This window comes from Rana temporaria, chromosome 1 (assembly GCF_905171775.1).
Source record: "Rana temporaria chromosome 1, aRanTem1.1, whole genome shotgun sequence".
NCBI lineage: Eukaryota > Metazoa > Chordata > Amphibia > Anura > Ranidae > Rana > Rana temporaria.
The window spans coordinates 272,695,436-272,756,383 of record NC_053489.1 but is presented as its reverse complement, the minus strand read 5'-3'; the positions used below and the strand labels follow the sequence as shown (position 1 = coordinate 272,756,383).

The following is a 60,948-nucleotide window of genomic DNA, read 5'->3' as shown; positions in this document are numbered from 1 at the left end:
GCATCTACCCCTGAAGAGCTAGCCAAGCCTCATGAACGCATCAGTTATACACTTGATGCTTGTGTGTTATAATATGGACAGTTACTCGCAATATCATTTTACCCATTTTCTGTATTAATTGGCTCATGTTCATGACATTAATGCATGTACTGCTTTTGCTTTTTATTTGAATTAAATATATACTGTAATTAGTTATTTTATTGGCTCTACAGTGCTCACCTCACTCAAAATCCCAATCTAAGAGGGTCTGCCTTTTTGTCAAGCCCCCATCCATTAACATATTCACATTAAAGTGGACACTAGATATCTTACAATCAACTCATGACCACACACTTACAATTTCCCCCACAACAACCATACCATGAATTGTTACTGCTATTGGAAACAGAACAGTTCTTTTGAAAATTAAAGTATGAGAATTCAGTAAAGACCATTTATCAACCCCTGGCAACCTTAAAAAACACTTATGCAAGTAACATTCCCAAAGGTTTGTGGGACACCCCCCTTTAAAACCTTAAGGGGAGATAGATTGAGAAAATGTATAAATGATAAAAAAATATATATATATACACACACACACACACACACAGCGTGTTTCATTTGAAACATAAGTTGGATCCTCACAGCTAGATGGTGGTAATGTTTAAGAGGCATAGTTAGATTGATGCAAGTGCTCCAACTTGGTTTTTTTGAACGTTTGAGCACTCAAGATTATACTAAAATCAATTTAATTACCCAAGATCTAAAGCACTGACTAATGTGATATCTTCATACTGGACAGAATGCAAAAGACAACAGCTAGGTTTAAATTTCAATTTTGTTTAGTCAGATAAAACAAATGTTTCACTGCTCACTTGGCTACATCTAAAGGAATAAAAAAAATCCTTTAAACTTTTAATTATATTGATAAAAACTGAGAGCACAGCTGGTCAAATCTCAATACACTAACACAAGTGACCAATATCAGTTACAACATACCAATGTAAAAGTGATAAAAACAGCAATGTGTACAGTCGGCACATTGTTACAGTGAACACAAAATCCCCAATTGCAACAGACATTTCAGGAGGGGGAAACTCACAAAACAAGATTCTAAAAAAGGGGGAGTTGTTGGAAGAAATGTACAAAAAAAAAAATTAGTTGCTTTTTAAAAAAAAAAAAAAAAATCAATAGGTATCCCATCAATCAAGATCTGCACAGGACAGCTTAAGCTGAGCTTCATTCTCCATGTAATAACTAAACTTGGAACATAACAAAAAAATATATAATTATCTTTAACATAAAGCAGTTATATTCATTCAGCTCTACTAATTCTGTACAATTCTCTTGGAGTTGGGGTATTCTCCGCAGATTGTGGATTCTTAGCGATTCAGGTTAATTTTAACAAATGCATCCAGAGATCCAGATCTTGGTTTGTAATCCATAAGCAACGAAAAGAGGAGGAAAGCATCCATGTTTTTCATTGTAGCTGCTCTAAACAAAATATTTTGGAATCCACTTAAGCCTGAAAAAGAAATTCATATTTTGTTCTGGATATACATAAAAAACAAAAGCACATGGCTAAGCCCAATCAGGAAACAAACAGGAATACCAAGTTGTGGAAGGTAACCAAAATGCAGTCAACGCCGGGAGAACAAGAACCAAGAAAAACACTTTAAAATATAATCTTGTTAAAGTGGTTGTAAACCCATACAGACCACTTTAACCTACAGGTAAGTCTACCTTAAGGCTTACCAGTAGGGCCCAAGAAATATCTCCTTAACCTACATGGTTAATAAGATTTTTCAAAAAAGGGGCACTGATGTCTACAGCGTGCTGTTAGTGAAGGCGATCGTGCCTTCACTAGCGGCTCCTGCGCGTCATCACTGCTCCGGACAGTCACAGCGCTACCCGAAACTCTCCGCGAGAGATGAAGGACCACTACGATCTCAGGTAAGCAATTCATAATGAGCTAGTATGCTCTGCATACTAAGCTCATTATGACTAGCTGGTTTTTTTTCTTTTTTTATGAGTCTTTACTTCCTCTTTAAAACTGTTACTTTAGTGACCCTAGCATATACAGTTACTGCCTAAAATTAGGTTGTGCACTACCAAAGACTACGCTGTTAACTGCAACATTGCTATATATTTTTGGAAGGAAATTGCCTTGTATATGTAGGCAATCTAGCCATTCTCTCTGGCAGGACAGGCAATCTAAACTCAGAAGAAAGGTAACCAGGCAGTGATGAAGTTAAGCACATGATGCACTTGATAAACCTCACATGAAAGGCCATTTCGTTTTTCAAATCTAAATGGGGGTTGGGGAATCAAACATTAAGGTCTCACAATACAGCCATGTGTTTTAGTGCCAAATTAAAGGATGCTCTATGTATAATTGTGTAGTTGCGGAATAAACCTTGCATCACTCTAGACTGAGAATAAGCAATTATATCCAAATATATGGGGGGGGGGGTCTGGGTTTTAAAAATGTATATTAAAAATTGAATCTAAAATCCCATCTAGATTTGAAAATTATAGTCCAGAAACACAAATAACCTCTTATTAAAACAGTTTTATTGTGAGAATAGAAATTACTGGAAAACAACCAAACTCAAGTGCAAAGAGCTAAATTTCAACACTGCTCTCTGATCACTTCCTCTTCTGAAGCAATGTCTGTGCTAGAGCCATATATTAACCCTGTAAAAGAAAGAAAACATGTTCAGCTCTGAAGAATCTATAGCTAATGCTGCAGGAAACAAGGCGGTTTATTAACTAGTGAAGCTAGTCACAAGTCTACAAATTCTTATCTATAGAATGTGAAGGCAAGTAGGAAAAAAACAAACAAACCCACAATTCACTAAATTTATTTTAAAATAATAAAAAAAAAATTACAAAAACGTGTTTCTCCACCAACACCGGTGTGGGATACTGATAACTGGCAGGTCTTAATATATACAGATTAGGTAAATCATCCATTAGTTAAAAACACCATTAGATCATCAAAATGGCTTAAAGAAGCCTCACTTATACTGAATTGTTCCAGCTACAAATATATAAATAAAAAAAACCACACATCGTTTGTTCTAGGCCATAACATATCAAACACCAGTCTGGTCTATGCCCATTGGATTACACCTATGAAGCAGAGGAATGTTGGCTTGTTTTAAAAAAAAATATATTTTTTTTTAAATCAGAAGCGCAGATAAAGAAAAAAGATGCAGGATTCCTTCATTCTTCACTAGTCTTAGAAAAACTTGCCAGAATACTGCTTCACACTATAAAAAAAGAGAATCTTACATTAGAACCCTTGAGCATGTGCCTCTCAAATGTTTAGAAGTCAAAACCCATAAGAATAATCTTCAGAATACTGCTTCACACTATAAAAAAAAAAAAAGAAAACTTTGCATTAGAACATGTAAATGCATTTTCTTACACAGCTTAGGAGAAGAAAAAAAAAAGGAGAAAAAGAAGATGCAGTTGAGTATTATGAGTTAGTAACATTTCCAAAAAAACAAAAAAAAGGATTAAAAAATACACACCCCCAAACATGCTATAGCATACAAAGCAGAAAAACAAGTGGTTAGTAAATAGGAGAAAGCTGTGAAACGCTGCATCATGACATCAAATCAAAACCCATTGTAACATGTCCTGTAGAGGCATGGTCTGTGCCATATGGCAGACCGTGATTTGTTGTCATTGCCGTTATCTAAAAACAACAAAATCACTAGTCTTCCACACAGAACTAAACCAACTTCCACTGATTTCTTCTAGATTTAAAATTATTCTACAGGCACATTCATAAAATCTTGATTTAACAAATCGTTTGCAGTCGTTTCACGACAGAAAAGTAGAGCTGTTAATTTTGTGGAGCAAAATTAGTTTGACAGTATTAAAAAAAATTAGTATATACACACCAGAGAAGGAAAAAAGTTAAGGCAGTAAAAAGACTACAATGGAAAAAATGTAACAAGGTTTAGTAAACAAAACCGTGCAAACCCCAACATGCCAGTACTTGCCTGTTCTGAAGCAAGTATTGTGCATTCTGTATCTGGTCTTGGGTGCCAATGATGGTAATTATACGATCATCTGATCCTTCCAATGGTTCATCAATTTTGATTGATGCACCGGATTCATGACGAATCTGTTTAATCCTTTGCCCTCCTTTTCCAATAATTGACCCTGCCAACTAATGCACAGGAAGAGTAAAAATCAGTGTGAACCACGAGTTATCCAAACACTTACTAAAACACACCAAAAAAAAAAAAAAAAATCTTACATCTTTTGGAATTGTGACTTGTGTTGTTATGACGGGTCCACCTATATCACCATATGATCCACGGCCTGCATGTGAAAAATAAATATATTATATGCAAAGTTTGCACATGCTTTGTACAATAATAAAAGTACTTCTGAAAAAATAAAAAATGTGATCTATATTAGAAAAAGACTACTCACCATATCCTGAGCCACCCTGCAGTTTGAGATAAATTGGAGGAAAAAAATAAATAAATAAATAAGTTTTTCTCCAGAAGAGACTGTCAAAATGCATTTGCACCAAACAAAAATGTAAAAACGTTTTAGAAGAAAGCTTTATCGTATAAGCATTTTTAAAGTTCCAAATGTATTTGTTAAATTAGTCTTAAAACAAAGTGGGTTTGAAAGCCAGGTACATGTGAACATTTGTCCTATATTAAACAATTGGTCACATGACTACTTTGATAAATCTACTTCACTAGTACAATTTTGCTATGCTACAAAAATAAAAGCCAAATTACAGGTTTAAATGGAGTAGTTGCCTTGCACTCCAAAATGTATGTATACGCGTGGATAGAATTGTATAAATCTCTCTCGCCATCTCTGATAAATACAAAACATAATCTTCTAAAACAAATAAAAAAAATTCTTACCATTCCATCATAATCAGGTCTCCCTCTACGGTCCCTAGAAAAAGGGAAATCATAAGACGATTGCCAAAATAACACAACTTCATTTTATGAGCATCTGTATACTTAATTTGTAGCGCTTTACAAAATTCATACATTGAAAAGCAAAAAAATGTACTTACCCTCCTCTTGGTGGTGGGGGTGGAGGAAGAGGAAGATTACGTGCTCTACTACCACCTCTACCACCACGACCTGGAGGTGGTGGGAGTGGTCCTCGTCTAGGGCTCATATCATCATAGTCTCTTCTTGACTGAGGCATGGGGCGGCCACCAGGTCCAGGAGGCATTCGATCAAAGCCACCTCCTCTTGCATGCATAGGAAAACCCATGGGTCGGCCTCGTCTGTCATCAAACATCATAGTAAAACCACCATAATCGTAAGTCTCATCATAGAAGTTAGGATCATATGGCTGAGCACGGCCTTTAATTGGTGACTGCAGATGAAATAATAAATTATGAGTACATATAGAATAAAATGAAAAATTATACAAAAACGACTTTACTACGTTTAAACTTGCCTCAGATATAAGATCAAGGATGACTTTGATGCATTCAACCACTCTATCGGGTTTTCCTCCAATAAGCACAACTCGATCTGTAGAATGAGGGCAACACTCCTGGAAAAGCTTAATTGTAGTCTGTGTATTCTGTAAAATATAAGCAATGGTTTAAAAACTACACCAACTAAAATTAACTGTGCCTGCATTCAGACATTTTATATGTGGAGATTTCATAAACCACAACAAGTAGTTACATTTTAGACACACACGACACCTACCTCTCTAAGTTCCTTGATCTTTGCACCTTTAACACCAATAATGCCTCCTGCCAAAGACTGATGGATCAAGAGCCTCAACTCACAATCAAAATCGTTTCCCTTGTAATGCTGGTACTGAAAAAGGATACATTACTTTTTATATATAAAACATATATGGTACAGGGGTTTAAAAAACAAGATTGGGTTAAAAATACCTCTTCTAACGTAGGAATGATTTTCTTCAATATTTCCCCAATCGTTTCAATGTCTGCACTTATACTCAGTATACTACGCAACATGACAGAAATGGGACAAGAAAAAAAAAAGTTAACACAAGAAAATGGGAATAGCATCACAATCAAATAAATTTTCTTTAAAGAATGTACACATGCATGTGTTTTTTTTTTACCATTATATTTTTCTTCTAATTTCAATGCAACTGGGTAGTAAAATATTTAGATACTGGTAAGGCAAGGGGATTCTGGAAGGACTTAGATTAAGCGGGCAAAAAGGAGGCACAGAACTGGAAACAAGTGAATGATCATATTCCCCGTCACCACTATTTTTAGGAAACCCTTACTAGTTAAATGAAAATTGCGGATTTCAGGGAAAGTTGGAAAATGCAATCGGTGGACATTATATGGATGAAAATCACTTAAAACTTGAAATACTAATGGGCTTTGAAGAGAATAAAAACACAAAAAGCAACACAAAAAGTGAAGTGAGGAGTGATTAAGAGTTAGCACTTCATTAGAAAAGAAAAATGAAACAGGCAATGCTGAAGGAGTCAGGTTGGCCACGAAGACAGAAACCAGCTACATGTATAATTAAGAGAGGAGAAAAAAATAAATAAATAAAAAAAAAAAAAACAATTTTGAAGCTAAGCTTGTTCCCATTTTTCTATCGAAATTAGTGGATCCATAGACCATAACTTACGTAGAAGATCAGTGAGGGAAGAAGAGAGGGGGAAAAAATAAAAAATTCAATGGGGAAATAGAAGACAGAAAATAAAACACTATGTAGGGGAAAACTAATCATATTAAAAAAAGGCAGGTTATAACACATTTCTCTTTCTAATCAGGCAGTGAGGCATAAACTGTTGGGACATACCGCTCGGGGCCACTGCTGTCTGGGACTGAAACACTGGCATTGTACTGCATTGGTCATTGGCGATCGTGGATGTTGGCATTGGGCATGGGCATTCAATCGGAAGATGTCAGGAAAAGTGCCCGTTGGGCAACGAGCACATTTTGGGCATAGCCAACCAGGGTTTTCACATGGGCGTTCAGGGGTAGATGGGCCATCATGATGGGCAACGCAGGGGCAAGACGATCCAGTACATGGGCAACGGAGATATGTGGCCAAAAAAAACAAGGAGAGGGAAAAGGGGGGAAAAGCAATACATTTTAATTTGATACAAACTAGAGTCAGTTCTCAATTAAACTTTAAAGGTACTAAAGCATACTGAAATACAATAAATGTAGAACTTCTTTAAAAAGGCATTTAAATATTCTACAGTAGGTGTATTATAAGTCTAGTCTAACTGTAGCGGGCTGGCTCGTGAGTGTAGACACATTCCCTCAATCTTCACACGAGGGGTTCTGAACTCTCCAAAAAGGAGACTTGTAGTAAAAATTCCAAGCACATTTGATGTTAATAAAATTACATAAAATGTGACAAACATTACACTTAAAAGCATGCAAGCTGAAAACAGCAAATAAGAAGACAGCTCAGTCCAAGGCTTACTTGAAGTTTTGCAGCTGCTTTAACAATATAGAAAGATTGGCCACGTGTCTAATCACACGAGTCAACCTACTGAAAAACATTAAACTTAAGCTAAAAACGTAAGCCAAGTATAAAAATTACGTTCTTGCATTGCAAATATATAAATCATTCAAAACCTATACAAGTACTAAAACAAAAGCTTCCTAAATTTTCTAAGTCTATAGTGCTAAAAGCTAGTACATTCTAAAGGAGAATCAAAGTGTTCCTATGATGAACCTGGTCTGCAAATTGTGAAAACTATAAAAACATTCAACAAATCAAGGTATGTTTGTTAACACTCACGTCTGTCCGAAGTGCTTTAATGTTTTTTCCTCCTTTACCAATTACTGCCCCTGCATTCTGAAAAAAAAAAAAAAAGTTCAGTAAAATACAAAGTCCATGAAAACAAATGACATCAAATAAACTACCACCTATATCAACAGACATGTCACTGCAAAATGTGTGCGTTTACTAATTGCAAACATACTTTGCTTTGCAGCAGTATACGTAGTTCCACCATCATATCAGTGTTTCTAGATCTCTTGAAAGCCTGCTCCTCTTCCATGTCTTCAGCTGGACGTTTACCTGAAGAAAAAAAAATATTTTTTAACACTACACATTAAAGAACAAATGTTACAAAATCAGGGTTTTTTGTGAATTAAAATACGAACTAAAGCAAAAATATTGTCAAATTATGCAATACAAAGCATGTAAAATACATTTTTAAGCAAAAATAAATCTTACCGTTTGTCTCTGTGTTTGTGAATTCAACCTCTTCCTGCTCTGTCTCCATTTTCCTTCAATAAACTTTTATAGTGGTGGCAGCAATCTGTAAGGTGCAATTCATAAGAGATCATGGTTGGCATCTCCTTTCTGACAGACATGCTGTACAGTATAGTTCAAACCCACACTACAAGCAAGCAACTCCCTCAACAAGGTTATAATGCAAGAATATGGTGGGTGGGACTTCTAGATGACGCTACAAGGGCTTGGTATCCTATCAGAATCAATCTGCAAGAATATGGTGGGTGGGACTTCTAGATGACACTACAAGGGCTTGGTATCCTATGAGAAGCAATCTGCATAAAACCCCCTAATCTGCAAGTCTGATTAAGGGTTCAGGATCCAATCACAAAAACATGTACAGAACTCAAAAAGGAAATACCCCAAATGTGATATAGTAAGAATAGTTGCTTTACACCATCTGGCTACTAAAAAGAAAATTTAAATATTGGATAATCAACAGCCACCTTGACAAATTCAATAGCAACTGCCATGCAATAACTGCTGCAGTATGTTCCAGGCAATTTAAAGAAGCTACTTGGAAGGATGGAGAAAAAAATCTTTTAACATTGTGGATCATATCCAGTTGAACATAATCAACTGCTAGCAATATACCACTGAAAATAATTCTCCCTTATGAACAAACCGTTGCTTTCTACACTCTGAAGCTGGGGAAACATTCTATTTCGAATAACAATTTCCGTTTATTTTTAACCAAAAACATACAATATGAGGTCAAACCTAAACACTTTCACAGGCCCTTGTACTACATAGTTTATCGTTGAGGGTAAATCTAAGGTTGACCAAACACTAAACTATGTAGTACAAGTGCCTGCCCTATTGCTTACAAATTGAATGCTTTTGGGGTTTGACCTCACATTGTAAAAAAAAAATTTAGATTTACCAAAACCATCCAAGAAAATGGTCTTAGATTTATCTTCAATTTTCCTTTAAAATTTACCAAAACCATAAAATGAGGTCAAACCCAAAAGCATTAAACGTGGAAGCAATCAGGGAGGCCATTGTACTACACAGTTGAAAGCAAATCTAAGACTCCATTATATTTTCTGCAGATTTACCAAAACCATATAATATGAAGTCAAACCTCAAGTTTCAATTTGTATGCAATCAGACAGGCCACTTGCACTACATGGTTTTGGTAAATCTGAAGACAAAGATATACAGAAAATCGAATAGTGTGTATGGGGTCCAAGGCTGGCCACACAAAAACCTACTAAAACCATTTAATAGGAGGTCAAGCCCAAAGGTGTTCAATTTGTAAGCAAATCCGGCAGGCCCTTGCACTACATAGTCGAAAGACAAAGTGAGCCCTGGCTCACACTTACAATTTCATTCCCACATGTCGGTCCCAACTTTGGGGGCAATTTCAGACAACCCACACAGATGTCGATGGAAATCTCGCACCAAAAGTAATACAGAAACTTTGGGGAATCAGTGCGGCATTGCACCGATTCAGACGCTGCCATTTCTGTCAAATTGCATCAATGTGAACCAGGCCTAAAGAAAACTGAAGAATAATTGTATAATGTATGGCCAGCTTTAGGCTAGCCAAACATTATTAAATTGTATTCTCCATCGTATAAGGTCTAAATTAAACCTTTTCGATTCATATGCAGTCAGGCCCTTACACTACATAGGTGAATGTAAATCCAAAGCTGGCCATATATTTATACAATTTTCTTTAGATTTACCAAAGTCATAAAATGAGGTCAAATGCAGGTCCTTGTACAATTTTCCCTTGTATTTACCTTAAACTATGTAGTACAAGAGCTTGCCAGATTGCTTACAATTTGAATGCATTTGAGTTTGACCTCATTATGAAATTTCAGAAAATATAAAGGAAAATTGTACAAGAAAATGGTCTTAAACTATGTAATATGAGGCCAAATGCATTCAAATTGTAAGCAATCTGACAGGCCCTTGCACTACATTGTTGAAAGTAAATGTAAGGGAAAAATGTACAAGGGCCTGCATTTTAACCCCATATTATAAAGAAAATTATATAGAAAATTGTATAATGTATGGCCAGCCTGGTTTTTCCCTTCACCAATGTAGTGCAAGGGGCTTCTGCATATGAATCGATGGGGCTTAGTTTAGACCTCTTATATTTTATGCTACATCTAAAGGAAAATTGTATAATGTACACCAGGGGTCCTCAAACTACGGCCCTCCAGATGTTCAGGAACTACAATTCCCATCATGGCTAGTCATGTCTGTGAATGTCAAAGTCTCACAATGTCTCATGGGAGGTGTAGTTCTGCAACAGCTGGAGGGCCGTAGTTTGAAGATCCCTGATGTACACTATACAATATTCAATTTCCTTCAGATTTACCTTTAAATATGTAGTACAAGGTCCTGCCCGATTGCATACACATAGAAAGTGTTTAGGTTTGACCCCATATTATATGGTTTTGGCAAATCTAAACTTCAATCTTCCTTTTATATTTAGCAAACCCATATGAGGTCAAACCTAGACACTTTCTATGCTTATGCACTCAGGCAGGACCTTGTACTACATAGTTGATGGCAAAACTAAAGGAAATTGAATAGTGTATGGCCAGCCTTCGCTTTACCTCCAAGTATATGGGATTTATATAGCACCAATACATTTATAATACAATAAAAGACAGGAGGCTTAAGAAGGCCCTGCTCAGAAGAGCTTACAGTCCAATAGCTATGTAGGGCATGCCTGATTGATTACAATTTGAATGCATTTGGGTTCCATTCCATATAGTTGCGGTAAATCTAAAGGAAAATTGTACAAGTAAATTGTCTTAATGCATGGCCAACCTTAGATTTATCTTTAACTATATAGTGCTAGGGCCTGCCTGATCGCATACACATAGAAAGGGTTTAGGTTTGACCTCATTAGATGCTTTGGTAAATCAAAAGAAGGTTGAATAAAATGGTATGGCCAGCCTAAAGCTGGTCAATACATTATACAATTTTCCTTTGGAATTACCAAAACCATCAAATATGAGGTCAAACCTAAACGCCTTCTATGTGTATGCAATCAAGCAGGCCCTTGTACTACATAGTTGAAGTTGCATAGAAGGCCAACCATACATTATTCAATTTATCTTCCTTTAGAGATTTACCAAAACCATCTAATGAGGTCAAACCTAAACCCTTTCTATGTGTAAGCAATCGGGCAGGCCCTTGTACTACATAGTTAAAGGTAAATCCAAGGCTGACCATACATGTTTTTTTTTTAGGATTGGCTTCATATTAGATGGTTTTGGTCATTCTTAAAAGAAGGTTATATAATGCATGGCCAGCCTTAAATTTACCTTTAACGACATTGTACAAAGGCCTGCCTGATTGCTTACACATAGAAAGGGTTTAGGTTTGACCTCATTAGATTGCTTGGTAATTTTAAGCACTTTCTATAGGACATACAATTTACAGTTTCCTTTAGAAGTACCAAAACCATCTATTATGAGGTCAAACCTAAATAATTCTATGTGTATGCTGGACCTTGCTCTACATAGTTATTTAAGACTGGCCATGCATTAAAAACTTTTTTTTCTTTAGAGCCCATTTACACTTGCTTCAGCCTCAGACAGGCTTTGTTAACGCTCTCTGAACGCTAGTCAAAGCCCCTGTCACTAAAATGGCTAGCGTAAAGTCCTGTTTACATCTGAAGCAGTGCTTCAAATCCTCGTTAAAGCCTCCATATAAGTCTATGGTAAAGCTCGCTTGACGTCCCATTGTAGCACAAAGCAAGGTGTAAACTGGATTAACGCTAACCATTTCAGTGACCGGGGCTTTGACTGGCATTGAAAGCTTTAACAAAGCATCTCCAAAGCCATGTTTTGAAGCATACACGATTTATATAGCACCAGTTTACAATGCAGAGGGTGGACAACACAATTACAGGAGGGCCCTGCTCGAGCCCCTAGATTTACCAAAACTATATAATACCGAGGTCAAACCCAAACGCTTTTAATTTGTATGCAATCAGGCAAGCCCTTTAACCATATAGCTTAAGGTAAACCTAAGGCTAGATATAAAGTCTTGTACACAATTCCTTTAGATTTACCAAAACCATATAATATGGAGGTGGCAAAACCTAAACACTTGCAATCTGTATGCAATCGGGCCCTTACACTACATAGTTATAGGTAAATCTAAAGGAAATCGAATCAGGGGAAAAAATGTATAATGTATGGCTATGTAATCTATTAAATCCAAGTAGAGACCGTTTATACGGTGCCCATACCCCGAGTAATGATACACACCGAACGTGCAGCACAATAGGCGCTTGCGATGGGGAGATGACCGTCGTGCGTACAGAGGAGCTGGGCGCTGTGTGTCGATGGGATGGGGGAGGATGTGTCCGCACACAATAGAGGAAACAGGCTGCGCAGGTTTCTAGTCACGATTCCCCGATCCTCCTTTGTCTGGGCTCTACAAGCTCCAGGACATCGGCCACACAGGCCCCGCCCCTCTGCCGCAAGCTTCCGCCACCAGCCATTTTGTGACTGTGAGAGAAGACGGATAGACAGCATGGCGGCAAGGCGCACACCAAGCCCGCCAAACATCCGGCTTGGCTAAAATAAGCTCACACCCTCTTACACAGCACACGCCAACCCAATGTATGATAATAAAACAAATTAAGGCCCGTCCCCTGACTAATACGTGTCCCTCTGTCATATTAGCCGAGTCACGGTGCTAGAATATCACTCATTTCGATGTAGTGATGGAAACGAGGCCTCGATAAGCCGAGTGTTACCTCACCGCGAGTCGCCTCAGAATAGGACGTCGCCTCACCGTTAGCCGCCTTAGAATAGGCCGTCGCCTCACCGCCTTAGAATAGGCCGCCGTCGCACAGCTCTCCTCAGACAGAAGGCCGCCAGTCACGGGGAAAAGCGAACCCGTGACGCACGCCGAAATAATAAAAAAAAAAAAAAAAAGCAAACCTCACCCAGCGTCTCGATACTAAAATAAAGGCCCTCTAATAGCTCCCCCACATACCGGGCACAGAGGGCCACCACTACCTCTTCGCTTTACTCACCTCGCTACTCGGCCGCTTCTCAGACTCACTCCACCAACGCGGTCAAAGAACAAGATGAAACCACACAAGGGCGCAACCTACGGAGTTAATAAGCGTTCGCTTCCCCTCACCAGCCCTGATTGGATAGGAGGTAAAAGGCGGGGGCCAATTGGCCGAGCGGAAAGCCAATCAACGATAACCACGCCCACACAGTCGAAAGGGAGCCGTGTGAATCAAGCTTGGTTGAATGGAAACGCCTGGCGAGGTGGAGGAAATGAAAAGATTTTACGTAACAACGCTTCCCAGATGCGTGATAAAAAGAACATGGAGGGGGAGGGGGTCTTTTCTATGGGCGTTGGAAATATGCGTGAGGGAAACTTAAATACGAATTATGTGTATAGAGTGAGCGAGTTATAGATTTTATTCGGTTATGTCGCACACCACGCGCCTACTATTTAGTCCATAAGGGAAAACGAGCCCGTTGCTAGGACAATAGAACGGCTCGTAGTGGGGCGGGGGAGGGTCGAAATCTCGCGATGAACGTGGCTTGGCCTCGCGCTCCAGGCGCTTGTGCACCAATCAGTGTGTGCTGACTGGCTGTTGGCGCCTCGTGTGAGCCAGCGGGTGAGTGTAGCGCGGGAGCCGGGTGGCGGGGAGGTCCCTTATACCGAATCACCTACAACCCCCCTTTTCTCTCGTTAAAATAAACGGAAATTTCCTTGTCTTTTAATGCCAACCGGCAACTATACCCGGCTGTGTACACAGTCAAGTGTGTATACAGGCTCTACTAGATATCACGTGTGTTTAATATTCCCAATAGATACATGTACACCGCAAACACGGAGGCTGGCTCTGAGGTAAATCCCAGTTCTCTGTCTCAAGGCGGAATTGGATCAGTTTATCAGTATATGTGAAGCAGTGGTGGGCATAGTCACTAAAGGTCCCCTGTACAACACCATCTTTTGTCCCTGTGTGCCACAAATGCCAATGGGAAGCACTACACGTAACCTATGCATAGAGTTGCCACCTCATCCCTTTAGTGTGGTTGTAAACCCTTTACAACTACTTTATGCTACAGGTAACCCTATAATAAGGCTTACCTATAGCTTATAGCTACCCCGAATATCTCCTAAACCTGCACGTTTTAAGAGATATCCCCTGTCCCAATGTCATCGGCGCACTAGAGCAAACTGAAGCAATGGGACATAGGTGCCGTTGCTTCAGCCCATGTGCCGTTACCGGCAGATCCTGCACTCATGTTCAGTAGTGATGTCATTGCGGCTTCGGGCCAATCAAAGAGCCGGAGCCGCGATACTTGGAACTAACCCCCGGGAGAGATGTCACTGGCCGGCGGGGGTACGAGGACCGATGCAGGGGCTTCGATGTAAGGCAAGTAATTCATAATGAGCTAGTATGCTATGCATATTGGCTTATTACGCCTTTGACTTGCAGGGTGTTTTTTTTATTTTTTATAGGGTTTACAACCACTTTAAAACTGAACATGTATGAATTACACAGGTTCTGTGGCTGATTTACGGTGGTAATTAAACTCTAAGGCCCCGTACACACGACCAAACATGTCTGCTGAAACTGGTCCGCGGGCCAGTTTCAGCAGACATGTTCGGTCGTGTGTAGGCCCGAGCGTGCAGGATTCCAGCAGACATTTGCCAGCCGGGCCTTTTCCCAGCGGACAAATATTCCTGGACTTGTTTTAAAACAGTCCGCTGGAATCCTGCCCGCTCGGACATGTACGGTCGTCTGTACAGACCTACCATACATGTCCGAGCGCCCGCCATCCCTCGCATGCGCCGAATGACTTTGACGCATGCGTGGAAGCATTTAACTGGCAGGCCCGCCCACGCCGCCGCGGCGACACCGTGGACACGCCCCGCGGTATTGTTTACGCGCGGATTTCTGTACGATGGTTAGTACAGCTATCGTACAGAAATCCCCGGGCAGACATGTACGGTGAAAACGGTCCGGCGTATTGTGCAGTAACGACCCTACAGTCCAGGTAACCTGGTTTCCTATCAGTTACGTTCACACCTATGCGTTTTTAAACGGTGCGTTTCTTGGAAAGGTTCAGGGACTTCGCCCACAGCAGGTTGCATTTGTGGTTCTATAGACTTCAATGGCAACTCGTCAAAAATGCAGTGCTTTTGCTCGGTTTTCCTGCAAGACAACACCTTCCGAAAACACATTTAAACCCCTTTCACACTGAGGCAGTTTTCAGGCATTTAAGCGCTAAAAATAGCGCCTGAAAACTGCCTCTCCAGTGTGAAAGCCAGAGGGCCTTCACATGGGCTGGGAAAAAAAGTCCTGCAAGCCCTTACACCGCCCCTGCCCATTGGAATGAATGGGCAGCGCTTCTGAAGCGACTGTAAAGCGCTTCGGAAGAGCTGCAGCACAGGCAGTTTTAACCCTTTCTTTCGGCCGCTAGCAGGGGTTAAAAGCACCCCGCTAGTGGCGGGTAAAATGCAGCTAAAACTAGCAGCGCTTTACCGCTAACGGATCCTCCATCCCAGTTTGAAAGCAGCCTTCGACCCCATACACACTATTCGATTTTCTGCAGATTTTTGTCTTCAGATTTACCAAAACCATGTAGTGCAAGGGCCTGCCTGATTGCATACAAATTGAAGCTCTTAAAGTGGTTGTAAAGGCATCTATATAAAATTATGCCATCCCCCTCTATTAGAGGCTGGCATAGCACACTGTGTCACTAGTTTAAAAAAAGGAGCGGTGTAAATGCCTAATTTGAGCTGTCTTCAGGCCAGTCACATCACTCACTGCGGCTTTACAGCGCTGATCTATTGCTTCTGTGGGAGGGGTCACGATCTCTCTCTGACGTCAGACGGGGGGAGATCATGTGACCGCTTTTCTCCTCTGCAGAAGCCATGTATCGTAGCTGTAAAGCGGCTGCGAATCATGTGACCGGCCTGAAGACGGCTCAAATTGGGTATTTGCACTGCTCGTTTTTTAAAACTAGTGACAGTGTGCTATGGCAGCCTCTAATAGAGGGGCTGGCAGTGAAAATGTTTTAATTTGACTTTACAGGAACAGCGGCTGGGCGGCTGGAGACACAGAGGGGGACCACAGCCAGGAAGGAGGGGGAGAGAAAGGATAGCAGGCAGCCTATCACAGAGGGAGGCACTTTGACCACAGTGATCAGGGCGGATCAGCCCTGGTTATCGTGGTCTATTTAGAGAGGCCATACAGGAAGTGCCAGGTTCAGTTTTTTTTTTTTTTTTAACAGTTTAGAGGGGGCAGATTACATAGCACAAGCGTTGTGCTGTGTAATATGCTTTAAATCCAAAAACAAAAATCTGTAGAACATCTAATAGTGTGTATGGGGTCTAAAGAAATCTGTTCTAAAAAAAAAAAAAAAAACACTCACCCGTAATATGCATCAACCGCAAACCCTCATAGGTATGAACCTAGCCTTTAGACCCTTTTCACACTGAGCAAGCACACCACCCCAGTGTGAAAAAACACACTGAAATGAATGGGAGGTGGTTTTTAGGTGATATTTCTAGCGCTGAAAACCGCCTCAGTGTGAAACGGGTCTAAGCCCTGTACACAGGATCAGAAAATCAATCGTCAAATACCGCTTCCGAAGTGATGGTACCATAATCTGTTCGTATGCAGCTTTCGAGAGCCGATTACGATAGCCCATCATCTGATATTATCCGAAGGGACAAATACATTTTCCTGTGTTTAATCAGTACAGTTGTGGTTTGAAAATACATTACATTCTAATTTTTATTTTGTTGTATGAGAATCTTAGTAACCTCTTCTTCGATATACTAGCATGCAAAAAAACAAAACATGATCATTCAGCCGATAATCTCATTCTGTGTACCAGGCATTAAAAAAACGTGTCAAATGCAAAACCCACCCGGAATACATATCAACCGCAACCCTCATAGGTGTGAACGGCCAGAAAATTGTATGACAAATACCGCTTCCAAAGCGATCGCACGATAATCTGATCATTGGTACAGAGCTTCCGAGAGCCGGTAACTACAGTTTATCCATTGTTATCTGAAAGGACAAACGCACAAATGTTTCTCGTATGATACCGGATCATATGATTTATGTTTTATTCAGTACAGTTGTCCGAAAATAAAATACTTTACATCGCTTTCGAATTTTTATTCCGTCATTGGAAAATTTCCATAACTTTAGTAACCTATTTATTTTTGATATGAGATTAGCATGCAAAAAAAAAAAAACGACAATCATTTGTCTGATAATCTCATTGCGTGTGCCGCATTAGACCTGGTTCACGTCTATGAAGGTTTGAAGCCCACTTTTGCACAGGCACTGCAGCCTATTGATTTGAATGGGCCTGTGTTTTCTGTACCATTCTAAAAACAAAGCAGTTAGGAAGTCGCATGGTGCTTTTGCACCCTATGATTTCCCTGTGGTTCCTTCCTGCAAATGTGCTGTGTTTTTAGATGTGTGAGAGTGCTATTCAGAATAAATGGCAGCCCCACGCAGTTTTAAACAGCTTGTTTTGAATGCAGGAATTGCTGCGATTTCCACACCTGCAACCACCCGCATAGATGTGAACCGGGGGTCAGGCTGGGCTCACGCGTGCGCGGTATTTTTTGTGCTTTTTATGCATGTTTTTAGGCACACTCCCATCGACCTCTATTAGAACATGTGTTTTTATGAAAGTGCATCAAAGTGGCAGCATGCAAGACTTTGACGCCCTTTCATGAGAACTCACAGTTCTATAGGAGCGTGTGCAATGAAAGGTTTATGGGAAGCAGTCACGTAGTCTTTGCAGAATCCAAAACGTATTCATAGATGGAATTTACTTTGATCTTTGAGTTTTAACTTTTTTTTTTTTTTATGTGTTTTGAACTTTTTTATTTATTTGATTGATATGTGAGTTGAACAAAGCGATCAATTGGTCATAAGTTCCCTTCTGATCAATTTAGACTCAATTTTGATCATCCCGATTCAATCAAACTGAGTCGATTGCTCATGGTGAAATATTTTCAATTGTTTTGCATCAATCAGTACCCCCAAGATACTTTGATCAAAATACAGAAGTATTAATGAACAATGAGATTGCTTGGCAGAAACATAGATGCAATCAATTAAAGTACAACTAAAGGCAAAACTTTTTTTTCTTGTAAACCGTGCAGAGGGATTAGAATGCTTCTCATTTTTTTATTGCTGCCTGTGTCCATGTTGAGTCACTCGCTCTATTTGTCCTGTTTTACTATTATTTAAAATTAAATCCCAAATTTAAGTAAAAGAAATGGAGGGAAATATTCCAACAAGTTCTGGTGACTTGGGCGTCCACAAGGTATTCCCTTATTTTACAGGTATATTTTCTCTCTTCCTGTTTTTTGCTTTGAGACAGGAAGTTAGGGAAAATCTCTGCAATGGGGGAAACACATTTGACAGGGGTTATAACCTTCATCACTATTCAAAATGAAAAGAAAATGTTTTGGCTATAGTTCTACTTTAACTTGCAATTGACTCTTAACCACTTGACCTCCGTAAGGTTTTACCCCCTTCATAACCAGGTAATTTTTTTGTTATTCTGCATTGCGCTACTTTGATTGGCAATTGCGCAGTCATGCAACACTGTATGCAAATAAATTTATATCCTTTTTTTTTTTCTCCACTCAAACAGAGCTTTCTTTTGGTGTTATTTGATCACCACTGGGTTTTTTATTTATTATATTAAAAAAGACAACTTTTAGATTTTTTTTTTCTACTTTCTGTTATAAAACATATCCAATAAAAAAATGGAATATCTTTATAAATTTAGGCCAAAATGTATTCTGTTACATGTCTTTAAAAAAAATCCAAATAAGTGTATATTTGTGTGAAAGTTATAGGGTATGACCACTTATCTCATGAACTGCTGTATATCGGTTTATATTTTTAAAGTTATTCTCATTAAACTTATGTAACCACTTGCCGCCCGCCAATGACATATTGACGTCGGCAAAGTGGTTGTAGAATCCTGACTGGACGTCATATGGCGTCCTAAGGATTCTGAGCCGCTGCGTACCCCCGGGGGCGCGCATCGCAGCGATCGTTGTTGCAGGGTGTCAGTCTGAGGCCTCGTACACACGACCGAACATGTCCCCTGAAACTGGTCCGTCGGACCAGTTTCAGCAGACATGTTCGGTCGTGTGTAGGGCCGACCGGACAATTTTCCGGCCGACCGGACAGGTTTCCAGCGGACAACTGTTTCTTAGCATGCTGAGTGAGTGAGTGAGTGAGTGACTTATATAGCGCAGCAAATGCGAACTTAATCGCCTCAAGGCGCTTGACATCCAGAGTCGTACCGGTCCTTCAGAAGAGGTGGGTCTTTAGTTTTTTCCTAAAGGCCCGATGGTTTTCCTCCAGGCGGATGGTAGTGGGTAGAGCATTCCAGAGCCGAGGTCCTTGGACCGAAAATCTGCGTTCTCCCTTCGATTTGTAGATGCTAAGAAACATGTCCGCTGGAAACCTGTCCGCCGGTCAGTACGACTCATCGCACATGTCCGCCGGCCCGAGAACCCGCGCATCGCGTTGCAGTGATTCGACGCATGCGTGGAAGCATTGAACTTCCGGGTTTGCGCACGTCGTCACTGCGTATTCTGTCCGCACGGAATTTGGTCTGATGGTGTGTACAGCCATCAGACCAAATGATCCCAGCGGACATGTCCGATGAAAACGGTCCGCGGACCGTTTTCATCGGACATGTTGGGTCGTCTGTACGAGGCCTGATACCCCGCAACACCGATCAAGGTAAAGAGTCTCTCACGGAGACTCTTTACCACGTGATCAGCCGTGTCCAATCACGGCTGACCACGATGTAAATAGGAAAAGCCGGTAATCGGCTTTTCCTCACTCGCGTCTGTTAGACGCGAGTAGAGGAGAGCCGATCGGCTGCTCCTGTGACGGGGGGATTTGTGCTGATCGATTATCAGCACAGCCCCCCCCCCCCCGAGGATGCCCACTGGACCACCAGGGATGGCCATATAGACCACCAGGGATAAAAAAAAAAAGCATGCCACCCTAGACCACCAGGGATGAGGAGGACACACAAAATGGATGCCAATCAGTGCCGCAATGGATGCCAATCAGTGCCCACAATGGGCATCACTGATTGGCAGGCATTGTTTGGCACTGATTGGCATCCATTAGTACAACACATACAATAGTGCCCATCCATGCCGCCTATCCGTGCCCGTCCGTGCCGCCTATCCAAGCCGCCTATCAGTGCCCATCCGTGCCGCCCATCAGTGCCGCATATTAGTGCCCATCAATGCCACCACATCAGTGCCACCTCATCGGTGCCCATCAGTGAAGGAGAAAACATACTTATTTACAATGTTTTATAACAGAAACAACAAAAAAAAGGTTTTTTTTCGAAATTTTCGGTCATTTTTTATTTTTTTTTGCAGAAAATAAATATCCCAGAGGTGATCAAATACCGCCAAAAGAAAGCTCTATTTGTGGGTACAAAATGATAAAAATTTTGTTTGGTTACAGTGTTGCACGACTGCGCTATTGTCTTTCAAAGTGCTAAAAAGCTAAAAATTGGTCTGGGCGGGAAGGTGTATAAGTGCCCTGTATGGAAGTGGTTAAACATACGATTCTCATTATCATTTGTAAGCACCGTTAAAATCATCTTATCCCTTCCCATTTCATCCATTTAACTATTTGGGATGAGGTGCCAATCTTTCTGGGTGTTCCACTAATCTTACATAACCATTATGAAGTTACTATCTGGCTATTTTTTCTCCCTGCAACAGGCAGATCGCTGTTCACAGTACACAGTTATGTGTGTTTGTAAGCAGCAAACTCTGTGCGTGATTGGACACAGCTGATTTAAACCAAAATCAATAGCTGAAATTATCTGCCAAACGTGCTGTGTCCAATCACAGCACAGGTCAGAAGGGCATGTGCACCTGGACGTAAGACGGTGATGTATAGGTACATTGTCTGGCCTGCCTGTGCCGCTTGCCCAAAGTAAAACTACTGTGGGCAGGTGGCAAGTAGTTTAAGCCGAGCTAAACATACCCTTTCTTCAACGGTCCCTGTGCCTTGCCAGCACCTTCTGTGTGCCAGTCTTCAGCTATCTTCATTGGCCAGCACAGGATGACATCACGCATATGCAGGAGACATACATCCTAGAATACCAGCAATGTTAGACAACTTTCACACGAAGGTGTTTTACAGGTGTGTTTGCACTAAAAATAGTGCCTGAAAAGCACCTGTAAACTGCCTCTTCTGCAACCCCAGTGTGAAAGCCTGAGTGCTTTCACACTGGGGCGGTGCACTTGAAGGACAGGGAAAAAAAAGTCCCGCAGGCGGCACCTTTTTGGGGCGCTGTGGGAGTGGTGAATACACTGTTTCCAAAATGCCCCTGCTGTTGAAATCAATAGGCAGCTCTGCCGAAGCGCCTGCAAAGTGCCCCCCTCGCGGACGAAAAGTGCCGCTCAAACTAGAGGTGCTTTACCGCTAAAGTGTGAAAGTGGCCTATGCTGAGCATGTCTACTGCAAAAAGCCTACTGGGGTCATGATTTCTGACAGAGACGTTGGTTCCTGCTCTATCAAACTCCGTTTCCCTATGTGTGGCATATTGGTTAGATCTTTTTTTTTTTTTCTCGAAAGCGTGTAAGGCTGGCCATACACTATACAATTTTTTTGTTAAAATTTCCCTTAGGTTTACCAAAACCATATAATATAAGGTCAAACCTAAACCCTTTTAATTTGTATGCAGTCAGGCAGGCCCTTGTACTACATAGTTGAAGGTAAGTCAAAGAAAATTGAATAAGATAAATGTATATGGCCAGCCTTCGACTGGAGCAGACTGAATGTGGAGCAGCTGTTCATGGCAACCGATCAGTTTCTAACTTTCTTATTTAGGGCTTGTTAACGCTGTGCAGTGACCTGCATTGCATAAATACAGTTCACTTCTAGGTGTCACAATTGTTTTATATGCGCCCAGTCCACATCATGACGCTGGTGTAATGTACAGTTTGGGAAAATGCAACTGTCTGTATTTTTCATAGCACAGCGAATGTGGGTGTTACTGAAACTCCCCGCCCTACTGTGCAGAGATGTAAATGTCTCTATATGACGCTACAAATAAAGTAAAAAAAAATGTGTATTGCACCACGCCCTACCGGTGCTGATACTGACACTAGCCTGCAGGCTACCATGAACCTACCACCAATGCTTGATTGAACAAGCTGACAATAGAAGTTGAATGGTTGACATGCACAGCTGCTCCAGTTTTACCAAATTCACCCCTGTGGTTCATATTGTATAACTAGGAACAGACATCGAATGACACATTTTTCATGCAAAATAGTGTCAAAGAGGAAATGGGTTAATACAATCAATTCTGCTCTTAAGTGTCAGGCAGAGAGTAAACCCCCCATTCATACCTGATTGTTTTGTTGCATGACTCTCAAAGGGCAGCGTTAAGATATAGTATCCCTTTAGGCTCAATGGGCCAATTCACACCTGAGAATCGTGTGGTGTGAGAATCGAAAAAGTATGTGCGCTTCTTTCGGGCAGAATTGCTTTGGCCCCATAGGCAGTGGCGTCACTTGGGTTGGTGTTACCCCCAACCCCCCCCCCCCACCTACCAACTATAGTTGCCCCTCAATATGGGCCCCCCTCCATCAGTACATCCCCCTCCATCAGTGCAGACCCCCTAAGATAAACCAACCCCGCAATAAGTGCAGACCCCCTGGATAAACCACCCCCAATAAGTGCAGACAGCCCCTCAGGATAAACCACCCCTTCCAGGATAAACCCCCTCCATCAATGCAGACACCTCCAGACAAACCACCCCCTAATAAGTGCAGACCCCCATCAGGATAAACCCCCTCAGAATAAACCACCCCTTCATCAGTGTAGTCCCCCAATAAGTGCAGACAGTCCCTCAGGATAAACCACCATTGCAGACCCCCCAGGATAGACCAAGCCCCCATGACAGACCACTCCTCCAATAAGTGCAGCCCCCCTCCAGGATAACCCCCCTCTATCAGTGCAGACTCCCCCTGTATAAACCACCCCCAATAAGTGTGGACAGCCCCTCAGGATAGATCACCCCCCCCCATAAGTGCAGACCCCCTTGAGGATAAATCCCCCCTCCATCAGTGCAGACCCCCCAGGATTTAACCACCCCCAAAAAAGTGCAGACCACCTTCGTGATAAACCTCCCAGGATAAACCACCCCTCCATCAGTGCAGACCCCCCAGGATAAACCATCCCCCAAAAAGTGCAGACCACCTTCAGGATAAACCACCTCCCCAATAAGTGCAGCCCCCCTTCAGGATAACGCCCTCTCATCAGTGCAGACCCCCCCCTGGATAAACCTCCCCAAATAATTGCAGACAGTCCTCTCAGGATAACCCCCCCATCAGTACATACCCCCCTCATGCACCTGGGCTAAATACCGCATACGAGCAATAGTGAATTGACACTTTCATTATCACATGTGTTAAGTGGTCACATGACCGTCATAACGCATGTGATAACCTTTAGTGAATTGTGCCTATGGTTTGGTAGTCTTTACACACACTCTTGTTAGCAGAAACATGTCAAAAACATTGTAAATACATGCTATGCCTGTCATGAATTTAAAATGTATTCTTATTGAAAGCAGTACAAGACAAAAAGAAACAGGTGGACTGCATCTGAATAGGACTGGCTGCATCTAGAAAAATGCAAAGCAATTGAAAGGAAAAGCCACTGAAAGTTCTGTCCTATATCTGCACTGTAAAATTCAATTCAAATTTAAACAAACCACTGTGCCTGAAATCCTTTCAGAATGCTTTCCAGTCATAAACAAATGGCATATCCCAAATGCCATGTACACTGCTGCTGCTAAACGGACATTCAGAGGCAGTTGGACACTTTTTTAAACTGCCCCTGAACTCATTCAATGTTATCTTATGTGTACATGTACACAGGATCGTTTACTGTCATTTTTAGGCAGTTGCTTTTATAGGCCTTTTTTTGAAGACAAAAAAAATTTGTTTAGACGCCGAAGTTTCAGATGCCAAATGCTTCTAAACGCGGCCATTTAAAAAAAAAAAAATGCTTCTAAACGCAAACACGGCATGTAAACGTGGCAAAACTGCCGTTTTAAACGAGGGTTACTATCTGTCAAGTTAAATCGTTCAAGAGAGGTTGTAAAAACAAACCCCGTGAACTTGGAGCCTTAAAGATCTGTTCACCTCATGCCCATGTAAACACTCAGATCATGTGAGCATAGTATAGCTGGGGTTGATTTACCAAAAATCTGATGCAGCTCTGAATGGTAGCCAATCCGCTTCTAACTTCAGGTTGTTCAATTAGGCTTTGACAGGGAAAAAAAAAACTGGAAGCTGGTTGGTTTCAATGCAGAGCTGCACCATATTTTGCACTGTCCAGCTTTAGTAAATAAACCCCAGTGTGTCTCTTAGAACAATGCTTACCTCTGCATCAAAAGTGTGAAGTCCTGTTTGTTGCTGAGTCAGCATCTGATGCCGCGTACACACCATCGTTTTTCCTGACGTTCAAAAACCCATTGTTTTTCACGACATGGTTCCTCTCCAGCCTGACTTGCATACACACGTTCATGCAAAAAAACGCGGTGACGTACAACGGCACTATAAAGGGGAAGTTCCTTTCAAATGGCGCCACCCTTTGGGCTGCTTTTGCTGATCCTCATGTTAGTAAAAGTTTTAGAGACGATTCGTGCTTTTCATGTGTGCTGCATTAAACAAAGCAATAATTTACAGCTTGACGAATGTGCCATCTCCATTCTGAATGCTAGTTTTACCAGAACGAGCGCTTCAGTCTCATACTTGACTTTGAGTATGCATGTTTTTTTTCCCCTCGGAAAAGCATACACACAGCCGTTTTTCGTAACGAGAAAAAGACTGCCGGTGACTTGTCCTTAAGGTTCCCCTAACGGGGAAGTTCCTTCAAGGACTGCGCAGGCGCAAACTTGCTTATGGAAATCTCCGAACCTCGTCCGGCATCCAGGCTCTTTCTTTAAACTCCCAGTGGATTGGAGGATGTTAAAAAAAGAGCCAGGAGGCCGAGCGAAGCGAGGACGTGAGGCCGACTGGCCACTTTCCTCGAAATCCACGTCGCCCCTGATGCCGGCCAAGGTTCGGAGATTTCCGTCGGCAAGTTTGCGCCTGTGCAGTCCTTAAAGGAACTTTCCCGTTAGCCGGAAACCATCTCGGCAGATCACTTTGCGCCTGCACAGGAACTTTTACGATAGACGATAGGCAGATCACCGGGAAAGACGACGAGAAAAAAGAGAGCTGGTTTCAATTTTTTTGCGGGCAGTTTTTTCGTCGAGAAAACTGCTATGGAGCATACTCCTGACAGGTTTTCTCGAACCAATAAAAAAAATGGCAGTTTTCTTGTCGTGAAAACCGGTCATGTGTACAAGGCATAAAGGTGAGTATCTTTTGTGGACCTTTTTATTAGTCAACCCATGCTTTGCCAATGAAGGACGAATCAAAAGGTTCATGCAAATGGTGCAGTCAGTGGCTGCACGTTATTAAAGTGGTTGTACACCCTGTACAACCACTTTCACCTACAGGTAAGCCTAGATTAAGGCTTACCTGTAGGTGCTGGAAATATCTCCTAAACCGACACGGCTTAGGAGATATTTACAATTCTCCGAACAACGATTTCTTCTGTGCACACGCCGATGTATTCAGTACATGCGCATTCTAGGAAGGGCACGCTATGCCCTTTCTAGATGTGGATCATGCCGTGACTGGCGGCTCCAACATGGGAGTGATGTCACGCGACTTCAGTCACCGAGCCAGAGTCTGCGGCCCACATGGTAAAGAGCCTAAGTCATAGATTCTTTGCTGTGATCGGTGATGCGCTGTGTCCGAGAGACACAACGCACCACCGCCATGCGTCAAGAATGGGAGGACGTCATATGATGTCCTCTCAAAATTGGAGTTCTCACACCCATCTGACGTTTCACTATATGGCGATCGAGAAGCCGTTAATTTGCAGGGATTTCCTCTCATTTCCTGTTTGGTTATGGGACAGGAAGTGAAGTGAAATCTCCGCAATAGGACACAGATAGGGGAAAAAATGTGACTGGTTATAGCCCTCCCCTACTCTATCCACCTGAAAAAAATAAGTTTTGCCTTTGCTTACTTTAAGCTGAACTCCAGACAAAAAAAATAATAATTTAATGCAGTTATATATTTTTTTTGGGTGTAGGTACCTGAATATAACTTGGTATCAGCCTCCTTTTAGTTACCTGTACAGTACAACTCAAATTCCTAGGGCCAACGCTAGGAGCCAGGCTGATGTGCTGCAGTGTGCATATTGATGGGAAACCTGCTGGCAAGTATAGAGAGCACAAAGAGTAGGGAATGAGCCCATCAGTCTGTTGCTGTGTTTTTTTTTTTTTTTTTTTTTTTTTTTTTTTTTTAATATATATATATACTCCAATCACCAGCACTGGGCAAAAAGAGATTTGGGTACAGTAGAGAAAAGTTGGTCATAAAGTTGACTCTTCTTTCTGGCAGAGCTTTGTAATTTGAAGACTGGATGGATAGCTATAGCCCACTAGGCAGTCTGTTCAACATACATCCAGTTGAGTTGGCCTTTGCACTATACAGTATTGTGTAGTACTGATACGTTTGCACCAATAGATCATATTTAGGTAAAGTACAACTGTGTGTGGACAAAGCTGCCAATGGACACAGCCAACAAAAAAATGGATAGGGGTTTTAACCATTCCCTACTCCAAAAACTATGCACAGATTTTTTTGTACTAGACATCTGTGCAAAAATTTGTTTCTGGTTCACATAGCCTGCTGCCTGCCTTGTTGCATGCTTGGGTGCTGCACAGGGATTGGCTGAAGAGAAATCAAGGCATCTATGAAATTTTGTATGTTTTAATAAGGTTAACCTAAATGTTACTAGGTTATGACTCATAACAACAGCATAGTTGTTCAAAAAGCTTTGAAAATGTGACCAAAAGGGTTTCAGACGTGATCAAAAAGTACGGTAATTTCCATAAAACAGACATTGTTGGCTTGACACTGACATTTAATCATATTGAAATCTAGGATAAATTGTTGCTTTAAACATTCCATCTTTATTATCACTCCCACACAACAGTATTTTATAATCGCTGTTTCGCAGAACTGGTAGACATTTGTGAGGCACAATGCAAGAATTTGCATTTGTTCAAAAGCCACGAGGCATCCATTGCATTGCATTTTGAGCACTGGTGAGTAAACATGTGAGAAACAATTTTTTTTTATTTTTCACTATACTTATTACATACAGTTGCTTCACTATAAAATGTTGTTTATATTCAAGCTCTTCTGTCCTAGATCCATCACCAGTACTTTTTACAAATATTCTTTATTGTGCATCATTTGGAGTTTTATGTGTAATTTTTTTTTAAACTTTGATTTGGGAGATTGATATGAATGTATGTATATTTATAGCTCTCTCATATGTAAACTGAAAAATTGTTACCTCCTTCCCCTTTCTTTTGTCCTGAAAAATAATAATGTTGACGATTGTCTCTTATACATATTTCGGTTCATTTTACAGGACCAGTTTCCTAGGGCCTTTACCAGCCTTTCTCAACCTTTTTAACACACAGGTTCTCTTGAAACTTTTGGCCTCAGGGGAACCTTGCTAAAACTGAATTCCATAATGGCATGCACCCCATTCACTGGGGTGCATGCCATATCTAAGGCCCTGTACACACGATCGAACATGTCTGCTGAAACTGGTCCGCAGACCAATTTCAGCGGACAGATCCGACCGTGTGTACAGCCTAGCAGACAGGTTTCCAGCAGACAAAAGTTTTAAAGCATGATTTAAAACTTGTCTGCTGGAAACCCGTCCGTCCGACATGTCCGCTGGTTAGTACACCTAACCAGCGGACAGAAATCTCCCGCATGCGTCGAATGGATTTGACGCATGCGTGGAAGTATTTTACTTCCTGGTTTGGTGACGTGGCGGCGTCAACGTCACCGCGCTGTCTGTCCGTGGGGATTTCGGTTTGATGGTATGTACAGCCATCAGACCAAAATCTCCCAGCGGAAATGTCCGATGAAAATGGTCCATGGACTGTTTTCATCGGACATGTTCTATCGTGTGTACAGGGCCTGAAAGGTCTATGGCTCTGTTGAAGATACACTCTGGGCTGTTAGAGGAAAGAAGCACACAAAGCAGCTATGCCTGCCCCTACCCTCTGCTGCCCATTCACAGAAGCCTTTGTATTTTGTGAATTAGTTAACATAATACGAAGGCTTCTGTTGTTGGGCAGGAAGAAGGGGGGGGCAGGCATAGCAGCTGCAGTGAACCTTGTTAAAGATGGCAACATCAGAAGTTCCTGCATCAAGCTCCTGGAACTACAGCCAGCTGTCTTCAGAGAGTTCTATAAACCTGTCAGCTATAAGCAATAGAGATAAGTCCACAAGGTGTCATGCACCTCACTGGCTCAGAGGCAGCAGCGGGAGCTATTGATTTCTGCTGCTGTCAATTGCAGCCAGTGAGGAGGGAGTGGGGGGCGAGCTGAGCCGCACTGTGTGTCAGTGGTTTGGGAGTGAGACTGCACGATTTCCCACCATAGCAAGCGACTTGCTATAGGGGCACTCGGCAGGGGGAGAATCATGGCTTTTCTGTGCAAAATCATTGCATAGGGTAGGCAAGTATACTGTGTTTGTTTAAAAAAAGTTTCTCTTTATTACTTTAATTGCTAGTTGGTGATTAGCCAAATATATGTGTGCTTAGTTGGTGCTGAACCTTATTGAAATACAGTGCCTTGAAAAAGTGTTCATACCTGTTGAAATTTTCCAAATTTTGTCATGTTACAACAAAAATCATATACCGTATTTTCCGGCGTATAAGACGACCTTTTACACCGGAATTACACAACAAAAAACCGGGGGTCGTCTTTTACGCCGGGAGAAGCAGCTGCTCGATCAATATTAGCTCGCCGGGTGCTCTGTAAGGCTGTATGTGATCTGCATTCTGTATTCTGCGCCGCTCAGCCAATCCCGATGCACTCTGTTGATGACAGAGCATGCTAAGCCTGCTCGGATTGGAGTAAAAACCTCTGCCAATCCGAGCAGGCTTAGCATGCTCTGTCATCAACACAGTGCATCAGGATTGGCTGAGCGGTGCATAAACAGTTTTCAGCAGAATATTAGGGGGTCGTCTTATATGCAGAGTCGTCTTTTACGCCGGCAAATGCGGTAAATGTATTTTATTGGGATTTTATGTGATAGACCAACAGAAAGTGGCACATAATTGTGAAGTGGAAGGAAAATGATAGATGGTTTTCAACATGTTTTACAAATAAATATGAAAAATGTGGCGTGCATTTGTATTCAGCCCCCTAAATAAAATCTAGTGGAACCAATTGCCTTCAGACGTCGCCTAATTAGTAAATAGTCTGCCTGTGTGTAAATGTAATCTTGGTCCAAATACAGCTGTTCTGTGAAGCCCTCAGAGGTTTGTTGGAGAACCTTGGTGAACAAACCGTATCATGAAGGCCAAGGAACACACCAGACAGGTCAGGGATAAAGTTGTGGAGAAGTTTAAAGCAGGGTTAGGTTATAAAACAATATCCCAAGCTTTGAACATCTCACGGAGCACTGTACAAATTCATCATCTAAAAATGGAGAGTGTAGAGGCTAGAAGAATGGACAGCCGCACTTCCAAAAAAAACCTTAGGTTGTCTTTATTTTAAAACAGATGGCAAATGCACTACAAAGTACAGCAAAAAAATGTAGATGGCAGCCTACGCGTTTCACACTGAAATCAGTGCTTAATCGGCTTAATTGTATGTTAGCCATGATTAAGCACTGATTCCAGTGTGAAACGCGTAGGCCGCTATCCATTTTTTTGCTGTACTTTGTAGTGCATTTGCCATCTGTTTTAAAATAAAGACAACCTAAGTGTTTTTTTGGAAGTGCAGCTGTCCATTCTTCTAGCCTCTACATTTTTAAAGACCATATAACTCCTATGAAAAAAGCAGAATCAAACTTTGATTCTGCTTTTTTCATAGGAGTTATATGGTCTTTAACATTATAGACATATCACTGGTCTCTTGTTTTATACATCAGAAGCAGTACTGCCAGCAACCATTGGGTGGCGCATGGATACACACTACAGTTGTACAGAACTTTGAGAGAAGCCCAGGCATCCATCCAGCGGCGCAGGCTGCTGACGTCGGTTCCGATATCGGCGCCATTTGCGTTCCACGCTGGTTACGCTGGCGGTGACAGAAGAATTGCGGGTCATCCCGCGGGGAGATTAATCGTGCAGCTCTACGCAGAAGCAGTATTTTTTTTTTTTTTCATCAGTCAGGGCCCGCGGGCAGATCCTCCCAGACAGACAAAGGTCTAGCTGGGGGACAGAAGCGTCCTTGGGTGCGCAAGCCTTACAAGCATGCTACCGCATGAAGTTATGCCCCCGCCCGACTCATGCGTGGGGGGGACGGCTTTGGGGGTTTGCAGATCGGTGGAGCTCCCTGCTCGCCAACCAGTGGGTCTGCGAGGTGGTCACTTCTGGGTACAAGATAGTTTCATTCCCTCAAATCTTCCTCCTTCCCGACTCGTCGGACTGCTTTAATGGGGGCAGTACAAGACTTGCTGAGGCGCGGGGTAATTTTACCTGTGCCACTACATGAGAGGTTTCAGGGATTCTACTTAAATCTGTTTGTGGTCCCAAAGAAGGATGGAGTCCGTCCGATTTTGAATCACAAGGCCCTCAATGCCTTTGTAAAGGTTCGAAAGTTCCGGATGGAATATATTCGCTCAGTGGTTGCTGCGCTCCATCAGGGGGATTTTCTGGCGTCCTTGGACATCAAGGACGCATACTTGCATGTCCCCATTTGCACCAGGCTTCAGAGGTTTCTGCGATTTGCGATCAGCGAAGACCATTATTAATTTGTGGCTCTTCCCTTTGGCCTAGCATCTGCACCAAGAGTTTTCACCAAGGTGCTCGCCCCGATTCTTTCTTTGCTGAGACAGCGAGGCATTGCTATCGTGGGCTACCTCGATGATCTTCTTCTGAGAGCTGCTTCTGGTTCAGAATTAGAGGAGGATGTGTCTATAGCCAGTTGGACTCTCCGCAAATTTGGTTGGGTGCTGAACATTCAGAAGTCGGTCTTGGTACCGACTCGGTGTCTGGAGTACCTAAGATTTATTCTGGACTCCTCGGAGGCGAGAGTCTTCCTTCCTCTGGAAAAGTTGGAGACACTCCAGTCGGCGGTGAAGTTGTAAACGTCCCGCAAATAGTCGTCTCTCCGTTTTTTGCATGAGAGTCCTGGGCCTCATGGTAGCCTCCTTCAAGGCAGTACCGTATGCCCAATTCCACACTCGAGTTTTGCAGAAGGAGATCCTGGCAAAATGGAACAGATCTCCATTGTCTCTGGATCGTCGGGTTCAGGTAAGTCACCTGATCAGGGCTTCTCTGAGTTGGTGGCTGAGATCCCCGGGTCTTCAGTCCGGGAAGTCGTCCCTTCCCTTGGACTGTGATCAAGACGGACGCCAGCCTCACAGGTTGGGAGGGAGTCTGGGGGGTCCAGTCGGCCCAGGGTCGCTGGACTCCGGACAAATCCCGCCTGCCGATCAATGTACTGGAACTTCGAGCGATTAGGCTGTGCCTCTCCTCGTGGTCGCAAAGGCTACAAGGACGTCCAATAAGGATCCAGTGGTACAACGCCACGGCGGTGGCTTATGTCAACTATCAGGGGGGAACACGGAGCTCGGCTGCGACATCGGAGGTCGCTCACATCCTGCGGTGGGCGGAAAGTAGCATGCTGGCCCTGTCAGCCGTTTACATTCCGGGCGTAGAAAACTGGCAGGTGGACTACCTAAGTCACCAGATGCTGGATCAAGGGGAATGGTCGTTGCATCCGGAGGTGTTTCAACTCCTTTGCCGGAGGTGGGGCTCGCCGGACGTGGATCTCCTGGCTTCTCGACTCAATCGCAAGGTGTCGAGGTTCGTGGCCAGGTCCAGAGATCCCTGGGCAGACGCGTTGGTGGTCCTGTGGGGTCAGTATCGGCTAATTTATTCCTTTCCCCCACTGAAGTTGCTTCCTCGTCTGCTCCGCAGAGTAGAGGCCGAAGGGATCCCGGTAATTCTAGTCGCTCTGGATTGGCCCCGGCGTCCCTGGTACGCTGACCTTGTGCGCCTAGTGGCAGATGCGCCCTGGCAGTTGCCAATGCGGGAAGACCTTCTGTCTCAAGGCCCCATACTTCATCCTGCTTTACAGTCGCTGGCTTTAACGGCATGGTTATTGAAAGCCAGATACTAAGGGACCGAGGTCTGTCGGATTCGGTAATTTCAACCATGCTGAGGGCGCTAAAAGTCATCTTCTCGGAAGATCTACCATCGCACTTGGAAGGCCTACATCTTTATGTGCGAGGAGATGGAGTGGCGTCCACGGGCATATTCAATTTCCATGCTGTTTTTGCAGCGAGGAGTGGATCAGAAACTTGCCTTAAGCACCATTAAGGGACAAATATTTTAGCCTTGGCTGTTTTCTTTCAACGACCCTTGGCGACCCATTCACTGGTGGGTACGTTTGTGCAGGGCGTTCGACGTGATTCCCCCAATTAGTCCACCGCCTTTCTAGTTGATATTACATCGGTCAGACAGGTTTCCGAATTGGCGGCCTTGTCTTGCAAGTCACCATACTTGGTCCTCCATAAAGATAAAGCGGTGCTACGCCCGCAGCCTTCCTTGCTTCCTTCCGAAGGTAGTTTCGGCTTTTCACCTAAATGAGGACATTATACTTCAATCCTTGTGTCCTCGACCGTCGCATCCCAAAGAGGCTGCGCTCCATACTTTAGACGTGGTACATGCCTTGCGGGTGTACCTGTCTGCTACGGCTCTGTTCCGGAGGTCTGACTGTTTGTGTCAGTGTCTGGTCCACAAAAGGGCCTGTCGGTCTCGACGGCCACCATTTCTCGTGGATCAGGCAGACTGTGATCCAGGCCTACTCCCTTAAGGGGCGGGCGCTTCCTTTTTCTGTCACGGCTCATTCGACCAGGGCTATTGGTGCCTCCTGGGCTTTCCAACATCAAGCGTCTGTCTCACAAGTGTGTAAGGTGGCGACTTGGTCGTCCGTTCACACATTTTCCAAATTTTACAAGGTTGATGTGAGTGCATCTTCAGATGCTTCCTTCGGTCGCAAGGTTTTGCAGGCAGCTGTTTAAAGTTGCAACTCCTCCGTTAAGGAGCTCTGTTTGGGGTGAAGTTAGTTTTTTGATTGCTGTTCCCACCCCTCGTTTTTTTGACACTGCTTGGGGACATCCCACAAGTCAAGATTTAAGGAAGCTGGGTCCTACCATGGACGAGAAGAGAAAATAGGATTTTTTGTACCGTAAAATCCTTTTCTCTGTTGTCCATGGACGGACACAGCACCCACCTCTCCTTTTTATGTTTGTACTGCTTTTTACAAACTGAGCTGCTGACTGCAGGGCGGAGGGTTATGTCTGGAGGGACCACTCTCTGGGCGGGCCTGTTAAACTCTGTTAAAGTAACATGTATTTAAATATCTAACATGTTCTGCCTAGTCCTCTCCTATAGAACAGAAACATAACCCACAAGTCAAGATTTAAGGAAGCTGTGTCCGTCCACGAACGACAGAGAAAAGGATTTTACGGTGAGTACAAAAAATCCTTCCACTTTTTACAATTATGTGCCACTTTCTGTAGGGTCTATCATATAAAATCCCAGTAAAATACATTTATGTTTTTGGTTGTAACATGACAAAATGTGGAACGATTCAAGGGGTATAAATACTATATCAAGACACTGTAAATGGGAACCGAATGTCAAAAAGCAGCAATGCCCATTTTCTAGATTAGTATGCTTGGGATTGTCAAACAAAAGGCATGGGGAGCTGGGAACTACTCTAGAAGATATGTTTTTTTTTATTATTATTTCTTTTTTTGAAAGCCCATGGTGTGTGAAACACGCTCAAACTTCACCCGGTGCCAAGGCTATAATTATAGTACTCCCCAAGCCAGGTAAAGATAAACTTTCGCCAGATTCATACCGTCCAATTTCTTTATTGAATACGGATGCCAAGCTTCTGGCTAAAATTTTGGATTATCTCAGGTTATGGGCAGGCTGGTTCATCGAGACCAGTCTGGCTTTATACCCACTCGCTCTACGGCTGATAATATACAATGATTATATATGAATTTGCAGGTGCCGGTGGATAATCCCAGGGATAGGGCCATTCTGTCATTGGATGCTACCAAAGCCCTACCACCTGGAAATTTCGACAAGGTTTGGACTGGGGAGCAGGTTCATAGCATGGGTAAAGGTGTTTTACTCCAAACCTAGAGCCAGACTCTGTATTAATAATAATCTCTCCTCCTCATTTGAGCTACATAGAGTCACTCGACAGGGGTGCCCGTTATCCCCATTGCTGTTCGCCCTGGCAATTGAGCCCCTGGCTATACTTATCCGCACCACACCAGAGATGGTCGGTTTTCACAGGGGCCAGAGGGAAGATTAAATCTCCCTATATGCAGATGATGCAATTATATATCTAGGCGACACGACAGCCTCGTTACGAACAGCGATGGGGATTATAGGAGAATTTGGAGGCTTTTCTGGCTTTAATATAAATTGGTCTGAATCAATGTTAATGCCTATAGATCCGTTGAGGGAACAGCTGTCATTAGGAGCAGAGCAGATTTCCATAACTAAGGCCTCGTACACACGATAGGTTAACCAGAGGACAACGGTCTGAAGGACCATTTTCATCGGTCCAAACCGATCGTGTGTAGGCCCCATAGGTTATTTAACCTTGGGTCAAAAAAATGACAACTTGCTTTAAAATTTAACCGATGGATTGCTAACCGATAGGTCAAAACCGATCGTTAGTATGCAAAACCATCGGTTGAAAACCCGCGCATGCTCAGAATCAAGTTGACGCATGCTTGGAAGCATTGAACTTTGTTTTTTTCAGCACGTCGTTGTGTTTTACGTCACCGCGTTCTGACACGATCGGTTTATTAACTGATGGTGTGTGCGCACGACGGACCATCAGTCAGCTTCATAGGTTAACCTAGGACATTGGTTCTTCAGACCATTGTCCTCTGGTTAACCTATCGTGTGTACGAGGCTTAATTGTTTTGGCTATTTGGGAGTGGTGGTTTCCCCGGACACGGCTGAGTATCTTTGGCTGAACCTGGGTCCATTGCTGGACAGGCAGAGAGAAATGTAATAGCTGGTGTAAACTTCCCCTATCGGTGGTAGGACGGGCTAACCTAATAAAAATGGTATGGGCTCCACAACTTTTATGTTTTCCACAATTCTCCTATGTGGATATTGAATAAATGGTTTAAAAGAATCGATACACTGATGCGGTAGTTGATATGGAAGAAAAGGGTAGCCAGGATCAGTCTAACCACCTTGCAGTATGGAAAGGATAGGGAGGGAACTTGCAGTCCCCCACCCTAAAATGTATTTTCTGGCCTCTCAGTTTCAACAGCTGGCAGGAAGATAGAGAGGATCCTATTAGTAATTTGGTGACCATTTTGGCCCCCTTATTAAAGGCGGCTTCCCATATGGAGATGGACTTGCCTATTATACCACACTCCGCACCTACATGTATTCTCCTTAAAAAGGTATGGGGGGAGATTCGGAAGGCCCTGAGGATAAAGGGCCCGCTACCCTTTACTCCAATATGGCATAATCCTAGATACTTAAGAGCTACAGGATTTACAGGGCTTTACCTCCTGGAAAGAGAGGGGAATTTTGTTTTTCTCACAGCTGTATGAAGGCGAGGTACTGAAAAATATGAACAGCTGTGTAGGGAATTCCAGCTAGCCCCTAGGGGCTTCTATCAATATCTCCAGCTCCGGCAGGCACAGCAAAAAACACGCTCGCTGGTAGTATCATCGTCACCTTTGATGACGGCAGTCCTGCAAGCAGATGTCCGGAGAGGACTACCGTAATAACAAAAATATACAAGGGATTGTTGACAACAGTACAGAATCATGCCTATTTTAGATGTCGCAGGAAATGGGTAGAAGACATTTGGGAGATAGACGGAGATCAGTGGGATAGGGCTCTTGAATCTGTTCCAGTGGTCTCTGTGTCTCATAAATTATCGCAACTTTTTGTCTTTCACAGGGCCTATAGAACAGCAGTGCAGTTATATAGATGGGGAAGAAGGGACACCCCCATGTGTCCAAAGTGCAAAGTACACCAAGGGGATTTCATACATCTAATATGGAGATGCCCAAAGCTTTATAGGTACTGGGAGGAAGTCTCTCAGTGTATTACCAGAGTGGCCATTGGACCCTCTGGTATATCTGCTTGGGGCTATTGAAGCTGAAAAATATACGAAAGGAAGGTATTTTATGTTAACGAGATTGCTGTACCTAGCTGGAAAGCTTATTATTGGATGGCACCTGTGGTCCCCACGGGGAAGCAATGGATTACGTACGTTAACTCCCTATTGTTCAGAGAACGTCTGGCCTATAAATGTAGGTAGGCAGTGGGTAAATTTGATGATATATGGCAACCTTGGTTGGGAGATCCGAGCCTTGCACCACCAAAATTGGTGACAGATAAACTTCTTATGTAGAGAGTAGAAGAAAAGGCTGGGGGGGGGGGGGGGGGGGGGTTGGAGGGTAGTAAAAATTATAGTCAAAATATATACGTATATTGCCATATTATAAGAATTACATTTTTTACAATGTATTTCAATTGTATTGTATGGGATGTTGAAAGGCATGTACAAATATATGTATTACTTGAGAAATGGTATAATAAAAAGTGTTTGATTAAAAAAAAAAAACTTCACCCGGTGCCAAAAAAATGTGCACAACATACAGAGGTGACACAAAAATGTGCAATGGGTGTACACAAGCCCTCTAAAATCAGAGGGCCTTGCCCTGAATCCCCTGGGGTGTAAGACTCCAGACGGGGACAAGGGTACATACACTTGGTCCATCTGGCTGAAACCAGACAGACCCCTTTCTCTGGAGGGTCTGCCGAAACAGACCCACCCAAGTACTAAGTGGGGTTCCCCCAAAGGGAGACCCCATGAGAGAGGGCGAACGAAGCCATGTCCACCCCCTCCCAAGACTTTCAAGGCAGGCCCGAGGACCTACACCTTACCAGTCACACAAAAAAATACAAAAATGTGACAAAGGGAATAAATAAAAGAAAGTGGGGGGGGGAAGGAAGTAGAGGAGAGTGAAAGTGGCCAGGAATAAAAAATTCCTCCGGTCCTAGCCAAAAGGCCTGGCCCAGGAGGCAGGTGCTAAAAAAGCGTTTATATGGTGTAGTGACCGGGGTGCCATAAGTTAGAGTGACCTTCACTCACAGTGATTATACGGAACCCCTGGACTGCCACTCCAGGGGCACATACACCATAGGCTTTATGTTCTCAATCCAACCCCCCATCTGGGTCAGTGCAGCCCTCCGTCCCCGTCGGAGAGCCCTTCTAGTTTTCTTAGGGAGAGCCGCTCTTTCCTTATGGCCTCCACTAATACTAACCCTTCCAGGCCCCCGTCAATCCGGCAGATTTGCCTGGGACTGCCCCGACCTCAAAGGGCGGTACCAGCTCCTCCACCAGATCGCTGACAGGGACAGCACCAACACCAGCCAGAAGGCTGGAAAAAGACCCTGCTTAAAAGGCCAGACCCGATGCAGCACCCATCCTCACCAAGAGCTCCCTTCCGGACGTCTCAGACTTGACCCTGACTGACGTCTCTTAAGGTGCCCAGACACGAATCCCTACCGAAACTGCCCTTCCAGTTGCAATGACACCATTGGATTTGCATCTGCCCTCCCCACACTTGGGAGTAGCATAGCACCTCCTTTGGCAACTGATAAGAACAGATACTAAACTTGATCTTAGCCAAAAGGCCGAGAAGCGATGGACTCTAGAAGATATGTACCAAGGCAAAAAAAATAAAAAAATCCTTTAACATGACAAGGTCTGAAAGTTAGACATTGTCCATTGCTCAAAGCACCCCTAGCAACCAAGAGAGAGTGGTTTATAAACCTTTTACAGTAAGGCAGCCCAGACATGAGTCAGTTTTTTTTTTTTTTCCGTAAAAAGAACTGGTTGAGTTTGAATCTTTGTAATTTTTAGAACGCAACTTCTGGCAGGAATGCTGCACTATTAGGCTGAATTCACACTATATGCAGTGACAGATGTTTTACTGCATTATAGAACGCCTGTCCCCACAAGGACACACAGGAAACAATTGTTTCCTATGTGGTCCCATTCACACTACAACACAGCCTAGGGGTCCAAAAATGCAGACATACTGCATTTTAATGCAGCGCACCATGCTGAATGGCATGGCAGAGGGCATCAAACAGTATACTTCACACTGTCATGAATGAAGTTTATATTTTGTACACTTCACATAAAGTTTGCACACAAAAAAAGAGTCATGTTGCGCTGAATTTCTCCCCACACTGCCCCGTACCGCAGCCGGCAACGGACAGCTGCCGGAGCGGTAAAGCGCCTCTGGCAGATGCCCTTTGTAATGTGAACCTGGCCTAAAAACACTTCATATGAAAAGGATTTTTTTGCAGATCTATTAAACATTTGTCTCCTTTACAGTACTTGCATACGGTACACATGTTTGAACGTCCGTTTTCTGGCCAACATTTCTTCCATTTATTTTGTGCAAATTTGTGTGTACACAAGTATAATAAATACATTCTAGCTCTGAAATTGGAATTTTACCCTCTTTAAAATTACATTCTGGGGCAGATCCACATACATACGCTGCGCCCGGCGCAGATGTCAAATACGCTACGCCTCTGTAACTTACTTGGCTTTGGTTTGAATCCTCAACGAATTTGCGCTGTAAGTTACAGTGGCGTAGTGTATCTCTCGCGGCGTAAGGGCGCGGAATTCAAATTGGGTGGGTAAGGGACGTGTTTCATTTAATTTACGAACTGCGCATGTGCCGTCCGTAAAAACTCCCAGGGTGCATTGCTCCAAATGACGTCGCAAGGACGTCGTTGTTTTCAACGTGAACGTAAATGGTGTCCCGCCCCATTCACGGACGACTTACGCAAACGACGTAAAATTTTCAAAATTAGACGTGGGAACGACGGCCATACTTAACATTGAGTACGCCACCATATAGCAGCTTTAACTATACGCCGGAAAAAGCCGAACGGAAACAACGTAAAAAAAAATGCGACGGCCGGTCGTACGTTCGTGGATCGTCGGAAATAGCTAATTTGCATACTCGACACGGATTACGACGGGAACGCCACCTAGCGGAAGCCGAAAAATTGCATCTAAGATCAGACGTACGCCTGTCGGATCTAACACAGATGCCTCCGTATCTTGTTTTGTGGATACCAAAACAAAGATATGACGCGCCAAATTTGAAATTACGCGGCCTATCAAGAGATACGCCGGCGTAATTTCTTTGAGGATCTGCCCCTCTGTGTGTATTTGCTCACATATGTGCATAAAATACTGACCATCGATTCAGATTTCTGTGCACATGTATATATACTTTTATTTTTTACTTCTCTACAAACATTGCATGTTTACGCAACTGTGTATACAGGCACATTGAAAACAATAGTCTGCTTTTAGAATCGGCAAAAAGAAAACCTGTATGCCTAAAAATTTTGTTTTTGGACAGCAGTGTGCAAGAGGTCTTCAGCTTTTACAGTGGAACCAAAAGCATTAGTGTGCAGTATCCTATAGAATCTAACTAGATGTTGGCTTTCATTTGACCAAACACTGCTAAACACTCAAATTGCTTTGTAAACAGCACCTTACTGCAGTTTTCACAATGGTAGTTTTGTAGTAAAAGCCTAAAAATATACTGTAGTGGGGCTTTTTTCCCCCTAGTGTTGGAAAATTACATTTGTGGTCGAAAACTGACTCCCTTTTCTTTTCACCCTCTAAGTCCTTGCACAAGTTGTATTGTCTCCTTTTTTTTTTGGTAAACGCTTTTTGTCTGCATCATTATCTTTCTCTTAAGTCATTGAAACATTTCATTTATTTTATTTGTGTGCAAATTGATACAAGGATATTCAGGTTGCAATGGTAAACATGGCTATGGTAATTTGTCATGCATCCCTTGTTTTCTTTTTTGTCGGTTACTCGCCTTTCAGCTTTGTGCTACCTGGCCAGATTCAAACAAATCTTTGAGATGCGCATCATACTGGTTTGTTCACAAAGCGTTGTTCAGATTTTGCGTAACACTTTGTCCAGCCAGTGACTGCCACACTAATTACTATGTTGGTAAAACCTAGTTTGGCTACAGACATAATGCACAGATTCCCATTCATGTTACAGGTCTGTTGTAATGCCATTCCTGAGGGTAAACATGTGTTTCGGGAAGATAACATAATTTACTTGCTTGCATTATTGGTGATCTGTTTGCCTTTTGTTTTTTATTATAGCTCATATTACGTGAACATGGGCAATCATTGACAAGCATACTGTTTCATCCATTATATTTATAATTTAGGCTTCTTGCAATCACGTGGTTTAATGTATGCTTTTATATTTATTGGGCATGGTTTAATCCATAAGAATGATTTGTGTAACTTTTTTAGCAGTTTTTGTTTGCATTGATTGTGATACATTTTAGAAGTGTCATTAGAATGTAAACCCATTGAATGTAGAGTGTGATTAACATTCCAGCTTAAAGCTCAACTCTGGGCAAAAATCTGGTAAACAATTTGCTTTTCTCCTGGATAGGTTCTGCAAACACCTTGTCCTGTCATAAAACAAGATAGAGCCTTGAACACTTGTCTCCTTCTCCTGGGACCGCATTGTTTTGGCCGAACATTAGCATCTTGGGTACTGGTCCCCTTGCTTTAAAAAGAGCTTGGGTTTACTGACATAAGTGTATGGTATGGGTGCTCAACCTGACGCCCTCCAGCTGTGGAGTCCCATCATGCCTCTGCTTTTGTGAGTCATGCTTGTAACTGTCAGCCTTGCAATGCCTCATGGGACTTGTAGTTCTGCAACTGCCGGGGGGGGGGCCACAGGTTGAGCACCCATTGTGTATGGCATACCTTGGTGGCAGCGGGCTTTACAGCTGCCCAGTCGCTTTCCTTGACCTCCGGAAGTGCAGCCTTTTTTGCCATGCATCCTGTGCTCTGTTGTCAAAACTTGCGGGCTTATGACGCACATGGTTGGTGTCGTTGGGTAGAGACTAGTTAACATCTGTTCACTGAATATCCCCTACCTAGAAAGATCCTGGATGCCACATGTATAACGTCACTTCTGGTTTTGTTTTCCCCATGTCAGAGTGAGAATAATTCTAGGACCATTATTCAAGGTTAAAGTAGAAGTCCACCCTAACACTAATATGGCTACATCTACAGCAGGGGTGGGGAACCTGCGGCCCGCGGGCCGCTTGCGGCCCGCGAAATCATTTAATCCGGCCCCCCATGCGATTGTAAAACACCGCCGCCGATTGTCACTATGGAGCGGAGTAAATGTATTGCTAAACACACTGACAATGAATGGATGATCATGGCGATCATTCATTCATTGTCCGTGTGTTTAGCAATACATTTACTCCACTCCTGCGGCCCGCCCCTGTTAGCCGGCGCCAGCCTCCAACCAATAGCATTAACTCCGCTCCTGCGGCCCGCCCCTGTTAGCCGGCGCCAGCCTCCAGCCATTGCACTGCAGCTAAGATGCTTCCCTAGGTTTACAGCCCCGCCCGGCGGCGTGACGTCACTCACGGCGGGCGGGGATCACCATTCATGCTGGCTGGGATGGCACTGATGGGAGGAGCATAGAGAGGACGAGCCAGCGCCACCGACGAGGAACCATTTCCAGCAGCAAGAAAGGCAGCCAGACAGCATCATGAAATACAGCGAATTTTTTTAATATGCAGCATAGCGGCGGGGGGAGGGGGGGTAAATGTCCTGCACAGTGCACAGAACAATAATACATAAGTTACCATGACCAGTGCAGGACATTTACCCCCCCCCCCCACATTCTGCATATTAAAAAGATCATATTCATCATATTTACATTTAATCATGATGAATATGATCTTTTTAATATGCAGCATGTCGTGGGGGGGGGGTCGGTAAATGTCCTTCACTGGTCATGGTAACTTATGTATTAATGTTCTGTGCACTGTGCAGGACATTTACCCCCCCTCCCCCCGCCGCTATGCTGCATATTAAAAAAATCACAGACAGTCATCAAAGTTAATAATCCTCAGACTGCATCATTCTGTATGCAGTCTGAAGATTATTAACGGTGATGACTGTCTGTGATTTTTTTAATATTCAGCATGGCGGCGGGGGGAGGGGGTAAATGTCCTACCTACACAGTTGCACTGGTCATAGTAACTCATGTATTAATGTCCTGCACTGTGAGTTACCATGACCAGTGCAGGACATTTACCCCCTCCCCCCATGCTGCATATTAAAAAAAAATCACAATGTCATTAGGGGAAGTTCTTATCTTTATTCAGCAGTTCTGAGTCCTGACAATCTAATCTCCCCACGTCCTCTTCTATACAGATACCCTGGCTGAGTAATGTAATTGCTGAGAACCTCTGCACAAGGATTACTCCGCCTGAGCCCGAAAACCATCAAATAGTCCCTGCAGAGTAATCCTTGTGCTGCTGATCCCGGCAATTACATTACTCAGTGTATCTGTATAGAAGAGGACATTGGGGCTCAGATTAAATTGTCCGAACTGCTGTATAAGGATAAGAACTTTCCCCTACCAACTTTAACTACTAGTGTTCCTCCACCAGCTAAGCCACAGTACAGTTTGAATCATGTGTCCGGGTAGAAGGCGGAAGGAGACCCGGACACATGATTCAAACCCCGTACTGTCCGGGTCAATCCCGTACAGGTGGCAACCCTAGGTAAATGTCCTGCACTGGTCAATGGTCATGGTAACTCATGTATTAATGTCCTGCACAGTGCAGGGTGCTATGTAATGTAAAGGGGTCCAGTGATGCAGGGTGCTGTGTAATGTAAAGGGGTCCAGTGATGCAGGGTGCTGTGTAATGTAAAGGGGTCCAGTGATGCAGGGTGCTGTGTAATGTAAAGGGGTCCAGAGGTGCAGGGTGCTGTGTAATGTAAAGGGGTCCAGTGATGCAGGGTGCTGTGTAATGTAAAGGGGAACAGTGATGCAGGGTGCTGTGTAATGTAAAGGGGTCCAGAGGTGCAGGGTGCTGTGTAATGTAAAGGGGTCCAGTGATGCAGGGTGCTGTGTAATGTAAAGGGGTCCAGAGGTGCAAGGTGCTGTGTAATGTAAAGGGGTCCAGTGATGCAGGGTGCTGTGTAATGTAAAGGGGTCCAGAGGTGCAGGGTGCTGTGTAATGTAAAAGGGGCCCAGAGGTGCGGTGCTGTGTAATGTAAAGGGGTCCAGAGGTGCAAGGTGCTGTGTAATGTAAAGGGGTCCAGTGATGCAGGGTGCTGTGTAATGTAGAGGGGTCCAGTGATGCAGGGTACTGTGTAATGTAAAGGGGTCCAGAGGTGCAAGGTGCTGTGTAATGTAAAGGGGTCCAGTGATGCAGGGTGCTGTGTAATGTAGAGGGGTCCAGTGATGCAGGGGGGGGGGACACGTTTAATCCCCGCTATAACAGGCTAATTTTTAAGTTGATCATTTTGTACGGCCCCCGAATGATGTTACAAAAATCCAAATGGCCCTCGGCAGAAAAAGGTTCCCCACCCCTGATCTACAGGCATCCACAATCTAAGACTAAACTATCTAACCCTGTAAAGAATAAATTGCTAGACAACAGCTGTGAAATGAATGTTGTCGGCTGCCTCCCCTGCAACCACCTCCACTGTGAAGCCACCACTGACAGCTCAGCGTGGGACCGGACCGGCTTCAGAAACGGTATGTATAGCGATATTTTCTTTACAGGGCTAGATAGGTTAGTCTTAGATCATGGATGTCTGGAGATGTTGAGATTTTAGTGTTAAGGTAAACTCTAAACTGATAAACTGTAGTGAATTTGAAAGCGTTACCTATGAAAAAATTAGGGTACTGAAGTTTATCACCATTTCAGGGGAGCTTTAAGGCTTGACATATTTGGTATCTGTTTGCGTAGCACAACCTCATCTTTTATGTTGCCAATAAGGCCTCATGTACACTGCTGCTGGTAAACGGACGTTTAGTAGCTGTTGGGCATTTTTTTTCAACTGCTCCTGAACTCTCCTCTGTTATTTTATCAGTACACAGGGTCATTTATAGTCATTTCTAGGCATTTGAGTATACAGGCTTTTTTTGGAACCCCAAAAAAATGCATTCAGAAGCTGTGTTTAGAGGCATTTCAAGCACCAAACGCGGCTAAATGCAGCAACTCGCGTTTTTAGCAGCTTTTTGTTTACAGACGTTTTTCATTTTAAGAAAAAAACTTTTTTTTTTCAAACGCTTCTAGACGCAAATGCGACTAAACGCTGCATGTAACACGTCTAAACGGCCGTTTTTGGATGCTGGTTTCTAGCTGTCAATTTGAATCTTTCAGGAGAGGTTGAACAATGTCCAGTGTACATGAAGCCTAAATTGGGTAACTAAAGGACAACTATCCTGAAAACTCTGTTTGGTATCTGTATCCAGTTAGGCAGGGTTCACGTGGTTTCTGGTGTGTTATTTTGTGTATTTGTGGTGTGTGTGTTGCGTGTGCGTGTTTTTTTTTACATGCATTTATTTATATTTGTTTTTCCTTAATAAAAATGCAGTTCAAAATAGACAAGACATGGAGTGGGATTAACAATAAGATTATTTGGGTTGCTTGAGCAGTTGCAGCAAAATCTCCTTAGGCAATCTATGAAACAGTTGTAAGCACCCCTGTAGTGATATTGTTTGTCACAATCCTCACCATTTTCACTATTTCTGAACAAGGTTGACCTGCGTGTAATGTAGAAAAGTATTGATAAAGGCATGTCAAATATTGTCATTACATGTATTAAACATTTACCGTTATTAGATTGCAATAATTTGTTGTAATAGTAATTTTTTAATGCTTAACTCCAGGCAAATCGCTAGCAGCAAACATAATTTAAATACAAATGTAAGCACTCAAGCACAACGAGGTAGGTGACACTTTTTTGGTTAACTAGAATGCTATGCAGTGCCTTCCACTATCTCACTGGACAGGGAATTGGCATTATCACCACTTTCCATTTAACAGTCGAATAAGCAGTAAAATGGCATTCCTGGTTGTACAGTGTGACTGAGCAGAATTTTATAAGAAATCGGAGCAGATTTACAGTCAAAATATGATATTACAGCCCTCAAATTTTCTACTCGCCTACTTACGTTTTGCGAGTGGAAAATGGGAGCTCTTCTCCCAGTGATTGCCCAGAGGAAGAGAGAGCCGAACGGATCATCAGAGTGCAGAACATTGCTGTAAGGCTACTTTCACACTGAAGCGCTGGCGGTAAAACGCTGCTATTTTTAGCGGCGTGTTACTGTTCTGTTTTCCATGATTTTCGGGCAGTAGCGTTGCAGTTTTAACACCCGCTAGCGACCGAAAAACGGTTAAAACCATCTGCAAAAACGCCTCTTTGCAGCATTTTGCGGGTGGGTTGGAGGCGCTACCCCATTGTGGGCAGGGGCGCCTCAAAGATGCGGGTGGCAGGACTTATTTTAGCTTCCCGCCAGTGCAGCGCTCCAGTGTGAAAGCCCTCAGGCTTTCACACTGGATAGAAAGGATCGTCTCTTTCCGGGCGCATTGCAGGCACTATTTTTAGCGCAATAGCGCCTGCAAAGCGCCTCGGTGTGAAAGCAGCTTTACAGCTTTCATTTCAACTGCCGTGTGTTCCCCACACTCGCTGTTGCATGCAGCCTGCCTCCTGGCCCGGGTAATTTGATAGACATTGCACCCATCTCATACTGGGTATTTGTGACGTATATCAAAGTCCATTGGACGGTATGTAACAGCGAGCAACGGGGACACTCTGCAATTGAAATAAAAGCTGTTACAGTGATGTTCCTGGGCACTCTGATGATCCGGCATTGATGGACACAGGTAGGCTGCATGGTTGGGCACAGGTGAGGCTGTATTGATTGGCACTGATAAAGTTGTTGTTAAAATGTATTTTTATTACTTAATTCTGCATAAAACATTTAAATGTAATTTCATGAGATAATTTATGTGGGCGTGTTTAGGGGTGTGGGGCAGGGTTGGCGTTGGGTGGGGAAAATGGTGGCGAGTAACCCTTGAGGCCTGGCTAGTAGCTTACAACTTAAAAATGTTGAACCCTGTAATATTCTAATATGAAATTAATATCATATTCTAAATTAGTGGTTTTCCTGTTTGTGTTTTTTTATCTAGTCCTATGTGGATATAGATATTTTCTATGTCAGGGATTGACAAAGTCCAGGTGCCAGGTTGCCATGGCGACAAGAAGTTGCATCCTGGCACCTGGGCTGCTACCGGAATGCTGATGACCTAGTAAAGCGTCACCTATGACCTAGACCTTTGCGTAATATGCAACATAAAAATTAAACGATAAGTTCATCTTTGGGAACATGTTACATGTTCAACTCGTAAGATTTGTAGGTTAAAAAGAAAACTGGCTCCTAATTTTTTTAGCTGGTGCCTAGATTCAAAGCAAATTTGTCAAGCCCTGTCCAATGCAATATTATTTCAGTTATACATTATTGGCTAGATTCACGTAGGGTGTCCTAACTTTGCGGCGGCGTAGCTTAGCGTGTTTACACTACGCCGCCGTAAGTTAGCTGGGCAAGTACATAATTCACATAGTACTTGCCTGCTAAATTACGGCGGCGTAGCGTAAATGCGGCGGGCGCGGCTTGACCTGACATGATTGACGTTTTTTTGGAACTGCGCATGCGCCGTGCGCCTACATTTCCCAGTGTGCATTGCGGCTAAGTCCGCCGCACGGGCCTATTGATTTAGACGTGGACGTAAACTACGTAAATCCCTATTCACGGACGACTTACGCAAACGACGTAAAATTTTCGAATTTCGAAGCGGGAACGGCGGCCATACTTTAACATTACTATTCCAACTATTTGTTGGAATAACTTTAGGCCTGATAAAGCGTTACGTAAACGGCGTATCTGTACTGCGTCGGCCGGCCGTACGTTCGTGAATAGGCGTATCTAGTGATTTACATATTCGACGCCGACCGCAATGGAAGCAACCAGGGCTGTGGAGTCGGTAGATAAATGTTCCGACTCCGACTCCTCAGTTTTATGTACTTCCGACTCCGACTCCCCGACTCCGACTCCTCTGTATTAATATGCAAATGTATTTTATACATTCCTTGAGAAAAAGAAACGCAACCTACCACAGGACTACTGGCTGGGAAGCCAACAGTCTACTGTATTGCACAGTTTAAGCAAAAGACAAACACAATGAAAACAAAGTTTTATTATCTGCTGCTGAAGATAGGGCAGTGGGAGGATCCAGGAAGGGGCATTTATTCTAAAACATGATTTTCCTAGGAGAATCCCATAGTCATGTTTAAAGTTTAAGCTAACAATCAGAGTTTACAAGTTTTTATAGCCTTAGCTAAATGACAGCAGTTTTTCCAATGGTTTACAGCTTCAGTCTTGAACTATTGGCCCTCCATTCCCTTCACTTATACAAGTGTCTCACTCTCTAGTCCTGCAAAAAACATATTTATTTAATCCCTTATCAGTGAGAGGCTAGGTTACACATGGACGCTGCGTTCCCTGTAAAAGCAGAACACAACACTATGGAAAGTATAAGTATTGCAGCTCCTAATTGTGCGTTGCGTGCCATATAGTGAAGCACATGAAAAGCATGCTTCTTCACGGTCACTTAACGTGTTCGTTTTGCGGTTACGTGAGGCACTGCATGCATTGGTCTTTATTCTTACAGTAGAGAAGTCATTAATTATAACTTTTTGTGAATTGGGACATTTAAACTTGCTTTTTTTTTTAAATTCCAATCTAAATTTAGTAGGAGTCGGAGTCGGTGCATTGTTTGCCGACTCCGACTCCAGGTACCCAAAATTTCCCCCGACTCCTCGACTCCGACTCCGACTCCACAGCCCTGGAAGCAACACCTAGCGGCCAGCCAAAATATTGCACCCTAAAATAGGACGGCGCAAGCCGTCGTATCTTAGATAGCTTTAAGTGTATCTCTGTTTGAGAATACACTTAAACTTAGGTCGGCGCAGATTCAGAGTTAGGTCGGCGTATCTACTGATACGCCAACGTAACTCTACCTGAATCTAGCTAAATCACTCCGTTTGCAGCTCCATAAGGTTGGCAACATTGTTTTACCCATGGGGGAACATGCTATATTAGTGCCTGGTTAAAGTGTTTAAGTCACTAACTGATCATTATACCATCACCTACTGTCACATAACAAGCTGTATCCTAGTGTGCTTTATTTAAAAAAAAAAAAAAGGCAGATTTCTACCTGTTTTTAACAGTGTCTTCCAGTGATCACATGACTCCAGGCTCTCAGCTCTCTCCATGTGCGGGGCAGAGATTCCCCTGCTGACATCAGCCAGGTAGGAGAGGAGCACAGAGCCTGGAGTCATGTAACACTGGAAGTCATGTGACGCTGGAAGACGCTGTTTAAAACCTGTAGAATTTGGCTTTTTTTTTTTATAAAGCACAGGCACTAAGACACAGCTTTTTATGTGACAGAGGGGATGATATAAAGATGTGGTTGTTTTAAAGCAGCAGGGAGAGGAGCAGAGCAGCGCTAGTGAGAGCTGACAGGCAGGTAGGGGAGGGGGCTGGAAGACACAGGGAGAGATGCAAAAAGCAACGTATGACGGAGGCACGTACACTGACCACGGTGTCGGGGCTTAGCAGCCCTGATATGTGGTGGTCAGTGTACAGAGACGAGGGTAGAAACTGGCAGGATAAGCCAGGTATTTCAGGTGATACAGGGGGCCAAATTACATGGCATAAGCACTGCTCTGTATAACATGCTTTAAGGGGACAGGATCCATTTATTTATTTTTATAAATTTTTTTGGGGGTTAACAAACGCTTTAAAGGGGTGGTTCCCCCTAAAACACATTGCTAACAATAGATTCGTAAGACCCGTTACACTGCGGGTAGGCTGGCTTTTTTTTTTTTTTTTTTTTTTTTTTTTTTTTTTAGTACATACCGAGATCTCCCCGTCTCGTCCCTTGTCGGTGGGCGTGCCTAGTTGATTGACGTTCTTCGGACGGGCGCGTACGTGACGTCACGACTTTCCGAAAGAAGCCGAACGTCGCTGCGCATGCGCCGTATAGAGCCGACTTCTTTCGGAAAGTCGTGACGTCACGTACGCGCCCGTCCGAGGAACGTCAATCAACTAGGCACGCCCACCGCCAAGGGAGGAGACGGGGAGATCTCGGTATGTACGAAAAAAAAAAAAAAAGCCAGCCTACCCGCAGTGTAACGGGTCTTACGAATCTATTGTTAGAAATTAGTTTTAGGGGGAACCACCGCTTTAACTAGTCCTCCCTACACATCGTGTATTTATTTATCTTTTTAGTAGATTTAATAGATTTATGCACCTTGTAGAGTAGAGTTTGAGGGCCCCTTGTTGTTGGTATGGTGGTCTGTCTGTGGGCTTGATTACCCATCTTTACTGGTTGTACTCATTGCCTTATTGGAGTACAATGTTATTATTTATATAGTAATTCTTTGGACTGTCACCTCCCTTGGCCCTCCTTGGTATCCTATTTACCATGCACAGGCACTTAAGCTGTGAACTAAATACGTTTATTGTAGTTCAATGATATAATCATGTTGGTTGTAAATTGTAATTATCTTTTTTTTTCTACTTGTTCAGTTACCACTGCTATCTTTCCCACTCCTGAATAATTACATTTTCCTGAATTTTATTGTATTATTGTAATAAAAAATGTGCGTGTTTTTATGAATCAGAGTGTTTTCCCTTTCATGCCAGTAAAGTCCAAAACTATTCTCAAAATACTTTGGGGAACTTTTGATATTGCCCATTTAAATGAATTTGTCTTTGTAAATAAACTCTTCTATTGTGAATTGCCTTCAATGGTAAAAGGACATTGTTCTTGTGTATTAGCAATTGATAAGTGCAAAGCAGTTTAAAAGGTGTTAACTTTGAGCAAAGTTGTAGGACAGGTTAGATGGGAGCATTCAATTTTACCCTTGAGGTTCATATTTGAAATACTGAAAGGTATGCATTTTGGTTTTAGAAAACTGAAAAACAAAATATATTGCATATATATTTAAGGTGAAAATAGCATGAATATAATCATATAAAATAAGCATATGTAAGCACCTATTTTGAATGCTGAAGTAATAAGCTTGACAAAAAGCCTTGTGTCCTTAACCACTTCAGCTTTACCCCCCTTCATGACCAGGCCATTTTTTGCAATACTTCACTGCATTGCTTTAACTGACAATTTTGGGGTTGTACTCAAATAAAATTGATGTCCTTTTTTCCCCACAAATAGAGCTTTCCTTTGGTGTTATTTGATCACCTCTGCGGTTTTTATTTTTTGCGCTATAATCAAAAAAGGCCGATTTAATATATACTTTCTGCTATAAAACACATCCAATAAAAAAAATGTAAAAAATAGAATTTCTTTATAAACTTAGGCCAATATGAATTCTGCTACATGTTTTTGGTAAAAAATCCCAATAAGCGTATATTTGTTTGCGCAAACATTATAGCGTCTACAAACTATGGGATAGATTTATGGACTTTTTACTAGTAATGGTGGCGATTAACAATTTTTAGCAGGATTGTGTCATTGCGGCGGACAAATCTGACACTAAGTGACACTTTTTGGGGATCAGTAACATTACAGTGATCAGTTCTACAAAAAAATGCACTAATGACACTGGCAGGGAAGGGGTTAACATCAGGGGCGATCAAAGGGTTAACTGTGTTCCTTGGGAGTGCTTTCTTACTGTGTGAGGTATGGTTTAATTGAAGAAAGACAGAGATCCGTGTTCCTGCTCAGCAGAAACGCAAGATCCCTGTCTTTCTTACTAGCAGAACAGCGATTGTTTATATAGGCAGACCGCTGTTCTGCCTCTCTTGCAACAATCACCGGGTTTCCAGCGGACATTCGGTCCGCTGGACCCGCTGATGGGTTCCTGCTGTGTCCAATCACAGCTTGAGCGGGGCTCCGGCGGCACGCATAAGCACCCCAGAGCCGAAGAAAATCATGTACAGGTACGTGATTTTGCGCTTAAGGGCTGCCCTGCCGCATTATATGTATGTGTGGCGGTCCCTAAGCGGTTGATGCTTGCTATGATTTCCATTCATTTGGCTGATACATAAAAATAAATAAAATAAAAAATAAATAAATAATAATTCTCGTCCATTGGAGGACACAAAAATGTAAAAAGGATATGCATTAAGATAAATGCATATATTTACGTCAGTTTGAATTTGCCGCCAATTGAATTTGCCGCCATGCGCGAGTGCCTGCCATAAGCTCCGTGACCGTGGGACACACAGACTCTATGTCCGCCAGTGTCCCGCGATCTTGTTAGCGAGCTGAAGAACGAGGAGATGCCAGTGTAAACACAGCATCTCCCCGTTCTGCCTAGTGACATGTCACTGATGTCTGCTCCCACTCATCGGGAGCAGTGATCAGTGACCTGTCACTTGTAGCCACACCACCTAACAGAATCACTCCCTAGGACACACTTAACCCCTTCCTAGCCCCCTAGTGGTTAACCCCTTCACTGCCAGTCACATTTACACAGTAACCAGTGCATTTTTTATAGCACTAATGGCTGTATAAATGTGAATGGTCCCAAAATGGTGCCAAACGATCCCCTATTTTGTAGACACTATTACTTTTGCGCAAACCAGTCAATAAACGCTTATTGCGATTTTTTTTTTATTTTTTTTAACAAAAATATGTAGCATACGTATCGGCCTATATTGAAGAAACAATTTTTTTTATAGATTTTTTTTTGGGGATATTTATTATAGCAAAAAGTAAAACATATTGCTTTTTTTTTTTTCAAAATTGTGGCTCTATTTTTGTTTATAGTGCAAAAAATTTAAATTGCAGAGGTGATCAAATACCACCAAAAGAAAGCTCTATTTGTGGGGGGAAAAAGGATGTCAATTTTGTTTGGGAGCCATGCTGCACGACACAGTGCCGAATTGCAAAATGTGCTCTGGTCTTTGGCCAGCCAAATGGTCTGTGGCTGAAGTGGTTAATATATTAGGGACAAATAAAGAAGATCTAGTAGTTTTACTAATTTGCTAAATATTCATCATTACGATTACTGATATGTTGAACTGTTTTTATCATTTTAATGTTATATCTCATTTTCCTTTTTCTAGGTTTTCAACAAAAATGAGTACATATGCTTCAAGAGTCAAAACATGGCTGTCATCTACTTGGCATGTTAAAGTGCCAGATCCCTGGTTAGAAGCTTGCATTAACTGGATTCTGGAGGAAAATGGTGGTTCTTCATTCTCTCAGGCTGAGATTAATAAACAAGTTTTTGAGCAATGGCTTCTTGCAGACTTAAGAGATTTGGATTTCCCTGTGTTACCCACTGTTATCTTGGATTCCCTAAAGTTTGAACTGAGTGGGTTTTATGCCGTACAAATAGATTCCTTGGTTGATGTCAGCCTACCTGCATATTCACAGCTTCAAAATTTAAGAGGACAAGGACATGGAAATGAGCAGGTTACTGCTAAAACCCAAGTAACACAGCAGCCATGGGAAGCAAAACCAACCCGAATGCTCATGCTGCAGCTGACTGATGGAACACAAAATGTTCAAGGGATGGAATACCAGTCTGTACCAGCTCTTCATGTTGGGCTTCCACCAGGCACCAAGATATTGCTACAGGGTACTATTTGTTGTCGTCTGGGTGTCCTGTTGCTTAAACCAGAAAATGTGAAAGTGCTTGGAGGAGAAGTAGAAGCCCTTTCAGAGGAGAATTCACAAGTAAAAGTTCTTTCAAGACTGATTGGAATAGAGGAGAACGCTGTGCCACAGAGGACATCTGGGCAAGCTCAGAGTGCAGTAAGGCAACAGGATGCAATAGAGCAAGCACTAGGGTTATCAGATGAAGATTTGTTAGCAAGCCTTGATAACGATGAATTAACACTCAACAACAACACAATTCCTGAAAGTGGGTATCATAGTAGAAGTTACATCTCAAGTGTTTCCTTGCAGGACCAGGAATTACATATACCAAGCACAAGACAGTCCTATATTCCAACTTCTAATGAACCTGCTCATGTTATCGTTCGAGATGATTTTGAGGAAGTGAATGATTTAGACGATGATTTGTTTTTGGAGGAAGAAATTCAGAGAGAAATAGAGGAGATGTCTATGGATTACACAGAGACTATCAATAGAAATCCGAATGCCTCTTCACAAAGGTGTACTCCTACAGCTGTCGCTCCAAATGTGCCATCCACCAGTCAGACTGTATCTGTTAAGCTGGATACTCCTCCATTTACCTATTTGTCTGTTCTCTTTAATGACAAAAGTGGTACATGCAATCAGATAAAGCTAAAGGCCTTTATTGTGACTCTTATTGGAAATCTTGCAAGCAGCAGTGGCTTTTGGAGTATAAAGGCCAAAATATCTGATGGAACTGGTTACTTGGATGTTGAAATCAGTAATGATGTCCTTACAAAACTTATAGGGTTTTCAGTGCCTGAGATGAAAAAGCTTAAAAAGGATCCTACACAGCAGAGCAGACTCAAGGCTGGAATTCTGAAATGTCAAACAGAACTTACTGACTTCTGTGGGATAATGACTGTTTCATGCAAACCCCCAACAGTTGTGGCTTTAGAGGATGTCACTGAAGAAACTATATTGTTATTAAGGAGGCGGGTAAACATATAATGTGTTTTCCTTTTATTTGTAACACCCCTTTTGTTTATAATAATCTGCTAGTATCTAAAGCTAGACGCACATTTCACAGTCTGAATGTATAATATCCTGTAGACTCCCGACAAATATGCAGTGCAGGACCTTTTTTGGATCTTTTTTTAAATCTTAAATTTTTTACAAGATCTCCTTTAAATGACATTTTGGCTAGCTTGAATTGTATGGCTTAGAGCTGGAGCTTTCTCCACAATTTGGCCTAAATTACAACGCTGTTTAGGTATGCTGAATGTACCATTCATAACAAAAGCAAATGATCAGTAAGCAAAAATAGTTTTCACAGGTTGGAGAAACCATTTGTATTAAGGATGCTGATACCGAGTATTTTCATGAGTCCTCGTACTTGTGAAAATGTTCTTGATACCGAAACCGATACTTTGTGGCGCAATTTGCGTCCATACAAAAAACGCATGCAGTTTGAACAGGAATGCAGTGCGATTCCTGTACGAAACGCATGCAATTTTCCCCACCGCTCATGTGTGTGTGGACCCAGTATAGAAAGGGAAGCGCCATCTAGTGGAGCAATGGGCAGTTTAAATATAGATGTTATAACAACTCAGAATAAAGTACATATCTAGTCCAAATTCAAATCTGCATAGTGTCCAGTGCCACTGGAAGTGCTTACAGGGCTGGAGGAGAAGCTCAATGACCCCTATGGGTATAGCGTGGAACTTCTCCAGCGGCTGTGGTTTTCTATCATCGATGGGAATACTATGTAGATTTGGATTTGATAGCATATGTACTTTTGTAATAGCATTTTTAATAAACTGACCATTGCTGCACTAGATGGCGCTTCCCGCTCTATAATGGTTTCACACACACACACACACACGGGCGGTGGGTGAAATCGCATGCTATTAGGACAGGAATCGCACCACAATTCTGTTCAAATCACGTTTTTTGCAGTGTGATTTGCGCTCATTCATTTTGTATGGATGCAAATTGCACCAAAAAGTATCGGTACTCTGTATCAGGGGGGTACTTGATTGAAAGTATCGGTACTCGTACTCGCCGATTTAAAAAAAAAACGGTATCTGTGCAACCCTAATGTGTATAATTGGTGCTTGCAACATTCAGAAGACATTAACTCATACATGGCCTTATTAGAAATGGGTATCACATTTGTTGCATTGTGTGCTTTTGTCAACCAGTTCTATACTCAATTATTTGTAAAGAACATGCTTGTGCCAACGATTTTGCTCTGTTGATCATGTTCTTTTCCTTTCATTGGGCATATGCCCAGGCTGTCAAATTTGAGGTTCAATTGTACTAGGTTTGTTAAGGAACGCTATTTTCCTAAAACTTATCAATAACATTACCTGGTATAAATGTGATCAAGTTCTGGCATCTGCATTAAATTGCTGAAGCACTTACAATATTTAAAAGCCATTTTGTTTGAAACCAGCTTTCTCACATGGGAAAGCTTGAAATAACACTGGTCTGAATGTAGGAGTTTCTTACATTTTTGTTTTTAGCTTGTTTGCTTTGAAAACCTGTTTAACACCATAGCTTTCATATTTTATGAAGTACAGTTTCCTTTAAAAAGTAGAGTAGTTGAAATTTTACATTCGCACACTACACTTAAGCTTTCATGTATACATCTGTTAGTCCTCATTAGTTGAGCACAGTGCTTTAATACTAAAATACACTATGCAGTATACAAAAAACAGTATTACCTATTAATATTTCTGAATACATTTTGCATGAAACATAGTGGAAAAACAAAAAGGATTTTCATAATTTTTTTTTTTTATCGGTGCCAGATGTTGTTAACCTTGGCTCATGATAATATGTAGCTTCCAGACCTAAGTAATGTGTGCAAAGTTCACAGTATAATAATGGACTAATGTTTATTACCTATAATTCATAGTTTTTTCTACACTGGTTGTTTTTTTATTCTGATGGATAGTAGTATAAATATATTGTACTGTTTTTTTAAATCTAAAAATAAATGTATATCCTATACAGCATAAATTTAAGATGCATACCCTCTGTATTTGATTTTGGCAGTCATTTTCTGTACATGGCTCTCCGCTTACTAAATCATATAGTTTTCGTTATCTTTTTACTCTTAATGGACCTGAATCTGAGCTTAAGGCTCATTGCACACTGGACGTTAAAATAACGTTATACGCCAGTAGCTTTGCAGTGAGTCTTTCAACGTTTAACGTTTTTGTAATAGCGTTTACTAGCGTTTTTGGACACATAGGATAACATAGAGGGGAGTTTATGGGCTGTTAAAAAAAATAAAAAAAAAGCACCCAAACTCACAAAAAACAATCGTTTATGAGCATCAGTGTGCATGAAGCCTTAAAAAAAAATATATATATTTTTTAAAGGGAATACTCAAGTAAAGGTAAACTGCATGAAAAATTGTGATAATGTTGCACTGGTTTTTGAAAATCATTAGTAGTTGTCCTAACGTTGATTAGTGGCAGCTGCCTTTAGCATACATTTTACATAGTTGCATAGTTTGGTTGAAAAAACAAGTCACAAGCCCATCTAGTTCAACTAAGGGCCCTTTCACACGGGGCTGTCTGTGTGTGGGCTCCGCTTTGCTCTGTGGGGATCGATCCGTCGATCCCCGCTGAGCAGGCAGATGACAGGTCTGTCTCTGCACACTGTGCAGAGACCGACCCGTCAGGACGCCGCTCTCCCCTATGGGGGATCGGATGACGACGGAACGTAGAGTCCGTTGTTATCTGATCAGCCAGTTGAATGGAAAGGTAGTGTTTTCCTCCATCACACTTTGGCGGAGAGGGTCGGATGTCAGCGGGCTCCATCCTCTGACATCCGTGGCTCCATAGAGGTGCACAGAGCGCCCGTTTAAACCAAAATTAAGATAATTAAAAAAATCGAAAAGATTTTAAGATGAACATAGTATTTTGTGCTGATCTTGTAAATAGAGTTGCTGCCTCTGGTTAGAATATGATGATACCTCCAATACATATACAAACTAAATCCCTGTAAGGAAAAGGCCGTGTACAGACGACCAAACATGTACGATGAAACCCGTCCGCTGGACCGTTTTCACCATACATGTCTGCCCGGGGATTTCTGTATGGTGGCTGTACTCACCATCATACAGAAATCCGCGTGTAAACAATACGCGGGGCGTGGCCGCGCCGTCGCCGCAATGACGATGACGCGGCGACGTGGGCGGCCCTGCCAGTTCAATGCTTCCACGCATGCGTCGGGCGCTCGGACATGTACGGTAGGTTTGTACAGACGACCGAACATGTCCGAGCGGACAGGATTCCAGCGGGCTGTTTTAAAACAAGTCCAGAAATATTTTCCCGCTGGAAAAAGGCCCGGCGGGCAAATGTATGCTGGAATCCTGTCCGCTCGGGCCTACACACGACCAAACATGTCTGCTGAAACTGGTCCGCGGACCAGTTTCAGCAGACATGTTCGGTCGTGTGTACGGCCCAAAAGTGTAGCTGCTCTTTAAGTGTATGTGTCACTGATATGACAATCAAAATAAGTAAGGTAGCGGTGCTTGACTTATGTGCAAATTTGTAACCAAATACACATCAAACTTCAAATAATTAGTCCATTAAATCAGGGTTTGACAAATTTGCTTGGAATCTAGGAGCCAGCAAAAAAAGTTAGGAGCCAGAAAACGCACCCCGTCCCGACGAGCTTGGGCGCAGAAGCGAACACATACGTGAGCAGCGCCCGCATATGTAAATGGTATCGCCGCGATTGGTAGAGCGAGAGCAATAATTCTAGCCCTAGATCTCCTCTGTTACTCAAAACATGCAACCTGTAGATTTTTTTAAACGTCGCCTATGAAGATTTTAAAGGGTAAACATTTGTCGGCATTCCACGAGCGGACGCAATTTTGAAGCGTGACATGTTGGGTATGAATTTACTTGGCGTAACATTATCTTTCAAAATATTAAAAAAATATGGGGATAACTTAACTTTTTTTAATTAAAAAATAAGACAACAGTAAATTTTTTCCCAAAAAAGTACGCTTGTAAGACTGCTACGCAAATACGGCGTGACATAAAGTATTGCAACGATCGCCATTTTAATTCTCTAGGGTGTTAGGATAAAAAATATATATAATGTTTGGGGGTTCTAATTAGAGGGAAGAAGATGGCAATGAAAATAGTGAAAAATTACATTAAAAATTGCTGTTTAACTTGTAATGCTTAACTTGTAATACCAACGGCCCCCACCTGATGGCGCCAGCTCACACAAGGAAGAGCTGGGGTCTTCACAAAAAAAAAGACATTTTTTTTTTGCCCACCTTCTAAGTCGCCAGGAGGCTATTTCTAGTCGCCCTGGCGACCGGGATTTGTCGAGCCCTGCATTAAATAATTGAGTATCCAGCTAAACGGCAATAAAGTCAAAATGAAGAGACCCAACACCAAATAATAGTGATGCACTTATGGTGCTCCCTCTTCTCTTTTTTATAAGTGCAAGTTCGATGTGTATTTGGTTACATGTTTTCACATGAGTGAAGCGCCCGTATCTCATTCTGTTTATGGTAAGGCAAGCCAAGAACTCCTTTCAGATTTTATTTCTGTGTCTGTCTCTGTTGTAGATTTTTCTTCAATTCTTGTCTGGTAATACTGTTATCAGCAGGACAGCAAGTGTCCTTTATAACTGAGATCTGGATATCAGTAAAAGCCTCATAGGAGTTTGGATCCTTCCCTACTCTTGGTAAAACTTAAAAAAAATCAAAAAATTGTCAGATGGAAAAGATGATTTCCAGGGTCCCCCCCAATAGTGATTTTGGCTGTCAAAAGTACAAAGTAAATCTAACATTGCATAGGGCGTGATGATCCTGGCAGGGAGTCATTGAGCAGGGCAATATGTTACCTGTCAATTTGCGAAGTTTGCAGAAAACCTTGTTCCAATAACTCCAGATCATGGGGCATTACCACCAGTTATGGAGGCTCGTGCCATGCAGAGAGTATCCCTTTGAAACACTCTGCCGATGCAATTGGGTACTTTATGGCCAGACGAGCAGAGATCAAGTAACCACCTTTAATACTCACTTCTATCAGAGACACATTTAAAATCCCCTTGTAGGAAACCTGGAGTCTGGCTTACCAATCTGGTTCACATTCAAGGTCCCTCCCCCAGGCCAGCATGTAAGGGTGTTACCAAGTCGAGGCCCTGGAGCCCTGATCCTGAGTAAACTGCTTCACAGAGGCTGCCAAAGAGTGTTGGTATGAGACCCAGTCCTAAACAAAATGAGCCATTTGTGAAAAACGAAAACGCTCAACAGAGGGAAACTTTAAATTGGTAGTACAATGAGAAAGTGTAAACGGGCCTCTATGTGAAAAAGTGGCATATATGATACAATCCCTTTATCAGTCCACCATTTTAAAGCATTGATATCCTGATTTGGAGGGACTTAGGATTTAGGATTATGGAAGAGGTGATCTAAGGGAGAAAATTCTGATAGCAGCGTAGGCAGAATATGCAAGCGTGCCTAAAGTGCAAAAGAGTGAGATAGCGTAGGTGCTAACTCACATTGTGAGTAAACTGCTGATAATTGTGCAGCTCCAATGATCAGGGACCCCCAGCCCCTCTTTAGATCTAGGTGTATTAAGTGTGGTACGAGGGAGCCTATATGCCTTAGGGCCGCCTGATGGGGAGGTGTCATGGCAAGATGACCATATTTAAAAAAGATGTTGACATTGATTAAATCCGCTTGGATTTTGTTCTTTTCTCATTTAATAAAACCTGTAATATGCATGATACTACTTTTTGTGTTCATGTTTCTTCTTTTGTTTCTCGAGTCCATTACATTCTGCGTGAGGCAAACGCATACTCGCCCTATTCGAGCTCAGAATGCGTTTGTCTCAAGTAGAGAGAAAGGTGCTGTTTTCAATCTGCTTGGGACAAACGCATTCTGCTGGCCCTATTCGGGCTCAGCACCTGTTGGTCTCAAGTAGAGTGTAAATGACTGCTGGTGTGCATACTATAAAAAAATTAAAACAAACAGAAATTATCAAATGCATTTTTTATTGATGGTGAAAATAATTACAACTGGTGATAGGTTTGGGATTCCTGGTCACCTTGGGGATTGGGGGGCGGGGGAAGGACTGGGGAATGGGCCTGTAATGACAAGATGACGGTGTATAATCTTCGTAGGAGGGTGGGGGGTATAATGGGGTCTGGGGCATGATGGGTGGCAGCTGGCTGAGAGGAGGGGGCTGATACTGAGAGGGGTGTGCTTGCACTGCTGAGGTACCGGGGGCCATTGGGGGATCCTAAGATACAGTATATGGATCGACTGAAGGTGGAGGTGGAACACCACTGTATTTTGCCTGTCTGAATTGAACACAGATGGTGGTCAATTGATCCATACACTGTATCTCCGGGTCTCCACCCAAGTCCTCCATAATGTTGTACATATGGCGGCCGAAGCAGGTGCGCTTGTTGCTAGGATCAAGGAAAGCATCAAAGCTGCACCTTTCCTGCCGCACTTCCTGCAGCAGTGCAAGCGCCCTTTTCTCAGTCTCAGAAACAAAATCCCCCACCCTTTGCCACAGGTTACGCCCAGGGCCATGGACACCTCCGCGACCATGCACCTACCCGTGTAGGCTGACGCTGGATTCCTGCAAAAGAAAAAATATAATAATTGGCAGGAATGTAGGTCGATCGACAGGCTGACATAATGGAAGGACAGTTACCTCATGTGTTGTCTCCTCAGCCTGGCTTTCAACACTGCTGTCACGGGGAGATGTGTGGGCTGAGCTGTGCGTGGCACTGGGGGTGGGTCTGTCCACTGCTGGAGCTTCCCCTGCCTCCTCTCTTCTCTTGCCAATATTGGATATTGTCCCACAAAGAATATAAATAGTTGACATTTTACATAGAAAATGCATATTACCTGCAAAGAAATGCACAGGGTTAA

General features: G+C 42.7%; 2 protein-coding genes and 1 pseudogene across 6 annotated transcripts; 1 reads left to right on the top strand and 2 right to left on the bottom strand.

The window, feature by feature from the left end:
- Nucleotides 1-799: 799 nt before the first annotated feature.
- Nucleotides 800-13,372, bottom strand: HNRNPK (heterogeneous nuclear ribonucleoprotein K). 3 transcript variants are annotated; one of them, XM_040355526.1, is made up of 15 exons: nucleotides 13,264-13,372; nucleotides 8,187-8,271; nucleotides 7,930-8,027; nucleotides 7,746-7,802; nucleotides 6,789-6,832; nucleotides 5,894-5,966; nucleotides 5,700-5,813; nucleotides 5,440-5,568; nucleotides 5,045-5,355; nucleotides 4,887-4,920; nucleotides 4,435-4,450; nucleotides 4,256-4,320; nucleotides 3,996-4,165; nucleotides 3,277-3,356; nucleotides 800-1,504 (listed from the first exon to the last, which is right to left on the bottom strand). In XM_040355526.1, the coding sequence occupies exons 2-14, from the start codon at nucleotides 8,233-8,235 to the stop codon at nucleotides 3,317-3,319; spliced, it is 1,200 nt and encodes a 399-aa protein (XP_040211460.1). In that variant the 5' UTR covers nucleotides 8,236-8,271; nucleotides 13,264-13,372; the 3' UTR covers nucleotides 800-1,504; nucleotides 3,277-3,316. The 3 variants fall into 3 exon arrangements, with proteins under 3 accessions (XP_040211460.1, XP_040211466.1, XP_040211472.1); XM_040355532.1 differs by having other exon boundaries at nucleotides 5,700-5,807; XM_040355538.1 differs by lacking the exons at nucleotides 800-1,504; nucleotides 3,277-3,356 and adding an exon at nucleotides 2,927-3,254.
- A 343-nt stretch (nucleotides 13,373-13,715) lies between these two features.
- Nucleotides 13,716-56,064, top strand: RMI1 (RecQ mediated genome instability 1). 3 transcript variants are annotated; one of them, XR_005750189.1, is made up of 2 exons: nucleotides 13,716-13,866; nucleotides 40,961-41,116. XR_005750189.1 is itself a non-coding variant. In XM_040355524.1 (2 exons), the coding sequence occupies exon 2, from the start codon at nucleotides 52,512-52,514 to the stop codon at nucleotides 54,024-54,026; it is 1,515 nt and encodes a 504-aa protein (XP_040211458.1). In that variant the 5' UTR covers nucleotides 13,795-13,866; nucleotides 52,499-52,511; the 3' UTR covers nucleotides 54,027-56,064. The 3 variants fall into 3 exon arrangements, 2 of the variants coding, with proteins under 2 accessions (XP_040211458.1, XP_040211459.1); XM_040355524.1 differs by lacking the exon at nucleotides 40,961-41,116 and adding an exon at nucleotides 52,499-56,064 and having other exon boundaries at nucleotides 13,795-13,866; XM_040355525.1 differs by lacking the exons at nucleotides 13,716-13,866; nucleotides 40,961-41,116 and adding exons at nucleotides 44,706-44,837; nucleotides 52,499-56,064.
- LOC120925170 lies at nucleotides 38,036-38,145 on the bottom strand (annotated as a pseudogene).
- Nucleotides 56,065-60,948: the final 4,884 nt, after the last annotated feature.

Excerpts from the sequence above, each read along its gene's own strand:
- RMI1 (XM_040355524.1), top strand. The coding sequence starts at position 52,512 with ATGAGTACATATGCTTCAAGAGTCAAAACATGGCTGTCATCTACTTGG.
- HNRNPK (XM_040355526.1), bottom strand. The coding sequence starts at position 8,235 with ATGGAGACAGAGCAGGAAGAGGTTGAATTCACAAACACAGAGACAAAC. Across the intron at positions 6,833-7,745 it reads TTAAAGCACTTCGGACAGAC|TACAATGCCAGTGTTTCAGT; the intron begins GTGAGTGTTAAC and ends TGACCAATGCAG. Across the intron at positions 5,967-6,788 it reads GACAGCAGTGGCCCCGAGCG|TATACTGAGTATAAGTGCAG; the intron begins GTATGTCCCAAC and ends CATGTTGCGTAG.